Consider the following 72,089-nt stretch of genomic DNA (forward strand, 5'->3'; position numbering starts at 1 on the left):
AAATACTAAAGAAAAGTTTAAAATAACAAAAATAAATTAGCGGAATCCGTTAATCTGTTCACGAAAAAATCTACTATAAAAATTCAGCAGAACTTTCTGTATCCCTAACTTTTGACGAGCAGTTTATTTCGTGTGCATCTAAATTTTTCCTGGTTTTTTATTTACATTTAAGCAAAAAAATGACTTTTTCATTAGTTTTACTTAGTTACTTAAGCTGTCCTCTTATACCTTATGGTGTCGAGGTAAGTGGAGAAATGAGACCTCTCCATGCCTTTCGGTCAGTAGTTAGCTAGTCTCTTTGCCTCTCTCCACCCAATATTTTTTTGCGCAAGCTTTTCCAATATCTGCGTTCCATGTTCTTTCTGGCCTGATTCTTCGTCGTTTTTTATCTGATGCAGCTTTTCATAACCCCTTTCAAGTTCTACCTTCACTAATTCCTGCCATATTATGGCCGAACCACGATAACTGTTTCGTTTCATGTCTTTCTAAGGTCATTCCTATACCGCACCTTTCACATATTTCGTCGTCTTTTATACGATTACGTCTGGTCACCCCGGTTACCACTCGCAAATATCGCATTTCGCATACATTTTACTACGAATTTGGTCGTTCATTGTCCACCTTTCATTTTTATTTTAAGGAATACTTCCTTTGTCCCAATAAAACACTTAGGTATCTAATGTAGTATATTTTTTAAACACCTAAGATGAAAATTACAGTTCATCGTGTGATTATTATTATGTACATACGTTGTATATTTATGAGTATAATCGGATATAATTTAGTCAGTTTTGTGGGAGGTAATTTGATATTTTATGGGTCTTGAACGTTGTCCTATATGTTCTTTACTACAATTTATATAAGCGATACTTTAGATTACATTTCTGTTATTAATTCTTTAGGGTTTATCCTTCAATTTTGAAAGTCACAACTGTTTTATTTGAAATTACCATTTGAATTCTTACACATTCTGGTTAAAGCTGGAGTGATTTCTTTGATATGGGGTAATTGAGCAAATTTTAGGTGTCCTTAGAGAGTAGGGTGATCATTTATGTTATTGCCTTTTTTAATTGTCACTGGGTCAATAGATGTTGTGTTAAAAATATTTCTTTTGGTTTGTGCATGTGGACAAGAGTTATCAATACATAGAATCGTTCTAAATAGAACGATTTCTGTGATCCAATCTATTCTTCCTTTATTTTATCAAGTTTACCTCTATGGGATATTTATTGTATGAAAGATAACTGTGAAAGGTCTTTTCCTGAGCTCGGTTTCTCACATCAGTCAAGTATTATTTATTGTCAGTATTCAAGTATTACTATTTTATTGTCGCTAGAACAAATGAGACGTGTATAGAGACAGGGAACAGAAAGTTTATCATCTTATAATATATGATAAATAAAAATTTTCCCTGTATACCGTAGGCCCTAGATATTATAGTAGACTACCCTGCGATAATCCCAAAGTCGCGTCAGTGGTATAAAGTGGGAGAATATTGTATGTATAACAAAAAGTGTCTGCATACTTATTATTCTGACTTATTTAGTATCATCATATATTATCAAGGCATAACACACTGATTTCTATAATTTATTAGTGTTGTACTATTAATAGTTAGTGCAGTCACTGAAGGTTTTCACCTCTGATTTCGTTGAACCTTCATCGATTTTCATGAAAAGTGCTGAGTAGTTAGAGGTTACATCAAGGACAAAGGTGGCAACTTGCGCTTTCACCCTGGGGGTGGATGTCACCCCTTTGCGTGGTGAAAATTATGTTATTAAAAATAATACCATAAGTCCATAAACGGACAAATTCTAAGCAAAATTTGTTATATAAAGTTATTAATATATATCAATACTTTTGAGTTATTAAAGATGCATGTTCCAAAGCACTTTTTTACGTATAACTCAAAAACTATAAAATTGAAGATAATAAAAAATTGACTAAACTCCTTACTGAAAAAACTAAACTGATGTTAAGCCAAAGTGAGTTATGGGCAATTGGATGTATATTTTTTTCGATTAGTACTCAAATTTAAAGTATTCAAGCTTAAATAACGGGAACACGATGCATTTTATAAAATATACCTGTTAAGCACTTGTCGAAGTACTTCGGAATACCTATCAAATGAGCTCCAGAAGAAGTTAATAGCATCAAAATTAAGCAAGTTAGGATGAAAATAATATAACCCTTTCGAATTTTTTAGGAAAAAGTAAAAAATGAAACATATATGCCATTTCCACAAAAATTAAAAAGTTATAGTAATCCTTACAACAATTTTGACTGGTTAGAATGAATATTTTTGAAAAAAAGGTGTAATTGTAAAAAATCAGAATTTTTTACTTTTTCTTTCTTTTTTTGATACTAACTCCAAAAATACTTAATATACGTAAAAAATGATATATAAACAAATAATATTTTGTATAAAATATTGTACCTTTTTTACTATTTCTGTACAGTAAAAAATGACCGAGATAGAAACGTTTAAAGCTTAAATTTTGCTGCGAGAACCATGTAACCGAGGCCATCTAACCTTTTATTTAAAAAAAAATAAGGGGTTTAAAAGATTAAATTTGACGTTTTTTAATAGTTCCTGGAATTACCTTTCAGATGGTTTTTAGATGGACGTGATATCGTAAAAATTACCGGAGTTATTAAAAAAAAACAATAGCATTTTTTGGAAAAAATTTTAAAATATAAATTTTGAAAAATTTTGGAGCATTAGTCTTAATGCTATTGACTCGTTCGGGAGCTCATTTCATAGATATTTTTTTGTAAGTACTTTGACAAACGTTTAATAAGTTTATGTTATAAAATGCATCATTTTCCCGTTATTTAAGCTTTAATACTTAGATTTGAGTACTCGCCGTGAAAAATATATATTCAATTACCTTAACTCAATTTCAGTTAACAATAAAAAGCTTTTCTAGTAAAGAGTTTACTTAGTTTTTTATTTGCTTTCATTTTAGTAAGAATAACTTTTTTGTAAAAACTTATAGCTTTTGAGTTATTTGTGAAAAATAGGTTAAAACACGCATTTTCCTCACGAGAAATTAAAATTTTTGATCTTTAATAACTTAAAAAGTATTGATTTACTTTAATAACTTTATATAACAAATTTAGCTTAGAATTTGTCCCTCAATCGAATCATGGTGTTATTCTTACTAAAATAATTTTCACTCCCGGGAAGGGGTGGCATTCATACCCAGGGTAAAAGCGCAAGTTCGCACCATATTACCTTTGTACCTTGAGATATCCTCTAACCACTCACCAATTTTCATGCAAATCGATGAAATTTCAACGAAATCGGAGGTAATAGCTCATATTATCCACCTTCAGTAACTACACTAGTAGCATGTACCATGTTTAACGCCCAAAGGAAAACAGCGGTTAGAAATGTTTGATAACGCAAAAATGTCTATTTTTTCCGAAACCCAATGACTATCTTAATTTGCGTAGTCACCTAAAGATAAAGAAATGTCCTTTCGATAAAAAAACTATACAACACCTCAGATGACAAAGCCGTTTGACGTATTTGCATAAGATATTTAAAGATAATGTAGTTTCTTAAGGTAAGAAAGTGTCACTTGAGGTTTTGATATCTAATCTAAAAATAGAATTGCATAATGTGATGATATTCTGTAATGATATTGCACCTTTTTATATTTTGTAATTTTAATAAAGTTATGGATCCCGCGTACCCAAAAAAAAATATTAATAGCAAGCTGGGAATTTGTTAATAGCTTAACGGTGTCTAGTCGGACAAATTTTAATGTATGGTAACACTGGAACAGGGGAAGATTTATTTGTGGAACGTGATTTTAATTGTGAAACTTCATTTCGACGAAAACTTTCCCCGAAAAAAGCGGGGTTTTCCAACAAAATCTTTAATTTTCAACTAAACTTTTAGATAAGTAATTGTTAATCAATAATTAAATAACTTGGTAATGTAAAAGCCCTTTTTGTATAGATTATAATTCCAGAAGCCGATGGAAATTGAATGAACAGTTTAGCAACAATTGAATTGTTAATTAAAAATTTACGGTCGCTATAATAACGACAATAATTATGAAGCACAAGAATAATTATGATTTTTTCATAAAAAGATACTATACCTATCTAATGTACTTTACAAAATTGAAATTGGACTATTTAAGCGGCCTCAGGAATATTTTAAATTTATAAACAATTTTTTGGCTTATAAACAAATAGAATATCTCGGGAAATATTAAACTAAATTAAATTGCGAAAACGATATTCGAAAGACAGCGATAGGATGCTTCTTCTAAAAGAAAAATTGTTTAATTATGACGAGTGGTTCCTGAGATACAGCCGGTCAAATTTGACCGAAATTTACGGCAAAGATATAAACAGTAGGATCATAATTTTTAAACCATCACCTTTTTATTTTTGTTTTCTTTCTCCACACCAATTTTTATATCTTTAAAGTCCTCATAACATATATTAGTATAATAAAAACTATCGATAATACGTGTGAAAATTGCCAAAAGTAGCAAAATTCCAATCAAAAATTAGGTTGGAGAAAATGTAACCCTCAAAGTTAAAAAAGGGTATACGTTAAAAAAATGCATTTTCTCGGCTTCCCATGGAGCAATTTCCTTCATTCTTTTTTTGTTCCCAAGTAACTCGAGTAGAGCCATCGAACTAATGCATTATTAAATGTCAGACTTGCTTTTGTTTTGTTATAATAAATTAATTTATTTATTATAACACAAAATTTTAATTTGTTTAAATAAAAATTGTTTAAATAAATATACAGCTTTCAAATGAGAATATTTATGTTTTTAACTTTAAAAGATACACTTGTAGTAAGTTTATCTAACAAAAAGCCTACAACTGGAAAAAAATATGTAGTTTTCTGTTTTTATAAATAAATTAATCTATTATAAGAAAACAAAAGCAAGTTTGACATTTAATGATGAGTTAGTTCGATGGCTCTACTCGAGTTATTAGGGCACAAAAAAAGAATGAAGGAAATTGCTCCATGGGAAGCCGAGAAAATGCATTTTTTTAACGTATACCGATTTTGAACTTTGAGGGTTATATTTTCTCCAACCTACTTTTTGATTGGAATTTAGCTATTTTTGGCAATTTTCACACGTATTATCGATAGTTTCTATTATAATAATATATGTTATGAGTATTTTAAGGATATGAAAATTGGTGTGGAGAAAGAGGACAAAAATAAAAAGGTGATGGTTTGAAAATTATGATCCTATTGTTTATATCTTTGCCGTAAATTCCGGTCAAATTTCACCGGTTGTATCTCAGGAATCACTCGTCGTAATTAAACGTTTTTCTTTTAAAAGAAGCGTCCTTTACCGTTTTCGTTTTTCCGAAAGTTTTCGTCGAAGTGAATCGGGAAAAACACGTCTCTATGCAGAATTTAATTGCGGTGAATTTTTATTTGAGTATTTTTGGTGTAAAGGTAAAATCTTTGGAGTTATAGAGCAGAAATTGAAAAAACACGATTTTCGGGCGCCATTTTGTTTATAAAAAAAGTAGCACACTATCTGCGGACTTTGCATACCTATATTATTAATACATACAATAATAAGATTCGATTCCAGCAATAAAATTGCTGGTAAATAACTTTTCCTTGTATTTTGCTAATTAGCCCAGAGTATAATGCCATTTAATATTATTAGCGTTTTCTTTTTTTTTGGCAAAATCTACATGTGTTGATTTAGTCTCATTGTGTTTGATGCGCCATTTTTTGGTCCATGCATTAACACATTTGAGTATATGTTGCAGTTTTACTTTTGATTAGATTTGATCATCATCAACTTCTAATGTATTTACATCATCAGCAAATGTAGCAGTTGATTGTGTTTAATAATGATATATTCTAGCTGTCTATTTATATATCTATTGCCCTTCATTTGTCCAAAGTTAAACGTAGGCCTCCTCTTTATTTTTCCACTCTTCTCGGTTCCGTGCTAATCCAGTCCATGTGGTCCCTGCATATCTTTTAGGTCATCCAACAATCTCATCTGTCGTCGACCCTTTTCTCTTTTATGGTCCCAAGGTCTCCAGTGGGTTATCGCTTCATTCTATCTTCCCTCTCTTTGTCTGCTGTTGTGTCCTACAAATTTCCATTTGCGAGTAGCTGCATGTTTGTTTACGTCTTTCACTTTGGTTTTATTTCTGATGGTATTTTTCTTTTTATCACTGAGCTTGATACCCAGCATCTGCCTTTCCATTGTCCTTTGAGTCTTGGCCATCGTTTTCATATTTTCCCTTGTGAAGGTCCATGTCTGTGCTCCATATGTAAGAACTGGAAGAACGCATTAATTATATACTTTTGTGCGGAGGTATCGGGCGTATTTATTGTTTTTTCAGGATATAGCTCATTTTTCCGAATGTCACCTATGCGAGTCTTATCCTCCTTTTTATTTCTGCTGGTTGATATTCTTTACTCTTATTCTTTATTCTAACTGTACTGCAGATAAAGTAATGGACCTAAAACACTACCTTGTGGTACTCCAGCACTTGTTGTTCTCAAGTTAGAGTAACCGTTTTCATATTTTATTCTAAACAATGTTTCATTAATATACCAAGCTAAATCCAGTTCTTAGGGCAAAAGCAGGTAAATCCCATTTGTGTTCTAGCCCATCATGCCAGACTATATTAAAAGCCTGATATCTAGAAATACTGACTTAACTTAGTGAAAAAATTTATTAGTCTACAACAATTTTTACAATAAAATTAACATTTTACATTTTGATATGTTTTTACCAATACAACACAGTTGTTATCGAGTGCGCACTTAGATCTAAAGTAATACTCGTGCTATTCCTCTTGCAATCGATTAGTTTTCTCTGCACTGGTTGATCATGCCTAAAAGTTATAAATATTGATTTAGTTTGTTATGCCAATATAAAGGTTTTATGTCTGAATCATCATCATCATCACCACCAACCCGTAACCGTCCACTGCTGGACATAGGTCTCCCTCAGCTCTTTCCATCTGTCTCTGTTTTGTGCGGCTTGCATCCAGTTACCGATAACATGCTTCAGATCGTCGGCCCATCTGGTTGGTGGGCGTCTTCTGCTCCGTAGTGGTTCATCTCGCGGCCTCCACTCGACAATACGTTTTGTCCATCGGTTGTCTGACAATCTGGCGACGTGTCCTGTCCAATTCCACGTCTGTTGACGTCTGAATAGCAATCAGCAAATTTAGACCTGCTTCAAAGATTTTAGAAAAATGTTCTCACCAGAGTACACCATGAAAATTACAACCTGAGAGACATTTTTACGTGTAGAGAATTACTCTGATTGAGTGATGGAATTTAAATATATAGTCATTACACTATCTAGCTACACAATGCTCGAAACAGATGTGGAAGATCAAGTGAATAGAGCAAAAAGCCACAGATTTTCTGAATGAAACAATATGGAGAAATAAAGATGTCCGAGCAGAAAGGAAAGGCAGATTATACAAAAGAGACATTAGACCAATAGTGACATATGCGACAGAAACACGACCAGATACAGAAAGGACAAAAATAATGATAGAAACAACAGAGGGCAAAAGCAAAAAATTGATGGTATGACACTAGGCAAAGCTAGAAGTACAGATATATGAGAGAGATGCAAGGTGGAGAATACAGTCAAACCCGCTTATTAGAATATCTCTTAGAGGAATATCCCGGATTAAGGAATAAAAATTTGATGCCCCGAAACGTTTCTACTAGCGACCAATGATAGGTTATTAGAATATCCCGGTTATAGGAATACTTTTGATTGGCACGAGGGCTATTCCAATAAGCGGGTTCGACTGTATTAATAGGTGGGTAAGAAACAGAAGAGTAGATTAGAATGACCATATAAGCCGAATGACAACAAATAGAATTGTAAGGATGGCGAGAGAAGGTTGCCCAATAGGGTGCATCGAAAAAGGCGAATTTTTTTTTTGCGATGGAAAAGTAATACCTTACAAAAGTTGCCCAATCAACTGTTAAGTATTTTGGTAAAATTTTTTCGAAATTGGAAAATATCTTCTGCCCCCAAGACAATTTAAAATTTTGAAAAAATGTTAACAGACGAAAAAATTTTTATTTCGAAACGAAAATGTAATAGCTTATAAAAGTTGCCTAACACATTATTTAGTATTTTAGTAAAATTCCGTTGAAATAAAAAAATATTTTCTGCCTCCCACGGCAACTAAAAATTAGAAAAAATACATTACTACGCGACAATATGCGAATTTCTTTTGTAAGGGAAATGTAATATCTTATAGAACTTGAATAAATAAATTCGGTTTAAATTGGAAAATATTTTGTGGTTTCACAAAGCAATTAAAAATTTTACTTAAGAAAAGTATGCTAAAACATTCTTTTTATAACAAAATAGCCTAACTTATCAGTCTCCCTGACGTCTCCCAAGTTTTTTAGTACTAAAATAAATATACTTAAAGCAAAGTACAAAATTAGGTATTAATATAAATATTACAAAAAAATATACTCAAATACGCTTCACAAACTGCTACAGAAGCTTGTGTCACAAGCTTGACACATCGTTCTACACATTGTTGTGGCAGTGATATTTCTCAATCTCAATATTAAAAGGGTCTAAGTTAGGATTATTAATAAAATTTCGCAGATTGTCCTCGAAAATCTAGAGAATATAGGTAGTTCTGTAAGGTGATATTCTTGTTAGTTAATTAACTCAAAGTAGTACTTTGAATCAAAATTTTTATAGGAGCAAGTTTGAAGACCGTCACGTTTTTTGATTTGGTCACTGGCAAACTTCTTTTGATATCCAAGGGGTAGATCATTTGAATGTCGCAAAAATACAAACCACTGAAGAAGTTTTTTAAGATGTTCTTCTAACAGCCGTATTACATCACCCTTAACGCCAGTATTTACGACTGTTTTGTCACATGCAACAGCTGGATTTGATACTTTCTGATATACCAGACAGCGGATACCCATATCCGAAATATTTGCACCCTGGCTCATGCACAAGTGTTATGTGCTCTTTCACGAACGTTTGACCATAAAACTTGGTACTGTTTTTACTTGAGCTAAAGTTTTGTCTTTGCGTCGGTAACGTTCTCCTTTTACCGTTGTTCTCTTTGATTATATTTGTTTTTGTTTTCTCTATCAATCGAGCTTATCATAATTTTTCTGGGACCCCTTTGATTTAATAGAAATTCGCGCTCATCCAGAGGCACTTTTTGAGATTTGCTACAAAGACAATTAATCAGACTGTCACATTTGCATGCTGCAAGATCAAAACGTGTAGTTTTACTTTTGTCCTTAAAGCATATTAAGTTTCATATATTGGCCATGATTGGCTTTTAAAAGCTGAATAATTCTTGTATGTTACATTATTGGAATTAAAGCCTTTTTCCATATTTCCTCCAATTTAATTGCAACCTGTTCGGCAATACCAGAAAATTCTGGCTCTTTCTTGCTGAGTTTTTTATCCTCTTGTAAACACAAAATTTCATCGCTTGTTTGTATTTCGGCAAATCATTTTCAGGTATATTTGGTGGTTGCCCAAAAATGGGGCGGTCCACAGTACTTCTTTAATTTAAAAACAACAATAATAACAAAGTAAGGCATCGCACCAAACATAAGTGAAAATTATATGCACGGACTCACGAAGCGGGACATTTCAAAGGGGTTGGGGAGACTGAAAAAACAAATAAAACTTTAAATATCGTTTAAATTTGTAATTGACAACATTTTAAGTTTTCTTTAATTGATCTTAGATCGAGTTAGCACATACTTTATTCCACATAATATAAATTGAAATTTCCATAAAAATGAGATATTTAATAAAATTCAAGGTCGCTGGGGGGACAGAAAATTCGCTTAGAAAAAAAAATTAAAAATACTAATATGCTGAAAAATAACACTAGCAACTTTTTCACGCTATTTGATATAACATTTCCAACTTTTATTTTTTCGATGCACCCCATTGCCCAATAGGAAGACGATCAGTAAAAAGACAACCAGAACGATGGAACGACAACTTACTGGAGACACATTGAGAAAGTGGACAGAATCATGTCTATGCAAAAAGAAGACCATTATTTCCACATGAGGTTTTTCGATACCTCGTTATAGTTATTATTAATAATCTGCCTAAAACAACATACGCACCTGTTTAAAATGATCACTACTATTCCACTATCCGGCCGTTTGAAAGCAACTTGAGATACTAAGTGGTCAGCATTACATTGGGATGAATAAATTCTCTTGGAACCTACTGGTAGAAATTTGGAATAGTGTCCGATTGCGTAATAAAGTGGTTGCTTATAAAATTCGGATTTAATACTTATTATTGGAGAATCCCTTCCGGCAGCGATGGTGGGACCTCCTTTATCATCCAGAACTATATTCCAATCTACCCAACCTGTCACCCAGTGATTCAAGTCCTGTGGACAAACATTTTACTTTTAGAAATTTTGGTATTATACATCTATAATTCTATTTGTATTTAATTTAATTTAAATTAGTAGCTATACAATAAATGTAAAAACCAACCTGCATAATATCATAAGCATATACTTCGCCCTTAGACCAATCACCCAAGACAACACCCATTGTTCCTAAAATTAGATACAATAAAAATAACAAAACACATAAAACACAACTATAACAAATTATATATTATATTGAAGATGATTCGCATAAAGAAAGACCAACATTTTATTAATAACAAGACAGATATATATAATCTCCCAAATATATAATATATCATAATTTAATAAACTGATTTTATTGATTTTATTATTATTTTATATATTTTTTAATGATTTTATTTTGAAAATGTACCATTGGCAGATATTTTTAAATACGGCCCCGAACTGGCCATATTTTGTTTTCGGGAAGCCGTCTGTTTGCGAACCGGTCGTACTGCAGCCACTTGGCTTACACTAGTCAACAAATAAACAAAAAAAGTTGCGACTGATGTTAAAATAGCTGTAGAGTGAAGTTTAAAGCGTCCTGAATGCGAATTCAAACACCAAAATGTTCCACCACATATATATTTTAGCTATCTTCTAAAAGTGCCGCGCATTTCTGCGTAGGCGTCCACCGCACATTGGCTGGTCAGGTGAAATGTTAGATTTGGAGTTATAGAAGGCATCAAATATGGCTGTTTATTATAAAAATTCTTATATACTATATACACATAAGTTCAGAACTAGAAACAAAAACTATATTAAGTCTTTTGTACACAATTTTGTGCATATCCCAATTTTCCCATAACTAAAGACTGGATTATATGCAAAATGCATATGCATATATATGCTGCATATTTCTCATGTTTTTCATAAATGCATATGCCTTGCATATTTGGAGATTTAAGAGCATATAAATGCATATTTTGATGGGAATTTACTCTACCCCATTTAAAAATAAGGTATATATTAGTAACATCAACATCCATTAAAATAAAATGTGAAAGTAAATATTTTGCTGTTAAGCTCCTTTGTTGTTGTACCCATAAACATAATGGGCGTTATTTATAGCTGCAGGTATCATTATCCGGATATTTAAGATTTATAGACTTCTCAGAATTTACAAATTACCTAAGTAAATACCGATTATATTTTGAATAACATTACAAATATTACCTGTACTTTCTGCTGGTGTCGGCCAACTATGAATTATTCTGGGAAAACCAACCAAAACGAAATTTTAAGGCAGCGTTGCCAATTTAGCTTATTTTATGCTAGATTTGGCATATTTTTGTGTTGTTTAGCTTATTTATTTCTTGTTTAGCATATAGCATATTTTCTAGCATATTAAATAATATAAAAATTATTTAGTAAAAATCGAAAATCTTCTAATTCAGAACAAATTTTTATGTTGGCCTTACAATTACTAAAACAACTTAGGAACTCTCTCACAGGAACTTGAAACTGATATCAGTGAGTCAAATCTGATTCCTAACAAAAAATGTTTAACCATTCACACATACACACCTACATCAGCAAATCCCTTCGCCTTCAATAATGTTTATATTAGTACTTATGTCTGTGGACCATGAGATTACTATTAACTACAGGATCATGTTTCAGCATTTTTTAAAACAAATAATTTATCTGTACTGGGTTATGCTTGCTATAGGGATTTTTTATTAGTTGATAATGGAATACCTACTGTTGAACTGATCATTCCATCATTCTTGTGAGGTTTGGCAAATACTATATTGGTCGAGTTGGCAACACTGTTTTAAGGGTAGGATAGATTATTTTATTTTATGAATGGTTAGTCTTAAATCAATCGCCGATTATTCAACTTTTGTGATTGCAAGTTATTGACTATACTGTGTAAAAAAATCATTTTATTATTATTGTGAAAATGCCTAAAGTAGCAAGGGAAAAATCAAGTCTTCTCAGAAGTTGGATTGGAAGTAACAATCATCTAAAAGTTATCGACAGTGAAAGTATGCTTTGCACCATTTGTGATAAAAAGGTAAGTTCTCCACTTCAATAGATTTTTAAACTTATCAAACTTCTTTGCACATCTATGTGTCTGTCTATTCTAAAATGACAAACCGTCCCATTTCTTCAAAAACTGTTTTTTAAAGTTCGCAACGGTTTGGCTTATACAGAGCGAGGTGTTGAGAGTGGCCCACCCTGTATACTACGGTACACTGACTGTACTTTATTGTTTGACGATTTCAATTTCACTTTGAGAAATAAAAAAAAATTGGGGGAGGTTTAAAAAGTTTGATCATTTTAATGTAGGTATCTATTTACGAAAACATCTAAAACATCATTATCATTATATTCCAGATTCCATGTCAAAAGAAATTCCAAGTAGTTCAACACATAAAAACTTCACTTCACCAAACTAAGCTATCAAAAAATGATAATAAACCTCGCCAGCAGATTCTACAGAACAGTTTGCAGATTCAGAATACGTCAGTTGGGCAAGAAACCTTTGCAAAGGATTTATGCCATTTTTTTTTGAACTGCAATATCCCTCTGCACAAGTTAGAACATAAATCGTGTCAAAACTTTTTAAAAACTTATTGCAAGATTAAAGATAAACCAGCTCAAATACCAAGTTCTTCAACTCTTCGGAAAAAATATGTCAGTGCATGTTACAAAGATGTGATGACGAGTATTAAAAATCAGTTAAAAGCCGATTATCTTTGGATTTCCGTCGACGAAACAACGGATACAAAGGGTCGACAAATTGCGAATCTAATTGTTGGAGTTCTTAACGACTCTGGCGATTTTAAAAACTCATACTTAATTAGTGTAAAATGTTTGGAAAAAACAAACTATGCTACAATAGCTAGATTTGTTAACGAATCCCTAACAATTTTTTTTTTACCTGATCAAGTACCATTTGAAAAAATATTATTAATGCTTAGTGATGCCGCCTCATATATGATGAAAGCTGCATCCAATCTTAAAATCTTTTTCCCTAATTTAATTCACTGTACATGTTTGGCGCACGGCCTAAACAGAGTTGCAGAGAAAGTTAGAATTGAATTTCCCAATGTAAACACCTTAATAAATAATGTAAAAAAAGTATTTCTGAAAGCACCACTACGTGTACAGGTATATAGGGAGATGCTTCCCGATATTCCTTTACCACCAGAACCAGTATTAACCAGATGGGGAACTTGGCTTAAAAGTGCTATATTTTTATCTGAACACTACGACGACATCAAAAGCGTTATTTCAAGTTTTGATCCGACTTGTACCGCTATTGATAACTGTCAAAATATTTTTAAAGAAAAGTCTATTAAAAATCAATTGTTGTATATAAAATCGAATTTCGATATCATTGAAAGTTCAATTACAAAATTAGAGGCTCAAAATTTATGTCTTCACAATAGTATGTCTATTGTTGATTCGGTTAAACAGAAAATAACAAATCTGAATGGGGAAATTGGAGTAAAAATTAAAGATAAACTTGATGACGTTTTAAACAAAAATGAGGGTTTCACTTTATTGCGTTCAATAAATAATATAATCAATTTTGGAAACTTCGATGAAAATATTAATATGGATCCGTCTCTAATAGCAAAGTTTAAATATGCCCCAATTACATCTTGTGACGTTGAGAGATCTTTTTCTGCCTATAAACAAATATTAACAGATAGAAGACATAATATTAGTTTAGAAAATATGAATCAATATATGATTATTTATTGTAACAATAAAAATATGTAAATTTGTTTTATTGTACTCTTTTTATAATATTAGTTTAGAAAATATGAATCAATATTGTAACAATAAAAATATGTACATTTATTTTATTGTACTCTTATTTATTTATCTTGTGGTCAAAATAAAATATTTTGCCGTTTTATTTGTCACAAAACCTGAAGTTAAAAAAATATATTAAGAAATAATAATACAATTTGGTTTAAATTCAAACCTATTTATTTATTTTTATTATTTTTTATTTATTTATGTATTTAACGTAAACCATAAAATTATTCATATAAAAATAAGTGCATATATAAATGCATATTTGCATGTTAATTGTGCATATTCAGCTTGTTTTAAAATGCATATTGCATGCATATTTTAGACATTTTTTAGTGCATATTTTCCAGTCTCTACCCATAACACTATTTGGATTAACACAAACACACATTTTATCCTGCATAGTAAAAAACTAGGATAGCCCCTGGTTACGGTTCCTAAATATTATAAGTTGTCCTGGCTAGTAAATTAGATTTAAAAAAATCCATTATTGTAATCTAGAACCTAAGGGTTATGGCATGTCCTTTGAACAAGGGAAGGTCTCGAACTAAATCATGTAATTCGGCTTGTTGGTTGCAATAAGGTACTATTTCGTCGCATTCGGGAAAATAAGAATCATTCTTTTCTGATACATCATCAGGTTCACTTTTGTCACCATACATTTCCAAATATTTCTCCCAATTTGCCGAGGTCCTGGAACTGGTAAATCTTCTCCACGAAAAACCGGTTATATTGAGGTAATATCTGGATATTCAATTTTATGCTTGCTCTTCCTTGAAAACCCAGACACTTTTGTCATGCAGGAGTAACAGTGGTTAAACTGGTTAAGAATTTTAGAACTATACAGGGTGTTTGGTAAAGAATCGGCCATAGCTTAACCTCAGGTTCCTGTGGTTCAAATGAGCCGATTTAAGCTAACTTACCTTAGTACAAAGTTTATAATAACCGAGATAGAGGGTGTCAAAGTTAAACTTTTTTTTATTTATTATTGAATATTTCCTGACAGGTATGAGATAACAACATGAAATTTGGTATGTGGGGGTTTTTTGGGTCTAGAAAACTAAATTCCCTACCAAAAATTATGTGTTGCCCAGAGGGCGCCACATACGCCTTTCATCACTAATTTATTACGTTCAATTTTTTTTATCCCTCACTCTGTATAATTTTGACATCAAAATTTTTATTCTCCTACTAGTGTTACTTAAAAAATATATACTTCTTTTATCTCCCTAAACTCAACCGTTTTCGACATAAACGCATTTTAAATCTGCGATACACCATCATTTTTATCATAATATCATTGAAGTTCCACCCGTAAAATAACTTAAAACCATAATAATATTGCCAGTTCTCAAATTTATGTCATTGCATCGCAAATTCCATTTGAAAAAATTTGCAATACATTTTTGGATAATTTTATGGTTTTAAGTTATTTTTCGGGTGTAACTACAATGATATTATTATGCTAAAAATGATGGTGTATCGGAGATTTAAAATGCGTTTATCTCGAAAACGGTTGAGTTTAGGGAGATGAAGTAAGTATACCTTTTTTAAGTAAAACTAATAGGAGAATAAAAATTTTAATATCAAAATTATACAGAGTGAGGGATAAAAAAATTGAACGTAATAAATGAGTGCTGAAAGGTGTATGTGGCGCCCTCTGGGCAATACATAATTTTTGGTAGGAAAGTTAGTTTTCTTGGCCCAAAAAACCCTTATATACCAAATTTCATGATGTTGATATCTCGTACCTGTCAGGAAATATTCAATCAAAAATAAAAAAATATTTAATTTTGACACCCTGTATCTCGGTTATTATAAACTTTGTACATCTGCACAAATTAGGAATAGTTAATTCATCAGTCTGTTTTTGTGATAATGTTTCGATTAGAAATTTGAACCATATTTTCTTTGAATGCAAAATTAACGAGAGATATACAAATCAATTATATTACAATTTACGACAAACACAAGTTCATTTTCCAATTAGTATAGGATATCTAATAAGTTGTCATAAAATGGAAATATTTAAATTACTCATTAACTACTTGAGAGAAACATGTAGTCATTTAAGTGAAATAGGTATAAATATAACAAAACTAATAAATTGAGGTAAAAATAAAATAAAAATCTGTGGCTAACGGACCCGCATCCAAGCCATTTTTTCTCTCTCACACACACATAAACTTTGTACTAAGGTAAGTTAGCTTAAATCGGCATATTTTAACCTCAGCAACCTGAGGTTAAGCTATGGCCCATTCTTTACCAAACACCTTGTATAGGTTTACTGATTAAGGGCTACCTTTGGTTAATTCTTTATTTAAATGTTAATGTGTTATTCGTGTAGACATTAGATATCCCAGTGTTGCCAAATTATGCATAATTTTTAGGAAAAACTTTAATTTGATAAGATCACGCTCCGATATATTACAAATGACTGTTTTCAGTCATTTGTAAAAAGGCCCTCAAGTTGTTTTCTCTTGCACACTGCAAGATTGCAAAAATTTCTGCCTGAAATACGGCGGTATATTCTCCCAGTGGAATGGAAATATTTTGAGTTAGTTCTATTCAAGAAACTGAAGGCCCTGGGGCAGATAAATCTGTCATTTGGACTGAAGATTCTCGAAAAACTGCACCATAGGTACATTAGGTATGCTTTATTGGCTGAAAATCTGATACAAAAGGGACACTATGAGCAAGACCTAGTAAAAAAACGGATAAATAAAGTTCTGGATAGCCAATATGATAGCCTGACGTTGGTTGCATTTATAGCTATAGAGGGAGCATTAGATAATATCTACAATAAGCATACGTTCAAAAGCAATAGACGAAGCAAGTTGCAGATCGATAGACTGGATGACCAGGAGCCGTGTGATATACAAAAGTTTACTAAGGGATAGAATGTTAGCACAAGTAGCCAGAGGCTGTCCGTAGACAAAGTCTTTTCGTCTCTCTTGTAGAATCTGGTTTATGCTACAATTGATTGGCTGATAGCTAGACTTAACAGTGATATGTGTGGTGTCCTTTGGTCATCTTATCCCACGTCAACTCTGGTGGCACAGGCAGAGATATAATGCGAAATGCTCTGATCGTAGTTACAAAATGTGTGTTAAATATAAAGGTCAATTTAAGACCACAATGAAGAAATTTACTACATAGAAGGAGAAATTTAGAATAAAATAAAGAATCTTAAGGGATAATTGGCACGAGATTTACTTGGAATCTGATAATCTGATTGTGAATAACCAAGAGTCAAGAGTGTCGTAACTACGTTAAATGTAGCTAGACTTAAGACGGGTGGACGGTTTCGAAAAGGTGGGAAATATGTTTAATAAGATCCCACAGATACAGAAATATACGGCGTAATAACCAAGTGACTACGACTAATATTAAAATAATAAAACGTTACTTACCAACGCAGGCTTCTGTAGCCAAAAGGAACTTGTCAGGGTATTGTTTGTGAACATCGTCTAATAGGTAGGTGTTGTTATTAAGATCCTTATAAAAATGCACTGCAATTCCATCCACGTATTCTTTGGTTTTATTATCTCTAAGTATCTGAAACCAAATATAGAAGGTACACACACCCAAACCTATATGGAATCACCATGTATTTCAAAGTAATATTTCTTTCTTTTGAAAAAACTTGTTATTGTTGCGAAGAATAAAGTTTTTTATTGAAAATAACCAAATATATAAGACAATCGGATAGTACAGCTCGGTACGGTGTAGGTTATTTGCTTGAGTTGCAAATTGAACGAAAATAAATAAACTAACTTTTGCGTCCAAAAACGAAAATATGCCTCATGTGCGGTTATAGAACTTACAGCGAGGAAAGATTATTGGTCTTGTGGAGAAAGTAATGCTCTCAGAGGGACATAGCTGTAGAGCTAGGCGTAATACAGGGCGTTCTGTCCAAAACTTATGCTAGGTAACAATAGCTAGGAAAGCTCAAAAATAAAGCAAGGGAAAGTCGCCAAAAGTAATAACGGCTCTCCACGATCGTTTAATTGTCCAATCAGCTGGAAGACACCCAATCATTTCTCAACTGCAGCTCCAAAGGCAGCTTTTGGAAGCTACAGGTGTAACTCTTTCAGTTGAAACGATAAGAAGAAGAGTTCGTATCAAGAAGTATACAGCAGGAGACAGTTATGGATTCCCGAGTTATCCAGGCAGCACAAAATAGATTGCCTAAATTGGTGTCTTCACCACCAAAACTGGAACTTTGGGAATTGACAAAATGTGTTTTTCCAAAAAAGTCAGGATTTGTGTAAAATCAAATGACCCACGAAATCGTGTACTTAGAGGTCGAGGAAGACAAGCAAGAACGAAAACTGTCAGGGAAAGTGTAATGTTCTAGAGAGGAATTGTGATCCGTAAAAAAACTCCTTTAATTTTCATCCAACCAACTTTAACTGCTCACAAGTATGTTGATAACCTGTAGTCAGGCTCTGCACGCAGAATATCGTGGCTGCGCAACCTGAGAGAGTGGTACGAATGTACATCAAATGAACTTTTAAGAGCAGCCATATCTTAAATACGAATAGCTATGATGATTGCCGACCTCCGCCGAGGAGATGGCACTTAAAGAAGAAGAAGAGTCAGGCTCTGGAGAGGTGCAACAGGAGAAAATTTTATTTTATTGCATGATAATGGACCTTTACATACCATTAGAGTGACTACAGACATCATTGAAGCAGAAGGTATCCCTTGTTTCGAGTGGCCTGCTTGCTCACCCTAATCCTATAGAGTATTTGTGGGATATGCTTAACAGAAAAATTAGAGCTCGCTGGGATAATTCACAAAACACCGCACAGCTAGTACAAGCTGCTCTTAAAGGATGGAGATACCACAATAAAATGTTGATAATTTGATTAGGAGCGTGCCCACGCCAACTGAAGCTTACATAAAGACTAAAGGTGATAACACTGACTACCACAAAATACAAAAAAAAAATAAAAACAATTTAAACATTATTCGTTTTACATTGAAATTTTGTATGCTATTGACTTTAAAACAATTACTTTCAATTTGTTTGTTAAACAGTATATTGTTTTATTTAATTGTTATGTATATGTTATTAAATTGCTTTAAAATAAATATTGTTTGAATTCGTGTGTTAGTTTTTTTAAATTCGCACGAAATAGTAAGAAATATCAGATGATTCCATATAAGTTTGGGTGTATGTATTAGCTAAGAGGAGGCTTATTCAATTGAAGTTTATGTGGTTCAAAACATTTTTACGGTAAATCAAATTACAAATAATAATTATTACTACAATAAAGGCACATATCCTATTGTTTCATCAACTGATATATACTCTACTTAACCTTCCGTGACTAACATTGGGTCTGTGAAACGGACCACTTAGAGTATTTTACGATTATATCCAAATTGTTCGTTATATATCTTCGCCGCTATCAGTAGCTACCTGATTCAGGTGCCTGTTTTTAGTGTTGAAGTTTGAGTCTTTAGTGTCCAGTGATTATGCAATTATCGGCAAATTTGGCCTCAGGCACCGATGTTGGATGTGACATACTCGATGAAAAAAATGACGACAGAAGTAAAAGGTGAAGCTAGGTACAAATAACAGCAGTGGAAAAATTGAGGTTTTTTTTCGCAAATGAGATGTGATATAATTGTTTTATTTTATTTGGTATTTTGCTAATATTTAAGAGGCTTAATAAATTCAGAATAGGTATTATTCTTGTTTAATTTCACTCCTTCAAGGAGTAAACAGAACTTTACGCTTGAAAGTGTGTCAATGGAAACATTTTTTTATGTCGGTCTCTGACACCGAAATAAACCTTAATGTCCAGAAAACCTCTGTTCGTTGCGGAAGGTTAAAGAATCCTTGTGGCTGATGGCGGAAGAATTCTTTTACAGCATTTTCTATTTCTTCGTCTTACTGCAAAAGTTTAGATACCTTTCAACCCTTTTTTTCAGTAACCGAATGATGTGAAAATCACAAGGCGATAAATTGGGACTATAGAGTGGATGCTCTAATATACTTCATCCCCTAAGAAAATTATTATGAAAAACTTAAAGGGTAATAGCTAGAAACATACAGTATAGTAGCCTTTAGTATAGTGCCTTTTGTTTATTCAACTATGAGTTTGATATCAGTGAACAAGTGTTTAGATTTTTTTTCTAACTGTAAGTCAAATTACTTACCTGTGGAACAAATGGTAACAAGCTTCTTTGGTCATCTACAGTCATAAGTGTGAGATGTTTGTGAGCTGACTTCTTCAATGTAGGACCTAGGTAATCCCTAATCCAATAACCCTAAAAATATTATACAAAAACTGATAAAAGCACATGAGATACTGAATTTTAGAATTGTAATATGATAATATCATTTCTTCTTTCTTCTTTACGTGCCATCTCCTCAAAGAAGGTTGGCAATTATCATTGCTATTCTCACTTTTGACACTAGAGCCCGAAAGAGTTCAGTTGAGCTGCATTCAAACCATTCTCTGAGATTTCTCAGCCAGGCCATTTTTCTCCTACCTATGCTGCGCCTTCTTTGAATCTTTCCCTGCATAATTGAAGCTTTCTTATTTTGATGGAATCCAGTATCTCCCTGCTGTTCTGTATTCTCCTTGGTACTTCCTCATTGGTTATTCTGTCTGTCCAGGAGATTCTCAGCATTCTTCGATACGTCCACATCTCAAATGCTTCCAGTCTATTGAGGCATTGTTTATTGAGAGTCCATGTCTCCACACCATATAAAAGAACAGAAAATACATAACATTATAGTACTCGCTTTCTAAGATTTAGGCTGAGGTCTCTACTACATAATATTTAGGGGATGGGTACGAACTTTCGGCTTCAATACTATTTAAATGGCATTCATTTTTTTTCGAATCCTGAGAAAACTAATAAGTGTTTTTGAAAAATTTAAACGCAGAATGAAAGATTACGTTATTACCGAGGACCGAAAATCCCTGAAAACTTCTATAATGTTTATTTTAATAAGTTACAGGGGTGAAAAAATAAGAGAAAATTTGGTGTGACTTTTAATTTCAAATATCTCATTTAAAAGAAACTTTTTATTCATTCTAAGGAACTTTCGGCCCTCGGTAATAAAGTAGTCTTTCATTCTGCGTTTAAATTTTTCAAAAACACTTATTAGTTTTCTTAGGATTTGAAAAAAATAATTACATTTAAAATACATTAAAAATTTTGACAGGCGTCAAAATGTTCCTTTTCTCTTAAGGTTATTATTTATACTGACAATTTTTTTAAATGAAACACTTCAGTAAATAAACAATTATATTAAATATCAACACTTACCAAGTCTTCCGGGTACCATAAAGTTCCAGGAGTACCGACATACTCTGCCATGGCTATAAAAGGTTCGTTACTGGTTGTAAGACCCCAGAACGTTAGGTTATGTTGTTTGTATAAATCGAAAAATTTGACGTAGTAATTAGCAAGCAACTGGTAGACTTCTTTTCTGACAAAACCCACGAATCCCATATAGCTGTTGTTTTCTTTGTACGCTTTGGGGATAACCCACGTCGACGTGAATAGTTTCAGATTCTTTTGTAGCTTAAGTGCTTCATGAATAAATGGAATCTGCAGAAAAAGAAGTTTTAGATAATAAACCTATAACTTTAATAATATACTTTTATTCCTCATCAGTCATATTGACTGGAATCAAACATCGTCTATCTGGACAGAGGCAGGAGAATCCGACGACATCAAAATCACCTGTTCCACAATTAAAACTTCCCGTGTTCCAGTGTTCTCATACATCAAAGTTTGTCCGACTAGACACCCTTAAGCTATTAAAAAATTTTCAGCTTGCTATTAATCAACTTTTTTTTCATACGCGGGATCCAGACCTATGAGTATACATTGTTGCTAAGAACATTAATTTTGGGAATAAAAATATAAAAATTGAGTTTTATCCCATATGTACAGGGCTTTTCAGAACAATTAAAAAGGATAGGAAAGAGATCAACACAAAATTAAAATATAGTAAAATAAATAGGTGTGAGTTTTTTTATATTTCTTATTTTCTCTAATCAACTATAAAACTATTACTATTCGAGATCAAAATATGATTACCTACATAGATTAGTTAATCCTATGGAATCTGGTCCTGATTAAATTATCTATCAATTAACTTTCCAATCTTTAAGTTCTAATCTACTCGATAAGACTTATTTATGAATAAAATTGACATGGTATAATGATATAATTTCATGACGTACACAATGACCACACCAACCAAAAAAATATGGTTATAACCAATAAGTAAGATAGGTAAAAAGGTTTAACGTATTTTATTTTTAACCGCATACATAGGTTTCTCACACGTAGATATGAAAACTTTTATTAAAATCCCTTCAAGGGCTACATCACAAAAGAACTTTTTCGATTTTCTTACAAAATCATCATCAGTGTTAAAATAAATAGGTTGAATGCTAGCTGAACACCAAAGAAACACCAGGCTGAGAACGCTTTAAATAGTAAATAGTTGTTTTAAAAATGCATGTTTGCTTGAAATTCCATAGGATGGATATAATCTATAGGGAATGATGCCCTCAGATAAAGAATGAACCTTTCCATCACGTGGGATGTAAAGTGAGTTGTTTTTGTCTCTACATTACGACAGTCAGATGGCAAATCTGTTGCCCATGGAATTGAAAGCAAATATGCATTTTTAAAATAACTATATACCATTTAACCTTTACCTACCCGCGCATCAAGTTAGAACATAACTTCACGCGTTGCGTGCTTTATACGCCACAAGAAAATTCCCTTAAAACAGCGGATTTGTTTATTTTTTTTTTTTTTTGGAATATACACTTAGTTGTTTGTTATAAACCTTATTTGGCATCAGTGAATACTTGGGAGTTCCTTCTCAGTAAGCCAATTGGGATTTATAACTGGAATCATGGAATGACTTGATTCCATGATAAATAAAATTAATAATAAAAATTTTTTTCAAATGTGATTTTTTACAGGAGAAAAAGTATTGTTTATAAAGAAGCATATTTTATTTGCCATAATGACTAAAAAACAATTGAAATATGCACTTATATTCCTACTTATATTAATATAATCTTGGCGTATATTGTCCACCACCCGAAACAACAAATAATAAACTGTAAATTACGATCTTCCCAGAACGCCGATTATAAAGAGACTAAAACCAAATTATAAAGCACATTCCAGTGATAGGTTAGAGAGATAAACAAGGTCAAAAATTAAATTTTTAAATATATTTGCAGTAGAATTCTTATATCTGGCGTACAAAATAGGCCAGCGCGTGTAGTTAAAGGTTAAAGGCTTATTACCCTGGTATTTCTTTGGTGGCTCAGCTAGCATTCAACCTGTTTATTTTAACACTGATGATGATTTTGTAAGAAAATTGAAAACGTTCTGTTGTAATGTAACCCTTAAAGGGATTTAAATAAAAGTATTTATACATTTTTTTACAAAGTATTTTTCAATAATATTTTACTTACCTTAAGATTGATATCTTCTGGTGCTAGCTTAAAGTTTTTTAAAGTATGATCCACACAGTTTACTTCATTTGTGTCACTGTCAATATAGGAATACAGTCGAGTTGAGAAATCTGTCGAACCCATAGGAACTCTGGCTATGGTGTAGTTAAGCCCATCGTGTGAAAAATATGACCTAAAATTATATACTTGCAGGGAATTTTTTTAAGAGGTTAGGCGCAAAATTTCCAAAGTCTTTTTAAATGGATGTGTTTTTTCGGATCCTGAGAAAATTAATAGGTATTTTTGAAAAATTTAAACGAGGAACGAAAAATTGCATTCTTACCGAGGGCCGAAAGTCCCTGAAAGCTTCTATAATGTGAAAGGAGCGAAAAAAAAAGTTAGAAAATTTAGTGTGATTTTAAGAGACCTTCGAACCTCGGTTATAATGTAATCCTTCATTATGCGTTTAAATTTTTCAAAAATAGTTATTATAGTCCGTGTAGAAAGTATCCCGAAAAAAGAAATAGTCCAGGGTAATAAGGTTTTTCCCATGACACTCGAGCAACCAGGGTAATGAAGCGTTTTTTCGACAGGTAATACCTATAAGAGCAAATTGTAACTACTTCATCATTGGAAATCATTGGAAAACATTGAAACTTATTGTTTTCTTAGTACAAATATCTTTGAGATTATGGAAAAACCTTTAAAATGACGTATTAAAAAGTTTGATATACTCATTTATTGTTAATATAATTGCGAAAAAATGTCGGAATTGCAAAAAAAAAATAATTTCGCAATATCTATTGTAAAAATTAGTGCACAGTTTTGAAATTTTTGTCATATAAGGGCTCTTTGGTGCTTAATATGTTTTAAAAATTTGAAAGCGATTCATTCAATTGTTTAAATTTTATTCAAATTGTTTATCCCAGAGAGCATTTTTTTGCAATAACATAAGTCAGAAAAAAATGACGTTAGAACCATTCCAGAGGTGTCAAGTGAAAGAGCATGAGCTATATTTTCAACTTGGTTTAAAAAAAGCGAATATAAAATGTGTTTATTAGTAATAAATAATTATGCAATAGTATCATAAATCATTCGTTATAAACTTTTTATTTTGTTATACAGTGCGTCCATAAAGTAACGCATAAATTCGTTATTTCGTAAACCGGCGACTTTAAGGGAAAAATCCGAAACAGGTCGATTTTTATATTTAAATTACGATTTTTTGGCATATACATCATACTAGTGACGGCATCCATCTGGGCGTGATGACGTAATCGATGATTTTTTTAAATGGGAGCAGGGGTCATGTGATAGCTCATTTGAAAGGGTATTAAATTCTCTATCCAATAATATAAACATTAACATAATTATTTATACAGTGTGTTAAAAAACATTTTTTAAAATAAAATAAGTGAGACAAAAAGAAGAATATATGTAATTTATTTTAATTCAAAATGAATTTTACTACTGTCAGTAAAGAGAAAAAAAATTTATTTGACAAATAAACATTGATTTTCGTTTAAACGAAATGTTCAAACTGCCAAGAGACAGGTGGGTGGTAGCTTTAACATTGAATTTAAGCGAAAAACAATATTTATTTGTCAAATAAACATTTTTTTCCTGTTTTCTGACAACAGTAAAACGTATTTTGAATTAAATAAATTACATACATTCTTCTTTTTGTCTCAATTATTTTAATTAAAAAATGTTTTTTTGAACACCTTGTATAAATAAATATGTTAATGTTTATATTAGTGAATAGAGAATTGAATACCCTTTCAAATGAGCTATCACATGACCCCTATTCTCATTTAAAAAAACATCGATTACGTCATCATGCCCAGATGGATGACGTCACTAGTATGATATATATGCCAAAAAATCGGAATTTAAAAATAAAAATCAACCTCTTTCAGGATTTTTCCTTAATACTGCCGGTTTACGAAATAATGAATTTATGCGTTACTTTATGGACGCACTGTATAAGAAATTATATATATTTATTACAATTTTTTATCAATTATAATATAAATCTCATTACTTGGTAGTTGTGCACTTAAAACAGGGTAAAAAAGTTAATTTTTTTGGAAAAAGTTATCAAAAAAGTTTATAAGGAAAGATTTACGATACTTTTGCATAATTATTTATTACTAATAAATGCATTTTTTATTCGCTTTTTTTAAACCAAGTTGAAAATATAGCTCATGCTCTTCCATTTGACACCTGTGGAATGGTTCTAACGTCATTTTTTTCTGACTTATGTTATTGCAATAAAATGCTCTCTGAAATAAATAATTCGAATAAAATTTAAACAATCGAATGAATCGCTTTGAAATTTTTATCACATATTAAGCACTAAAGAACCCTCATTTGACAAAAATTTCAAACCTGTACACTAATTTTTGCAACAGTTATTGCGAAAATATTTTTTTTTTTTGCAATTCCGACTTTTTTCGCATTATATTAACAATAAATGAGTATATCAAACTTTGAAATATGTCATTTTAAAGCTTTTTCCATAATCTCAAAGATATCTGTACTAAAAAACTCATAAGTTTCGCTATTTTCCATTGATTTGAAAAAAAAAGGGAAAAATGTCATTTTTTGACAGTTAATTGTTTATAAATAAAAATAGCCGCCAGATCCCACGCAGGAAATAGTTACAATTTGTTCCTATAGGTATTACTTGTCGAAAAACGCTTCAGTACCCTGGCTGCTGAAGTGTCACGAACAGGGTATATTTTTGTCTTATTACCCTGGACTAAAAGCAGAATTATAATTTTACGGTATTTATTTCTATAACATGAAATATAAAATTCCAACAAACAATTCATCTTAAACACTTAACTAAACGTCCAGGTACACCCGAAACTAGGTCAAGGCCATAATTGTCGTTAATGGTGTTCCAGGCCTGTAAAACTGAGCGAATCAAACTTTATTTATCTCGTGGCGCTGCTCGTTCCACTTCAATCTTCATCAGTCCCCATATGTTTTCAATGGGGCTTAGATCGGGAGATGCTGCTGGCCACGAAATTTTTGCCAATTCGTGTTCTTGCATCCAAGCTTGAGTATAAGCAGAAGTATGGCATTTTGCATTTTCTTGCTGAAAACGCCACCTCTCTGGATATAAAACATGAGCCGTTTAAAAAAAAAACGTTTGGGATGTCACAACATTTCGCACTATCAACAGTATCATTAACTATACAGAGAGGTGTAGCACCACGCTGAGATATTGCTCCCCAAACCATTATTTTAGTGGGAAATTTGGAAATTTGAACGGTAACATTTTCTCTTGATAGGACTTTTAGGTGATTTGCGCCAAGTTGGAAACAACTTTCATCAGATATAAAGACGTTATTAAAATTATCTTCTCGAAAACGTTGATAAAATATATTCTTCGTTGTCTTTGCAGAGGTGTCATTCAAGGGATTTTTTTTGGATTCCTTTATATGTAGCCTTGCCTTTTCAGTGACATGTGGACAGTTTCTGGGCACACTTTTATTCTTCGTTGATTTCCAAATCTGTTCGCTTATTTTCGAAACCCTAGGCGCGGATTTTGTCGTCCTAAAGACACTAAAGTATTTAGATTGTTTCCGCGAATCTTCGCGGTCCATCCGAAACTGGTCTATGTCTCATATCTATCCCATTTTTATCCTCTTTATTGTCTCATATACTGCATTTTTCCGAGTTCAGTCAATTGCACTAATTTTTTAACGTTTCGGACACCCTCTCAATACAAATATTCCACCACTTTTCTTTTTTCTATTTGCGACATTATTTCACAAACCTTAAGTCTGTTTACAAACAACAATATTTGACAGATAATGTTGTCATGCGATTTTGTCCATAACCTACTATCCACACAACCTACTTGATACATTACTTTTGTCTTAAAATGTTACAAAAAGGAAATCTATTAAAATTAGGAAAAATATAAAATGCCGGATACATTCTAGACGAAATAAAGGGAACAACAATTTTACTAGATTAAGAGAATGCGTTATTTTCATTACCTTAGCAAGTGTTTCTTAAGTGAAGCACTCATATTTGCCACATTTACCATAGCTGCATCAGTGATGGCTCCACCAAAACCCTTTATCTCTTGATATCCAATAGATGAGTCAATGTAGATAGTTGATCCTGACGTAAGAAGAGATTTTGGGCTAGCGCCACATACTTTGTAGTCCGTTGTTCTCACAGTCTCACAGACTTTATCATCTTTGGGTATGACACACTGTTTCCCCGATGTGTTAGAGGTAAAGTTTCTGATATCTTTGTTGAATCTTAGACCAGCTTTATTGGATGTTATCACGATGTATTGGTTACTGGGCACTGGTTTGACTGGTTCATACGTGTCGCAATACGTGGAGTTACAAACGCATACAGTTCCTCCATTTCCAAAATCCTTGCTGACACATTTCTCGGACCTAACGAGAAATATACCTGTAAAGTGAAAAAGTTTTAAATGTTTAAGAGAGTGAGAGATCATAAAAATTAAGGAGAGTAAAATATGTAAAAACTGTGGGGTTTACTAGAAAAACATACGTGAAGATTGAATTTTCTTTAGTAAAGAAAATTGCATGTACTGTGACGATTTTCTTCTTATACCATATTTTTTATTTAGTAAAACTCCAGCAGAAATCTTATGATTATTGCTATATGATCATTACTAGGATCACTAAACAAGTTAGTTCTATCGTAATTTAATACTACAATAGACTTATTTAAGGTCACGTTCACCAATAACCCTTAGGTTCTAATAGATAATAACGCTACTAACATGTACACTTTAGCTGCACTTTGCTCTGCTTTTTCATTTATTATTTAACTGATGCCGTTTCTGGCTAACCGTATACATCTGGAGATCTCGGGTCTCGATAAAGATCACAGTTTCTGAAGTACGAGGGAGCGCTGACGATGCTCCTTAACACTTTATTCTGATATCGTTGTATAACTGGATGTTACTTTCTTGGGTCTCGGACGTTTCATCGCCGCCGCTTCGATGCCGCCAGTTCGATGCCGATGCCGGCCGATTCATCGCCAGTCAATTAATCGCTATCTGATATATTTCCGAATTTTCAACAGTTACAATTATTATTTATTTTTAGTATTAATTATTAATTCTAGGAAATGCGAGATATGACGGCGATGAAATGGACTGGCGATGAACCGGCGGCATTGAAACGGCGGCGATGAACCGGCGGCGATGAAACATCCCATTCCGTACTTTCTTTGTATAAACCATTTGTATAATTCCATTAACAATGTAATTTGCAATTTACTTTCGTTCTTCTTATTTCGCACAGTAAAATATTCGTTGTCGAAATAATTCAAAACAGGCGTATGTTCGTGGAATAGGGTATACAGCCTCATAGCTGTATCCCATATGTCCATATCGATTTAAGGACTTGCTTATATAATAAGAGCTAACACAGACGGGGCAGCTTACGTCGACTGAACCCCCGCTGAGATGTCGAAAGCGACGCATCCTTTACTATACTTTGATGCAGTGACACACACCAGGCGCTCTTAAAATTTTCGTTGCAGCGGCGTTCGCGCGACCCATCCTAGAAACCATTGTCGCCCAAGCGGTTTTGCTACTTCGACGGCATATCATAAATGCATGTATCGTGGTACAACACAGTCGTTTGAGCTGTTTTCTAGCGAATTTTGTTGTGAGTGTTGCCAAATCTTGTTTAATGATGGAAATTACAGATTCGAACTATATTTTTACTTGGATTTTTTACTTCCATATCAAATTATTTTTATATGGGACTCATTGTATTTTTAATTTTTTTATCTTATAGCTTAAAGGGCAACTTAATTAGATACATGTCAATCTGGAAAAAAGTAATCTACTAAATAAATTATTTTTCAAACCCTTTGAACCTAATTTCACAGTCAAACAGAATTTTCAAATCTGTAACTATTAACCAGTTTGACTTGCCTTGAGTTATTTGGCAGAAGGATTGACTTTAATAAAAATAAAACTTTAAAAGGGTAAACCCTGTAGTTGGCTGTATACCTTTGTCAAGACAACGTAGAATGAAGTAAACACTTCTGTTGTATGTAGGTATATAATTTATTAAAAAATTCTTAAAATTTATCCACAAGGGAGTGGAAGTACAACAAAACGTTTTCGGTCAAACTGACCATCCTCAGTGTAAACGTCCAGTGTACAAGTAATTGAAACTAGCCACTTGAATAGGTGTAAAACCTCAAAATAACATTATTGCTACATTATGAGCTGTGTAGTAATCGACAATAAGTCGATGTCTTAAGATTAAAATTATATCACATGTGGATGTATGTCATCCTTGCTCGGAATTTACACAAGGTTGTGATCAGGTGAGAGGTTAACAACCAACCTCTCAACCAGAGGTTGGTTGTTAACCTCTCACCTGATCACAACCTTGTGTAAATTCCGAGCAAGGATGACATACATCCACATGTGATATAATTTTAATCTTAAGACATCGACTTATTGTCGATTACTACACAGCTCATAATGTAGCAATAATGTTATTTTGAGGTTTTACACCTATTCAAGTGGCTAGTTTCAATTACTTGTACAATGGACGTTTACACTGAGGATGGTCAGTTTGACCGAAAACGTTTTGTTGTACTTCCACTCCCTTGTGGATAAATTTTAAGAATTTTTTAATAAATTATATACCTACATACAACAGAAGTGTTTACTTCATTCTACGTTGTAAAAATAAAATTATTGACTCCGTAAAAATAAAGATTTAAATCAGTTATCTTTCCTTATTTATTATTTTATTTATTATGCTCTACAGGCCTTGTATTTACAATTTTACATAATACAGTTTATACTAATAACTTATAAATATAATTTTATTTGACGTCTATTATGTAATAACTTATAAATATAATTTTATTTGACGTCTATTATGTAAACATTGCTGAACTAGGGTTCTCCACTATATCCTATTTTTCGTCTTCTCTTTCCAGTGTATAATTTCCATCGATACTATATTATATTCCTGAAGCATTCTTGCTGTCTTTTTCTTGGTCTACCTCGTCTCCTAGTCCCAATTGGTCTTCATAGCAGTACCATCTTTGGCATTCTTTCCCTATCCATCCCCTCGACATGACCTGCCCACCTGATTCTTTATGACTTTGTGTATCTTGTTATACTTGGTTCCTTGTAAAGCATCCTTAATTCTTGATTGGTGCTTCTATGCCAGCCGTTTTCTGTATCTGTATTCTTTCCCCTGAAAATAGCTCTCAGTAAGTTCCGTTCTCAACTCTCTATCATTTCTTCTTCTGTTTTATTTGGCACCCATGTCTCACATCCGAAGGTGACTGTTGCTCTTATTACGGTTTTGTATATTCTGGTTTTCGTCTTTCTCGATACGTACTTTGACTTTATTTTGAATAATTTTTTTGTTAATATTAATTTGTGAAACATCACTATTTCCCAATTAATGGGGTATAATAAAGGACGTCAATTTAACACCTGTATTTGCTCAGTGGCGTACTACAGAATGGACAGCCTTTTAGCGTTATCAATAGTTTTTCTTAGGTGATATGCTTTTCCTCATAACGGTGTTATTTCTTGAACATGGCTCTTTAATACTTACTACTAACTAATGAAAGTATTTTTTAGACATTCTTGTAAAATTAAAAAACTTCTCTGGGCCTTTATTATATTAATTTCGTTATATGTATAATGTGTAAAAAAATTTTTATACCAGTGGCGGTTGGTCAGAGGAGGCAAGGGAGGCTTAGCCTCCCCATAAATTTTTTACACACGCTACACTGTTTTGTTTACTTTGCTTCGTGTTAGAGATATCGCAAAAAGTTATTTGAACAAGATGTTCCAAATAATATTCTAACCCCACATACCAAATTTCAGCACAAAATTCGCATTTTTAGTTTTTTCATTGTTTGTAGTCGGGATCCTAAAATCGCAGAGGAGGCTGCTGGCCGGAAAATCTCACTTGCTAATGCTCCGCGTAGCCCAGCAGCGTTTAAGGATGGTTTAAGGAGACCCGGTCTGCTTAGAGCTGCACATCGCTTAACGCACACGCTGCCCGGAGATCGGGCAAGTGAGATTTTTCGGCCAGCAGCCTCCTCTGCGGATTTTAGGATCCTGACTACAAATAATAAAAAAACTAAAAGTGCGAATATTGTGATGAAATTTGGTATGTGGGATTAGAATAATATTTGGAACAACTTGTTTAAATAATTTTTCCGATATCTGTAATGCAAAGCAAAATATCGGTAATTTACCGTGTTTTTGCATTCGCAGAGTAAGCCGCTTTTAGAATTAAAAAAATTCAGTTGAGTATCTTAAACAATGTAAACCTTCAACCTGTATGGACTGCAAAACTTCAAATCTGTATTTATTTTGATATGCATATTTTGCATATCTACTTACAGAGATAGGATTGTTAACAAATAAACGACACAAACTTTGGTAATACACTTTTACAATTATACTAACTATTTTTAAAATGATATGATATTATGAAATAATTATGAATTATGATGATATTATAAAATGTAAATAAAAAATGGTCAAAAAATGGGGCCTTAAATTAGATTTTTTTGGCGGATTTTTTTTTGCTAGTACAAATTTGTCTAGATAATCTACAGTTAGGTATAGCCTCCCCTATTGAAAAAATCACGAGCCGCCACTGCTTTATACATTCGTTCCTTTATGATAGAATGTATCCAATATCTGCGTTTCTTCTTTTCTTTAATCTAAGGTAAAGTAAACTTGCATTTATTACAAAAGACAAATCGTCATAACTTTCAGACATCGTATGGTACAGCAGCCAACACGCGACTAAATTTGACAACAACGAAATACAAATACTTTAAATCATAGCATAGCTGCCGCTGTTACACCGCGCCATGTGTTTTAAGCTGCCTCGACGTCGAGTAGACGCGCGCCGCCTGGTGTGTCCTTGCTCTAACAGTTTGTTGTAAGAGGACAGAGATAAGAGATAAGAGTAAGAGGACGGATTCTTTCGACCAACCAGCACATCTTTGTGACCTTAATTTTTTACTTCTTCCTTTTTTTCTTAATATGCGCGTTTCAGCGTAGCTTTGATCTAATGCCATACCCAAACGTGTTGTGTATTTGCATAAGCTGTTTGGTTTCTATTTATGCTGACTGGAATATGTTTCTCTTTTGTTAGTAAAGTTGACATAACAGATTTTGTTTCATAGAGTTTATATTAGTTTGTTCAACATAATTTTGTAGCATGGTTGTTGATTCCTTGTGGTATTTTTCGACTACTAAAATGCAGGTATCGTCTGTAAATGTCGCAGTTGAGCAATATCGCAATATAGAGCATGTGTAGCGCTGGTCCTAGAACATTTCCTTTCGTACTGGTCCTAGGATATTTCCTTGTGGTACTTCAGCTTTAACTTGTCGAAATTCTGTATATGCTTCCTCATTTTAACTCAAAAATATATGTCGGATATATAAATATGATTCTAGTAGTTGAGAATGTAACTTAAGTAAGTAGCATCTAATTTTATGATAAAATCCATCATGCCATTCTTTGTCATAAGCCTACATCGAGAACGGACCAATCACAGGGAAGCATCCTTGTAGGCCGCGCAGTAGACATCTATGTAAAACAAACTCATTTTATTTTCAACAGCATCGATGTAAACCTCCTGGATGGCATCGCGCTAAACCTCCAACCGCGATTTACCTGCTCTGTTCTCTTTCATTCACTACAATGTGTTTGTTTTACATGGATATCGACATAGACCGCGACCTCCACCTCCACCTCCACCGCGATCCACTTGTTCTGTTCTTACCCTAACTTTGTTTATTAGTTGCTGCAAACTGTTCAAACTGTCTGCAAAAATAACGGTGTCGTCTGCATAGCTTATGTTATTTAGGCGTTCTCCATTTAGAAGTATTCCATGTTCGCAATTTTCCAAGGCTTCACTAAATATTTCCTCTGAATATAGGTTTAATAATATAGGTGAACAACAATAACAAACTTGTCTAACGCCTCATAGAATCTGAATCGCTTCCGTTGGTTCACTTCCAAGATTCGTTATTTTTGTGGCTGATTGGTTCCAGTATAAATTTTGTATTATACCTCCGTCTTTATCATCCATTTGGGCTTTTGTTAGAGCATCCATCATTTAGATCTAGATCTTAAGTTCCACAAATTTTAATAAAACCAGTAAAAGCATAAGAATAACAAAGCATGTTAGGTATCAAAACGGGAAATAGAGTATGCAGTCCATTTAAGATGACAAAGTAACTGCTACAGGGCTGCTTCACATCCCCTACCCTGTTCAAGATATTCCTGAAAAAAACCCTGAAAACCATGGAAAATAAAGTGCTAAGGAATGAGCATACCAGTAATAAAAGTATACCTACATCCTACATACCTTAAGTTTTGCTGGAACCATGGAAAAGAAAGTGCTAAGGGATGAGTATACCAGCAAGAAAAGAATACCTACATACCTTAAGTTTTGCTGACGAGCAAATAGTGATCGCACAAGACGAACATATCTTTAGCTCTATGACGAGAAAACTGGAACAGGAATAAACAAAAAATGGAATGGAAGTAAACCTATAGAAAAAGGAATACCGAATAACCAAAAATACAAAAATTAAACAGCTGAAAATAGACCAAGGTAAAGCCATCAAAGGAACAGACAAGTAGCAGTATGTAGGTTTCAAAATATCAAACAAAAGAACAATTGAAGAAAATGTTAAAAATAGACTAGGACAAGCAAGAAACGGCATGCGAAAATTGAACTCGGATAAGAACATCAGTACACAAACAAAACAAAGAATATAATTATAATAATAATAGCTTTATTGCCCAACAGTTTCCCATTTACGGGACAATGATAAAATAATTACATAATTTATAACACCTGTAAGTAAGATAAAGATTTAAGCAGTAGTACAAAAAAAATAACATTAATAATACAAGTTAGACCAAAATTAATATAAATTAGTCAAACAGAAAAAGAAAATAAATTAATAAAAGAAAAAAAAAATAGTGCTTATTTCAGATACTCAATAACTACTTTTAAAAAGTTCCTTTGAGAACACGAAAAAATGTCACAATGCTTACCAATAACATTAAAATTTCTACACATTACATTAATAGGAGCCTTCCATAGAATATTTGTGCGAGCTCTTGCACACATAAATAATACATTTGTTCTTAAATTAGACCTTGGAATATTAAAATTAATGTTTTGTAATATTGAAATACAATCAATTGCATTATTAACAAGTTTGTACAAAAAAATTAAAGATCCAACTTTTCTTCTTAATTTTAAACTACACATACTAAAACGATCACACAAGTAATTATTATCTCTACCTCTTGCCGGATAAAGACCATTTACTTTAAACATTAAAAATTTTAGAAATTTTCTCTGAACGCTTTCAATTGCAATGTTATGACAATCATAGAAAGGGCTCCATATAATACAGGCATATTCAAGTTTAGAGCGGACTTAAGTATAATATAGCAATGTTTATATTATTAAATGACTTACAATTGCGAATTAAAACCCCATAAGCCTTCAGAAACTTTAACACATATGTGTTCCACAAAAGTGAGTTTTGTGTTAAAAATTACACCCAAATCCTTAACCGTGTTCTGCCTTTCTAATATTCTATTGTGACTACTATAGTTAAATATAAATAAACTTTATTTCCTAGAAAAAGTGACTACTTTACATTTTTTTGTGTTAAGTTGTAATTTGTTGCTGTTGCACCAATTTTCCAATATTTCTATATTCTGCTGAAGTTGGTTACAATAATCCAGCCCCCTGATAATAGAAAATATTTTCAAATCATCAGCAAAGCCCAGTCTTTCGCATGAAATATTTTCAAGAAGGTCATTAATAAATAGTAGAAAGAGCAAAGGACCGAGATTGGAACCTTGAGGCACACCAGACGCAGCAAGATAATTTTCTGAGACATAACCATTATATGCTACAAACTGCTTCCTTCCCTGAAGATACGATTTTAACAATAAAAGAGCACTGTCAGTAAAACCAACTGTTGAAAGCTTGCTGTTTAATACTTGATGATCAATTCTGTCAAGAGCCTTCGAAAAATCGGTATATATAACATCAACTTGGCCATTATTGTCAATAACGTCAGAAAGATATTGGGTAAAATATACCAAGTTGGTTACAGTTGATCTTTTATCAACAAAACCATGCTGACGAGATGAAATATAAAGTTGAACAGAAGATAAGATCCTATTGTATAATACGATTTCGAAAACCTTTGAAAAATTATATAAATAGAGACAGCTCTATAGTTTTCTCTTTCTGACTTCACCCCAGCCTTAAATATCGGACACACCCTTGCTTCCTTCCATAGTTCTGGATACTTCATTTGTTGTATGGATAAGTTTATAATCTTGGTTAAAGGTATGACAAACGCACCAGCGCAATCTTTAATAAGGAACGAGGGAATCTTGTCAGGGCCTGATGTCATCTTATCTTTTAACTTTCTGATAGCAGCATTTATTTCATCCTCTGTAACCGATTGAAAATTAATTGATGTCATATACGGGTTTATTGGGTAACTGCAACAACCTTCATCACCAGAAACTAAATAAACACTACTGAAATATTCCACAAAAGCATTCACTATGGCTTGCGGATCTTTGTAATCACTTCCCTCAAAACTCATGTTGCCAGGAATTCGTGATGACTTACTTCTAGAGTGAATGTAAGACCAGAACTTAGTTTTGTCTTGAGAAATATTTATTTAAATATCCTCCAAGTAATTGTCATATGCCACCTTGACCTGATATTTTATTAGATGTCGTAATCTTTTAAACTCAATAAAATCGAAGTGAATTTTAGATTTTTTGTATTTGCGTCGGAATTTAATTTTTAATTTTATGTTTTTTATAATCGCGGAATCAAACCAAGGTGGATATTCATGAACATGATTTTTGTAAACCGGAATATGCTTATTAAAAATTGCATAAAAGATTGTACAGCAATATCTACTTCGTTGCAGCATTCGATAAAACTCCAATCACTCTTATAATATGTAGGATACTTGAATAAAAGTTAACAAAATCTGCATTCCTAAAATTATATAACATCATGAATATAATATAACATCATGACAAGAAGTACCCATCCTACCTTATGGGCAGTGATGCCTTATGGGCAAAATATGAGCGATGTAAAATGCGATGAGAGATAATATAATTCCTAAGAAAAAGCTGTAGAGTAACAACACGAGATAGAATAAATAACAAAGAGGTTAAGAAAAGAATCAGAATGAACTCAGATATAATAGACTACAAAGAACAGAAGAGATTAACCTGGTATGTAAATGTCAGATGACGGACAAAACGTAAAACAAAATCTTTACTCATCATATTCTGAATTTTACTGTTAAACCCCTAATAATTTAGTCTGTATTACTTTGGGCTACCTTAAAGTACCCTTATTGACACAAAAAATATAAATTTTTGCATAATATCATGTCTGTCGGACGTTTTGCTACAAAATAAACATTAATAGGAAAACCAGTGCAGTCTGGCAACATAGCGCCTGCTACATCTCTGTTGTGTTTTGAGTATTTCGAAAATAGGAAGGTGGCGAAATGTAGTAACTATGACAACAGAGAAATATATTGATAAAAACAAAAAAAAAGGACTCCAACTTTGAATTTGATTAAATCCAAACAGAATAACAGAATGTAGCAGAATGGAAGAGGGAAGAGAGGCAGATTCCAAAGATCATTTAGAGGTGAAGTGGACCAAGCAGTCGAAAGAAAAATAAATGGAGAAAACGGTTGATTGAAGGTATACAGTGAAAACTGTGGAAATCGAAGATTTCCAAAAAATATTTCCAGAAAGGATTTCCAGAAAGGATTTCCAGAAAGGATTTCCAGAAAGGATTTCCAGAAAAGATTTACAGAAACGATAAAATCGAATAACATTCGAATACAACAGGATGAATTTAATTAACAGAATAACAGAATGGAGCAGAATGAGAGAAGGAAGAGAGGCAGACTCCAAAGTTCTTTTAGATATGAAGTGGACCAAGCAGTCGAAAGAAAAACAACTGGAGAGAACGGTTGATTGAAGGTATAAAGTGAAAACTGTGGAAATCGAAGATTTCCAAAAAGGATTTCCAGAAAGGATTTCCAGAAAAAATTTCCAGAAAAAATTTCCATAAAAGATTTCTAGAAACGATAAAATCGAATAACATTCGAATACAACAGGATGAATTTAATTAATCAGTTTCAAGAAAAAATGATTGCTTTTCAGCTTCTGCTTTACCTGTGTCCGATGTTTCTAATATTGTGCATACTCTGAGAAATAACAGTACCTAGTATTATAAACTAATAAATCAGTTAATCAGTTGCTTTAAACAAATTAAGATATCGATCATGCATTATCTAAACCAATAAAGGAAATATTTCCGAAAAATATGTCGTGTGCGGTTGATTTGAGTTTTATCCTGGAAGTATCCGAGATTAATTAACTGAAACTGATTCCTTAGATAAGGTCCTGTACGTTTGGTTTGTAAATAACTTAACAGGAAATTAAAGATATAGTTTGATAATGATGTTGTTGACAGCTCGGTAATCGATTAAGGTATGACAAGGCAAAAAATATAATATTAAGAGTATTCCAGAAATTAAGTCACTAAAGAATAATTTTTTAAAATTCAGAATAGTTAGATATACACTAAATTTAAAAAGTCACGTCAATTTATAATGAGAGGGGACGAATTTTCATGCTAAACTATTTTTAATGGGAAATAAGCCACAATTTTACCAAAAAAAATGATTTTATTAACGTTTCGAAGCCCAAATCGGGTTTCGTTGTCAAAATACAAAATAGTGGTATTTTGTATTTTGACAACGAAACCCGATTTGGGCTTCGAAACGTTAATAAAATCATTTTTTTGGTAAAATTGTGGCTTATTTCCCATTAAAAATAGTTTATTATAAAAATGCCACACGGAAATAGCTTCAGAACAACATTAAGAATTTTCATGCAAAATTCATGCCCTAAATGTAACCCTCTACTGCCCCGCATCAACCACCAATTTTTTTTTAGATAGCAAGTGTGGTCGAGTGACATCATTTGAAGGGTTAAGGGAAAAAACAAGGAATGTCACGTTATCTTTGTTTTGAGAAAATAGGAAATTTAATGTTTGTAACTACATATCACTAAACCATTGCACTGAAGAATTAGTATTTATTTTTATTTAGTAAACTTGAAAGTACATTGTATTTAATACACAAACTCATTTTAACCAAATTTTTAAAGAACAGAGATAAAAAATTAAAAAAGTACCTAACTACAAATAAAAACTGAAAAAAACAAGGACTGTCCAAACGTCACGTTGTATTTTACATTACAATATTATTTTACGTTACAAACATTAGTTGCACAGCTAATAGAAAGGCTGAAAACAAAATTATGGCAGCAAAAATGGCAATAAAAGTTGTAACAAAAGGCAATACAATATTTTTTGATAGTCTAATGCAATGGTCGCCTGATTTTTTTGACTTTTTGCGAGCAACTTTTTTAAAATTATAGAATGTCTGTGCCTTACGTTTGTGTAACTCATTTTGAATTGTTAATTTACGAATCTTTGCAGCAACCTTGTCATAATTTAATGATTTAATTTCGCCTGGAATTCATCACATGCTGAACATGTGTCTGATCTTGGGTAATCAAAGGACAAATTAAATTTCGTGTTAAAAATTTGCCGATATGTAACGTAAGAAACTTTAATGGTCGGATGTTTTTCCTTATAATGTTCAAACTCTCTGGTACATACTTTTTCTTAGGTTTGTGTAAACTGTAATGGGATAATCTAGTTTTAAAAGACTTTGTGGTTAATATATTGCTTCACGCGATACTGGATGCAACTTTCTATGCTGGGAACCATGCTTACCACGTTTGTCTTGTTCAGAAGTTCCTGTAGCTTTTAAATTTTTTTGTAGGTGTTAAATTTTGCCCTTAGTTACACCATGTATTGACATGAATGCTTTAAAACACACATTAATTTCTTGGGAAACTCCATTACGCTTAACTCTAACTTTATTGGCCGTGCCGTTTCTAACACTTCAGGCTTTGAAGCTATGATTGTACAGAAGGATCCTGAAGATACCATGCACAGACAAAGTCACCAATGAAGAAGTACTACGGCTACGGAGGATGAACACAACCGCAGATTTAGTCAACATCGTGAAAGGTTGTACTTAGGACTTGCGAAATCAAGGCAGATACGAGCTACTCCAATGCAGTTTACAAAGTAAAATTGAAGGAAAAAGGGCCCCAGGATGAAGAAAAATATCCTACCTTGCTAACCTGAAAGCATGGTATAGAAAGATCTTAACACAACTATTCCGTATAGCAACCAACAAAGCCATCATCGCCAGAATGATCGTCAACGTTCGGAACGGACAGGCACCTTAAGAAGAAGAAGTTTCTAACAAACATAAACAAAGGAAACTAAACGATTAAACTTGAAATAAAAACGTATAGTAGTTAATTTTTGTTTTTGTTCAAGTAGACTCTTTGTTTTTACCTTTCACGCGTGGACATTTCTAGTTTTTATCCTTCACAGTACTATTTTAAATAGGCATATTTATCGGACGGTCCAAGTTATTATCTACTAGTCTACGGTACATTCCATGTCAAATCACTCAGGCAAAAAATTTTGGATCTCCGATTTGTCTGAAAATTGGTATATAGCTTCTGCGGGACGTAAAAATAAGATATTTAAGGTCAAAAAATCTTCTTCTTCTTTTTTTCTCAAAATGTGATTTTATGCGATTTTACAGTGATTTGGTGTTTATTTAAACAAATTTGCATTTTCTGTCGTAAAGTATCAATGAAAAACATAATATTTTAATAGAAAGGACTCAAAAATGTCATTATATGGCATTATAACAAGTTATTTTGAATCAAAACAAGTTTTTGATCAAATTTTATAGTGTAAAAAACGTTAAAATACCGTTTTTTACATTTTCCTCCATTCCCAAAATACGCCATCATCGATTTGGCTGAAAATTTGCCCACAGATATCCAAAAGATAGAACTTTAAGTGGTTAGAAGGATTTGAATTATATTACAATACCAAAAAAGTTACATGCAGTAATATCAGACTCAAAAGTATATATTAGTCCAGTCGGGATAGCATTTGACCTTGAATGCCGAGCTGATCAAAATTTTATTTTTCTGATCTTTAAGGGAGTCAATAGTAGCCTAAATTTAAAATCACGAATGAATTCCTCCGTTACGTTAGCCGCCATCTTGATTTTAAAGGAGAACCTGTTTGGCTCAATATCTCCGCCATTTTTAACTTTTCGACAAAAATGGTAGGAACTGAAATTGTTCCAAATAAATCGTATTTACAATTATTACAATTTCTTTTTAACAATTTTTGTCGTGAGGTCGATATTTTCGAGTTAATTTTACTTACAGTAGACGCCTATATTTTTGACTATAATATTGCATGTAACTTTTTTGGTATTGTAATATAATTCAAATCCTTCTCACCACTTAAAGTCCTATGTTTTGTCTATCTGTGGGCAAATTTTCAGCCAAATCGACTATGATGTATTTTGGGAATGGAGAAAAATGTAAAAAGTATTTTATCGTTTTCTACACTATAAAATTTGATCAAAAGCTTGTTTTGAATCAAAGTAACTTGTTATAATGCCATATAATGACTTTTTGAGTCCTTTCTATTAAAATATTATGTTTTTCATTGATACTTTACGATAGAAAATGCAAATTTGTATAAATAAACACCAAATCACTGTAAAATCGCATAAAATAACATTTTGAGAAAAAAACAAGAAGAAGATTTTTTGACTTTAAATATCTTAGTTGTACGTCCCGCAGAAGCTATATACCAATTTTCAGACAAATCGGAGGTCCAACATTTTTGTTGCTCCAAAATTGAGTGATTTAAAATGGAATGACCCCTACTGTAAATAGTAAATACATAAAATATCTATGAGATAGTTTCACTATCTCAATTTCTTATAAAGTGTGACATTCCCTGTTTTTTTCTTCACCCTTCATTTGAAAGGTAATTTTTTTCTCTATACGACATTTTTCTCTATTTTTTTTAATTTACGTAATGAGTTTGAAGATAATTTTGGACTTAACAAATGTATTACAAATTAGTTAAATCCAAAATTGTCCTTAAAGTAATTCCGCAAATTAAAAAAAATAGAGGATCGTGCAGAGAAAAAAAAATACATTTCAAATTATGTGCAACTCGACTTCACTTGCTATTTAAAAAAACTAGGGGTTACATTTGAGAGCTTGAATTTTGCATGAAAATTCGTCCCCTTTCCAGTACAAACTGACGTGCTTTTTTTTAATTGTGAAGAAACTCTTGGTTCCTGAGTTTCTGTGGGCGGGGTCAAAGTTTTGTTGGAAAATTTGTTTGTCAATTGCTTTTATGAAAAAAAAAACTAAATGAACTAACAATTAAAAGTCTCACTTTAATAAAATTAAAAACAAACTTTTATTGATACCAAGTTTCTGGTAAGGCCTTCGTGGTTTCTATTATTTACAAACCAACCGAATGCTGAAACCAGAGAAGATGGGGGAGATGTATAAATTTCATCTAACTTGGAATTCAGAGGAACAGAGATGGAACTTCTAACGAGGAGCTGCGCAGTAATAAAAAGAGATCGAATAAATAACATAGAGATTCAGAAAAGAATGGTAACGAACTCGGATATAATAGACTACAAACAACAGAAGAGATTAACCTGATATGGACAATGGACATGTCGGAAGACAGGCAAAACTTTGGATAAAGAGAATAACAGAGTGGAGCCCGATAGGAAGAATAAAGAGAGAAGATTTTTCAGAGATTAAGTGAACGAAGGAAGCAATGGAAAGAAGAAACCTGCATAAACGGTACCTGCAAAACAGAAAGCACTGGAGTGAATGCTGTATGAAGGAGTGTAATGAAAACTGTAGAACTAGAAATCCTTAGAATATATAGGTGTAGATTTCCAGAAAACGGAAGATCTGACAACAATGCAAATACCACCATAATACCGGCCGCATCACAAAACCCTTACTAACTAAAGCCTATAAAAATTCTGCAAGCCGTTTCCGAGATAATTGAGGCGTTCTATACATAAAACTCACTCTGTATATACTGCGTATAAAATATAACTTACCTCCAGCTAGTAATACACCTAGCTTTAGAAAAACTCTACCACTAAAAATCATCGGAGTTGCTAATGACAATGACAGGCACAAGGATAATGTTGCCTGTTTTATTTATATAACTGTCTATTCATTCCACTGATAACATATTTGTATAAAAACTAAATTTATGGTAATCAGTAGTTGAATACGTAATGTCTTAGGTAAAATAGCCGATAGATACGATAAATAAATTTTATTTGAAATATGGGACAATAATTTCCAATTTACTGAATTTGAAAAAAAAATCTCATTTTATAGTAGCGGTCAAAACATCACCTCTGTTGGATTAGGAAATACAGCAATTATTTTTCTTCTTTGAGTGTCTCATGAACAATGACACATGAGGGTGAAATGCAATTTGGATTCCGCGATTCCATGGGTACACGTGAGGCACTTTTCACCTTATAAGTTCTGCTTCAGAGATGCCGCGATGTTAGTTGTGATGTCTATGCTTGTTTTATTGACTACGCCAAGGCATTTGACCGTTGCCAGCACCAGAAGATGGTCACCGCCCTACAAAGAGTAGGATTAGATGAGAAGGACATTCGGATCATCATGAATTTATACTGGAACCAGCGTGCTCAAGTCAAGGTCGAAGACCAGTTGACCGACCAAGTGAAGATCATGCGAGGAGTAAGGCCGATGCCACATTATGCGTTTTGACCGGATGCGTTTCCGCCACATCCGGTTAAAACTCATAAGGCTTGTTCCAACTCGACACAAAACCGTTCTTGAACGGTTCGTGAACCGCGCAGTAACGAAAAATGTGTTACTGCGCATAATTGTTCGTTATTGCGCATGAGCGTGGCGGTTCAAGAACGGTTTTGTGTTAAGTTGGAACAAGCCTTAGTGTGACAGATCGATCCGGTTGCGTTGGAAACGGATGCGTTTTGAATCATTGGTACGCGCTTACAAACTGCACCAGACTAAACGCATAGTGTGACAGGTCGGTCCGGTTGCGTTGGAAACGGATGCGTTTTCACCGCATAATGTGGCATCGGCCTAAGGCAGGGCTGTGTGCTCTCGCCGACTCTTTTTAATATATACTCTGAGGAAATTTTTACTGAAGCCCTCACAAACCTAGAGATCGGAATCCGAGTGAACGGTGAATACATCAATAATATCCGCTACGTTGATGACACTGTGTTACTAGCAACCAGCCTAAATGATCTACAGGCCTTACTAGACCGTGTGAGAACTGTGAGCGTAACATACGGACTGAACCTTAATATTAAGAAAACTAAATTCCTGGTTGTCAGCCGTGTAAATTTAGATCCCGGGGCATTAATGGCAGATAGCGAAGAGATCCAGAGAGTCGACAGATTCACTTACCTTGGAACTACCCTCAACTCACAATGGGACCACGCTCAAGAGATTAGATCCAGAATTGAAATGGCACGGTCTACATTTATCAAGCTGAGATCCTTGCTGTGCTGCAGTGATCTCAGTTTGGGAACAAAGATGCGGATAGTGGGGTGTTACGTTCTTCCGGTGCTACTGTATGGAGTTGATGCCTGGACACTGACGCAAGCCACTGACGCAAGCCACTGAAAAGCGGATTGAAGCCTTCGAGATATGGATCTACAGGAGGATACTAAAAATATCTTATGTGGACCATGTCACCAACATTGAGGTCCTACAGCGCATGACAAAAGAAAAAGAAGTGCTTAATTTAGTAAAACAACGTAAGCTCGAGTACCTTGGCCACGTGATGCGGAACGAAGAAAAATATCGAGTTCTTCAACTCGTCATGCAGGGTAAAGTATTTGGCAGGAGAGGACCGGGACGCCGTCGTATCTCGTGGTTGAAAAACCTCCGACAATGGTTTGGGATAACCTCCGCGGAGCTGTTTCGCAGAGCAGTCAACAAAACAATGATAGCCTTGATGATCGCCAACATCCGGACCGGATAAGGCACTGAAGAAGAAGAAGAAGGGTGTCTCATCCTTTACTCACTCTATAGCGGTTCTGATGAGTTATATATGCTTTTCCACTAACCTGCTTTAAAGAACCCATCCTAGGTATATTCATAGACATTGAGGGAGCGTTTGATTAAACAACTTTCCCAACCATCACCCAACAGCTCAATGTCAGGAACGTCCCCCTGGCCGTGAGCGAATGGATATTCAGTATGCTGTCAAATAGAGCAATAAGCATAAATGTAGAAGACGTTTTGGTTAGTGGGATTGTTACGAGGGGATGTTCACAGGGAGGGGTGCTATCACCATTCCTCTGGAACATAGTTTTGGATACCCTGGTTGACCAACTCAGCAAGAACGGTTTCTACACAACAGCCTATCCAGACGATATAACCGTCTTGCAAACGGTAAGTTTGAGAACACACTATGTGAGAGATTACAAGTTGCTCTCAGACTAATAGAAACATGGTGTGAAGAACACTCAGTGTCTATAAATTTAACAAAGACAGGGATGATCCTCTTCACTAGAAAAAGAAGGATCACGAGCTTAATACCCCCTAGGATTCTAAACTGCAGTCTGAACTTCTCTTAAGAGGTGAAATACCTTGGTATTACCCTTGACAGGAAGTTAACATGGAACCCTCACTTAGATAGTAAAGATAAAAGAGCATATATTGCCTATTAACCGTGTCAGCTAACGGTCGGACGCACTTGGGGCCTTTTGTCCAGGGTGGTCGCCTGGATCTACACTACTGTCATTAGGCCAATTCTAACTTACGGAGTCATTTCTTGAGTACCAAAAGTGCTACAGGCAACAGCGATCAACAAACTAAACCATATTCAACGGATGGCTTGCCTAAATATAACAGGTGCCATGAAAACAACACCAACTGCTGCAATGAAGTTGCTCATTGGCATTACCCCTTTAGACATATATGTCAAAGAGGTGGCGCTGATGACGATGATGAGATTAAGCTCAGCGAGTGCAAACCTTGATGTAGGAATGGGACAATTCAAATGTCGTTTCTGACGGGGTGAGCTGGAGGCACTGCCATGCCCCAGCTACATGCGGGCCATGGATGCGACTCAATTAAACCTACGTTTGTCTTCGACAAACCCTACAAAATCGAAACAAGACAACATAGGGAGTCAAACGTGGCAAATGCATATTGCATCTACACCGATGGCTCCAAAACGGAAGAAGGCTCAGGATGCGGAATATATTTCAGATCACTGAACCTTAGTATAAACTGGGGTATGGGCAAAAAAGCCAGCGTAGTTCAGACTAAACTGGCTGTTATCTCCATAGCCGCAAAAGAGATAATTCGGATTGTTGCCCCCGGTTGTTGTCTTATGATTATGATGTTCCTCATGCTTTTGCGTTCTTGCGATCTAGCGTTAACTTGTCCTTGTCATTCTATTTTTTTTTAACTTCCTTCTGTATTTTCCTTTTAGTCTTTTGACAGACATTAGCTTCTTTTAGTATTCTTAGATTAATATTCTAGGTGTTTTTGTGGCTGTTTTTATTTTCTATAACAATTACACCTCGTTTATAACTTCCTGTACATAAATATTTTTAGGATGGATTATTGAAATGGACTATAAAAGAAGGTGACACGGGTAAATCTTTACGCGTGCGTCATCATTTAATGCATACGAAATAAGTCGTTGATAAGTCGGAAATTGAAATTTACTAAACGCAACAGCAAGTGACAGTAAGTCACTTACTGTCACTTGCTGTTGCGTTTAGTAAATTTCAATTTCCGACTTATCATCGACTTATTTCGTATGCTTTAAATGATGACGCACGGGTAAAGATTAGCGGACTCAACTGTGGATATTAATGATATGCAGTTTGGGTTTCGCAAAGGCCTGGGAACTCGTGAAGCTCTTTTTTCGACAAGCATTCGACAAAGTACGACATGAACAATTAATGCATGTCCTGTAATCAAAGAAGTTGGACTACAATATCCTCAGGATTATATCGAATTTATACTATAAGCAGCGAGCAAAAGTACGTGTTAACGACCAGCTGTCAGAGGAAATTAAAATCAGACGTGGAGTGAGACAAGGATGCGTGTTGTCGTCAATCCTTTTTAATGCCTACTCGGAAGAGATCTTGAAAAAAGCTCTTGAGGGTGAAACAGCTGGAATAAAGGTAAATGGAGTTCCCATTAACAACATTAGATATGCAGATGACACTGTCATCTTAGCTGAAAATATTGGGGATCTTCAGAGGCTGGTGACCAGAATAGCAGAGTTTGGACTAGAATGCGGGCTAACAATGAATGTCAAGAAGACAAAGTTTATGAGAATATCGAAAACTCAAACAAATAAAGAAAATCTTTTCATAAACGGATCCAATATCGAACGAGTCGACCAATATGCATACCTTGGAACAATGATCAACTCCACAGGAGATTACTTACAGGAAATCAAAATCAGAATAGAAAAGGCTAGAGCAAATTTTAACAAAATGAGAAAAGTGCTCTGCACAAGAGATTTGAAGTTGGAGCTAAGAGTTAGGTTGGCTAGTTGCTACGTTTACTCGACTTTGTTTTATGGAATGGAAGCTTTGACCTTGAATGCTGCATCAATGAAAAAACTAGAATCATTCGAGCTGTAAGTGTACAGAAGAATTCTGAAAATATCGTAGACAGAACACGTCACAAACAAAGAGGTTCTGAGAAAGATGAATAAAGAAATGGAAATCCTCAATACCATCAAAACAAGAAAATTGGAATACCTTGGACATATTACACGTGGAGAGAGTGGTACGGATGTACATCAAATGAAATTTTTAGAGCAGCCGTCTCTAAAATACGAATAGCTATGATGATTGCCGACCTCCGCCGCGGAGATGGCACTTAAAGAAGAAGATTGGTCAAATATCTTCCGTTTCATAGTAATCGGAATGTTGCTCTTAAAGATGTCTCTTAGTGAAGTATACGCCGCCCAAACAAGTGTTATTCCTCGTTGAAGTTCAAGAGGTATTATCCTTGCTTATTCTGATTGCATGACCGAGATAATGTACTTTTCTGTCAACTCTACCACCAGGTAGAATTGGTAGATATACTCACCTCTACCGTAAATAATTGTCCCCTATACATTAATAATTATTCTAACATCCACATAAGCAAAATAATTAAATATATATTTCAAATATTTTCCACAGTTAATACATATTTTACTTTTTTCAATACCACGTTCGCATTTTTTATAACATTTTCCAAATATTACAAATGATCTTCGTTATATTTCGTTGTATTTTTTTACACGTTGTTACGTAATTGAAAAGTTAAATTTAGTTTCATTAGTGCAAACTAAGTGAAACTAGTAAAACAATAGTAGTTTTAACTAAGCAATAAAAGTTACAATTAAGTAATCTACGTCGGTCGGTTAAACTGTTGACATGTGGTGAACATATTACCCATTATTATGCCGCCCTTAATATTAGCTTATCGAACTATTATTGGTTATGTAATAAAGGATACAAAAAATTTTGTAGAAAACAGGATAAAACATATTTTGTGCATGCATCTAATTCGAGTTTTCATATCTAGCGCAAAAACAGTTTGCTTATTTTTGCTTATTGTGCTGATTGTGTAATTAATTATACAAATAACTCTTAAATCAATATTAACCGGAACAGATCTGCATTTTGTGTTTATACTACTGATATCTGTGTATCTAGCAGTATGTTGCAATAGTATTCAGACAAAAAAAGAGATATTGTAAAATGAACCATCCGCTACAACACCTGCGGCTAAAAATATTGATGCTATTACTAATTAACGAAATCCAAAAAATATGTCCTTAACATAGTGGCTCTTAAAAGAATCGAGTTTTAAAATTTGTTTTATCAGAAAGCATGAAATATAGCCCCATGAAAGCATAAATTTACTAAGTAATGAGAAATTTCAAATAAATACTTTTAACAGAATATACAACAAAAAAGTGCATGAATATCAACCCTTCACTACAAACGGATTTTACTTAATTTGCGACAAAATACAAAAATTGCATACGGAAGCTGCACGATATCTAATTTCTACTGCCGAGTTGATACAAATTTTATTTAAATCTATTTCGCCAGTGCAATGTAGGCTATTGATTATATTCAAAATAAGGTGGCTAAAAGGAACTACAACGTTAACGGGGTTTTATTATTTCATATGGTCAATGGACATCTATAAATGAAAAAACCGCGGAGTGCTACCATTTGAAGGGGTGCGTTTTTGAGAAATCCGTGAATTAGTCCCTGGGCACAGGTTACATCAGGGTGAGTTCGATGCACTTTTGGTACAAACATATATACATAAAAATTGTTCCTGGTTAAATTTCCTATCTAAATATCACTATTTAAAGTCAATGATACTTTTTTTTTTAAATATATATTTAAAAGAAAAAGCACAAAGAAACCCAAAAGAAAGAAATTTTGTTTTTTGTCTTATAACTTTTGTCCACGAGGATATAGGTATAGACATCGCTTTACAGAAAAAAAACCTACATACTTCTTCTTTAAAATGTTGTTCAGTAGAGGTAATTAGGATTTATAGTTTTCTAAATATGATTTTTCAAAGTTTGCCACTCACAGCAATTTTGGGCAATTTTCCTTGTTGTTTCGCAAATATTGTTCTGTAACTTTTTTCTACGTTTAGGTATATACAATGGTACACGTAATAGGAATAGAAATCAATTACCTTTAAAATGGTCTACTGTCTAACGTTGTACGATTTTTTTTAAAGAGATTATGGTTTTTCAAGCTTTTATACTTTTAACGACTTTTTATAATATAATATAAAAATAAAATAATATTATTATATAATATATTACATAATATTATATTATATATTATATATTATATATTATATATTATATATTATATATTATATATTATATATTATATATTATATATTTTATATTATATATTATATATTATATATTATATAATACCTAACATAAAAATATTATTTTTTACATTTTTTACGATTATTTTTGAAATTTCTCATTATAACTTTTTCCTTGTACATGAATATACTATATATTGCTCAATAAAGAGGGCTTACTTTCTGTTCTTTAAAATGGTGTATCAACTATAATTAAATAATGGAAACCGAGTGATTCTTTGATATTTTTTTACCTGTATTATTTAAAATTATTTCTTTTACAAAAATTACATAAACATTAGTTTTAGAAAATCACTTTAGTTAAAATTATTTAAACGTTGACATTTAAAAAATTTTCAAAATCAAAGTCCATCTCTTCGTTATCATTAGCTTCAATATCTTCCTCTGACATCTCAGTTATCTTAGAGTTCCCACAATTAGTACCCATGCACATGCACCCTTTGCAGAATATTGAAAAACTAATTTCTATCTTCCTACAACCGTAGATTTTTGTACATCCTTTGGTACATTTACATTCTATTTTTTCAAGCAAAGCTTGTGGTACAAAAGCTTTTACAGTAAATATTGGAATTAATCCATATTTTGAAGTTTGCCTGGCCGAGTCAAGTGGATTCAAAGTATTACCGATAAAAAAAAGATTAATCATAACAAACAATCACATAAAAAAGTTATAATGAGAAATTTAAAAAATAATTATAAAATCAAAAATCGTTGCAAGTACCTACTTATTACATTTTGAAAAAGCATATCTTATTCAAAAATAATCCTAGAATTTTTTATAATACACCATTTTAAAGTAAATAGAATAAGCTTTCTTTTTTATTATATGATATACATATACCTAAATGTAGAAAAAAAAAGTTATAATCGGAAATTTAAAAAATAATCGTAAAAAATATAAAAACTCGTTAAAAGTATAAAATTTTGAAAAAGATAACCTCTTTAAAAGAAGTCGTACAACATTATACAGTAGAACATTTTAAAGGTAATTGATTTCTATTCCTCTTACATGTACCATTGCATATGCCTAAAGTTACGTAGAAAAAAGTTACAGAACAATATTTGCGAAATAACAAGGAAAATTGCCCAAAATTGCTATGAGTGGCGATCTTTGAAAAATCATATTTGAAAAACTGTAAATCCTAATGACCTCTACCAAACATCATTTTAAAGAGAAAATATGTAATTTTTTTTTCTGTGAAGCAATGTCTATACCTATATGCCCGTGGAAAAAAGTTATGGGACAAAAAACAAAATTTCTTTCTTTTGTGTTTCTTTGTGCTTTGTCTTTTGAATATATTTTTTGTAAAAAAAAGTATCTTTGACTTTAAAAAGTTATATTTAGATAAGAAATTTAACCAGGAACAATTTTTATGTAGACGTGTTTGTACCAAAAGTGCATAGAACTCACCCTAATGTAACCTGTGCCAAGGGACTAATTCACCCATTTCTCAAAAATGCACCCCTTTAAATGGTAGCACTCCGCGGTTTTTTCATATATAGAGATTCATTGACCATACGAAATAATAAAACCCCGTTAACGTTGTAGTTCCTTTCTATAGTACATAATCAATAGCCTAATGGTAGGGGAGCAAAGTATGCTAAATGTGCAGTCACTCGAGCGTTATGGGGACCCATTGGGTTGTGAAGAGTAGGTCCTAAAACCAAAAAAAGTTAATTAAAGTTTTCCATTTAAGTGGGCGCTTGCCATTTTTTAATTTAATTTTCCATTTCCAACAATGGTTTTTTCCGATTATAACGCCATCTATCCATAATTCGAAAAAATGTTTCGAATAAAAGTTACTTATTTTTATGTAAGGAATCCAAATCTGCAATAAAAAATGGGCTCCTATTTAAGATTTTAAAGTAACCCCCTACCCCACCTCCATGGGGGTCGTGTTTGGTGCCATTCGATAGATTTTTCAAAAATATTTAATAAATGTATACTACAGTTTTTCGATCTGATGTTCATTTCGCGAAATATCGCGGGATTAGTATTTAATATATTAAATTTACCCCCCACCGCTCTCCGTTGGAAGTCGTGTTTGGTTTCATTCGATAGATTTTTAAGAAATATTGAGCACGTATTTTTTAGTTTTTCGATCTGTCATTCATTTCGCGAAATATTTGCTTTTTTCTTGTGAATTTTTGGGACTCACCCATTTCCTTACGCCCGGCTCAAATCGTCAGATTTTTTAAATATACACTCTTTTGCATGTACTTAACTTACCTTCTCTTAATCTGACATTTTCAAGTTGTTTTAAGGATAGATTTTTTTTCAGGCCTCCCTTACCGAACTCCCATGTGTTAAGAACCAATATATGGTATGGGTACATCTGCAAGGTACCAGGTTTCTCCCCATATGATAATCTGACGCGCTCGAGTAACTGCAAAAATCCTCGCTTGGGCTCCCCTACCATAACTGACATTCAAAATTGGCAGACTCTTACAACGATATTTCTGAAAGAATGGTTCATTATATACAAAAAATACTAATAAACATTTTTGTTCAAAATTACCTCAGTTACAGTTTTTCTATCCATTTCTCGAGGCTGACGCACACAGATTTTTATAACTGACTTATATACTGTTATGCTCTGTATTTTCTCTCTGTTATGAGATTAATCAGAATATTCTTATTTTTATTAATTAATAAATTATTTTAATTACTACTTATGGAAAACAAAACCAAAATTAAATAAAATTTTCCAATAAAATTTATTCTCAGGGCTAAATTATATTAATGTATTAACTTTAGTTTGTGGCTTCTAGTATCTCTAGTTGCTTACTTCATCCAGGACAAAACAGGGAAACTAAATACACTCAATGTCATAATAAAAATTCTATAAATATTATTTATTTATCCAATATACCATAAATATAAGATTTAAATGTATGCTAAACTTAATTTTGTTCCAACTAATTGCTTATCTAATAAATTTAATCTTTAATTCTGGTATCTCCTTTTTTTTAACAAAATTTTCATTTAAATAATTCGTTAGAATGTTCTTACTATTATAAAAAAAACAAAATTTACTTTTTACCTTTTTGACTACATTACTTATTTCTTCTTTAAAGGGTTCCCCCCGTTAAGATAGGCAAAATGCCCTCACTCCCAGAATTAAATTTTTAAAATTTTTTTACGTTCTATGCAATTAAAAAATGAGATAACGCGGATTTTTAGCTCGCCACTCCCTTACCCCTCCCCCCACAGCCAAAAAAGTAGATTTTTAGATTTAATTTTTTTTAGTTGGGTTGCAATTGAACTAAAAATTTAAAAAAATTCACACGTATATCTGAGACATCTACAAAACATGTCCATTTTTTATGGACCTGTAGGTCGAGTGTACATAACCTCAAAATTTTTTTTTACTTTTTTAAAGCTTAACTTTTTCGTGGAGGGGGCTGCAGCTCCAATTTTTTTGCATTTTGTGTATTTTATCAAAAGCTATCTCCATGATTTTTTTTAGATTTTTCCGTCACCTGCGCCATCTTGAAAAATCCGGAAAACTGTTTATTCAGTGGGTTTTTGGGGATTTTCTCCATTTTATAGACTGCAATATAGATCAACTCAAAATTTTGTTAATAGATTATCCATAATTTGAAATAACTGAGTATTTTAGGACTATAAAAAATTGGGCAAAACACTTTTAAACCCCCCAAAAACCATGTTTTTTTTTAAGTTATATATGGGTTTTTGCGGGTTTAATGATATTTTTTGAGATCGATACAACCTTAATATTTTTTTTCCATTTTTTTTACGTTATATGTTATTAAAAAATTAAACGCATCGCATTTTTAGCCCACGGCTTCCTCTCCCTGCCCCCACAAAAACGTCAATTCTTTTATTTTTTATGTAGTTAAAGTTTTGTAAGGGTTTTTGTGGGTCTAATCATATTTTTTGAGGTCGATACAGCCTGAATATTTTTTTTTATTTTTTTACGTTCTATGTGATTAAAAAATTAGGACTCACCGCAATCCGCAATTTTAGCCCACTTCCCCTATTACCCCTCCCCCACAGCCAAAAACGTAAATTTTTCGATTTTATTTTTTTTTTAAGTTGGCTTTGCAATTAAATCGCAAATGTGCAAGATATTCTGCTGGCTTGATGATTTTTGTAGAATATCTTCCATGCCATAAATATTATATTATGGCAGCTACATGCGAACAACAGAACAGGCTATGGTTATGTTGCCGTTTGCGCAACTCGCATCTACAAGATATATACAAGACATAGATATCTATCGTTTAATGTTTTCCAAACCATCTACATTTGGCTCATAATGCAAATAATCCACGACGTATGCTTGTCCCCGTTAGGTAAATTATTTCGATTCGTTTTTTTGCACAAACTTACTCAAAAACAGGTCCTTTAAACAAATTCACCTGTACCGCGGTCGGAAAATTGTTTAAACAATTTTTTAAACGAATTCAAAAAATCAATTTTTTCACTTCGGACAAATCTGTTTTAGATTCTCTGGAACAACCTGATCAAAAAAGGTCTCTTGTGATATTGCTGTAAAATTGACTGTTATCGAGTTACACGCGATTTAAAATTTGAAAAACACGAAAATGGCCATTTTCATGGCTTAATAACTCGATTAAAAATTATTATTAGGAAAGTCAGAAAGTGACCAAATCAAAGTTTAAAGCCCTCCTACAACAGCCTGAAGAAATTTTTGTCATTATTTTATTACTAACTATTAATTTTAATAATTAAAAATGAGCGCTAAGCACGTATTGAGGCGGCCGTCCGCGAGAGAGATGTACAATTCATTGGACGTTTTAAAAAATATCGATAAAACAAGTATCGATCGAAGTCAAAAATACGTTTTAAAAAAATAAAAAAGGAATTTTGAGGTATTATGTGTACACTTGACCTACGGGTCTATAAAAAATAGATATGTTTTGTGGAAGCCTCATAAAATTTTTAAATTAATTGCAACTTAACTAAATAAAAAAAAAATAGAAGAATTGACGTTTTTGTGGAGACAGAGGGGAGAGGGTGGTGGGCTAAAAACGCGATGACTCTTATTTTTTAATCACATATAAAGTAAAAAAAATGAAAAAAATATTTAGACTGTATCGATCTCAAAAAATATCATTAAGCCGGCAAAAACCCTTATATAACTTAAAAAAAACATAGTTTTTGTGGGGTTTAATCGTATTGTGCCCAAATTTTGATAGTCCTAAAATACTCAGTTATTTCAAATGATACATAATCTATTAACAAAACCTCGAGTTGATCTATGTTGCAGTCTATAAAATGGAGAAAATCCCCAAAACCCCCTAAAAAAACAGTTTTCCGGATTTTTAAAGATGGCGCAGGTGACGGAAAAATCTAAAAAAAATCACAAAGATAGCTTTTGATAAAATACACGAAATGCAAAAAAAATTGGACCTGCAGCTCCCTTCAAGAAAAAGTTATAAGCTTTAAGAAAGTTAAAAAAAATTTTGAGGTTATGTACAATCGACCTAAGGATCCATAAAAAATAGACATGTTTTGTAAAAGTCTTAGATACATGAATGAATTTTTTGAAATTTTTAAATCAATTGCAACCCAACTTTAAAAAATAAAATCGAAATATCTACTTTTTTGACTGTGGGGGAGGGGTAAGGGGGTGGCGAGCTAAAAATCCACGTTATCTCATTTTTAATTGCATAGAACGTAAAAAAATTTAAAAAATTGAATTCTGGGAGTGAGGGCATTTTGCCTATCTTAACCTTCGGAGTACGGAGATTATTTGACTTACTTAGATTACGATGATGGGTCAAGCGTGACCCATTCTCATTTTATTTATAAGGATGTTTTAAATAGTCAGTATTATTAAACAGTATCTTTAATTCAACAAAAAACAAACAAACATAACAATTATAATTCTAAATTATTGTATTTAAATTTTTTAAAATGGTTCCCCATGGGCATAATATACTAGTTCGCTCCGGCTGCCAGATTTTAATAACTTACAGAAAACGGGCATAGGTAAACTCCTATGCCCGTTAAATTAAATTTTAAATAAATAAAACAGAGTTGGCTACGATTTACGTGTACCTACAAACATATTGAAAATATTCTTCGAAATCCGAAGACCGGGTAATTTGGATGTTCACGAATTATATACGAAAAAATAGATTGAAACAAATAAGGAGAACTATGATCAATCGGATTTGTAAAAAAATTATTTTATAAAATATTAAGAAATAAGTGAATTTCGGGTCACGCTTGACCCAGTCTTCGTACTCCGAAGGTTAACGGGGGATACCCTTTATGAATGACTAAATTATGCTGTAGCACTGTTCAATAAAAAATAAACAATTATGGTATGTTATATAAAACAACTATCTCCGTTTCACAAAAATAATCTGACTAACCTTTTTTTCTCTTCTTTATTTCTTCTCATGGATTGTGTAGTCCTTGATTCTCCCAACCGGCCACTCGTTCCAGACAGAAACAGGAATCTCTTCGGGCACATGGAGATTTAACTTCTCAACTCGATCAACGATTTCGTTTCAACACGATTCTGCTTACACGGCCGCCAACTTCACCACTTTACACAGACTTCTTACTTTTCAAACAATGGATTGCTCTCCTCAGATCTTCATTACACAGTGAAACTTTTTTTTCCTCCAAGTCAGACTCAAACACTCTATTCTCCTTCCATCCGCTCTACACATTCCATCCCACCTTTCATTTCTTAAGAACAAATTAATTTTGTGTACAACTTTTCCATTTTGTCAAATTCCAGGAGACACCAAATTACTTTTGTGTTTCTACATGCTATAAAAAAAACATTCTAAAACTCAACAATAATGGTTGTTTACCGTCTTTCCTTCCAAGAAGCATTTATAAATGTCCTGTTGTTCACTGCAAAGCGAATTGTGATTTTTCTCTAAAATTAATTGTTGTCGAGTTATACGGGATTTAAAATTGGAAAAACGCGAAAATGGCTATTTTCAAGGCTTAATAAATCGGTTAAAAATTATTATCATGAATGTCAGAAAGTGGCCAAGTCAAAGTTTAAAGCCTCCTCTATACTATCTTGAAGAAATGTCTGTCAATATTTTATTACAAAACTCTTATTTGTAATTATTAACAATGAGCGCTAAGCACGTATTGAGGCAATGCAATGGTGAGTGCGAGAGCCACGTCAATGGTGAGTGCGAGAGATATGCACCAATGGACGGCCGGAATGAAAAAATTGTAAGAAGTGAAGAAATTATTTTTTTTAATTTGTTAAAAGAAATAGTTAAACAATTTTTCGACCGCGATACTGCCTGGTACACTGTGGATTTGTTATAAGGACCTCTTTTTGAGTATGTTTAAAAAACGAATCGGGATAATTTACCTAACAGGGGCGAGCATACAGCATGGACTAACAGTATTAAAACCTTATTGAATAATAGCATTCATTTTGAAAATAAATATGTAAAAAATTTGAACTATTCATGTCTGTCTGTACGTCTGTAAACACAACTCTTCCGTCATTAGACCAGATAGACAAAATATTTTCAAGTAAAGTACCCTGCACAAACCTTATGGAAATTAGGTCCCAGTGGATTTCGTTCATACTTTGGGAAAATACTCTTTGAAGCATCCTGATAAAAAGTTCTCATGGGCACAACTCAATCGTATAAAGGATTTTCAAGATAATAGAGGCACAAACTCGAAAAATTATAAGATTTACTGGGTATTCCAATTCCCTGAGTTACTGGTTATCTGGCAACATGTAGAAGTTTGGATAAAGGAAAATTGCTAGTAGTCTAGGATTTTTTCCTGGCTATCCAATGGTGACCTTAGCTTTGACCTTGACTTTCAACGGACGTCATATTCTAGAGTTTCGAGGGTTTTCGGCATTAAATTCATATAAAAAGATTACTCATGGGATTTGAGTTCGCTAAACACAAATATGCCACCAGAACCGACTACTGGAGAACCTGGTTTTCAAGGTCAATGAAAGGCGATCCTGGAGTTTCGAGTGTCTTTTGTACTACATTAATACAAACGGATTAGTTATAGGTTTTTGGGGTTGCTGAATACGAATGCGTGATCAGCACAGACACAGAAGCACCTAATGCCTAAGACAGGTAATCTTCTGGAGTTTCGGAGAAATCAAATGGAGAAATCAAATGGATTACCCTTAGGTTTTTAACTCCAGAAGATAACCTGTTTTAGGCACCAGGTGCTCCTGTGTCTGTGCTGATCACGCATTCGTGTTCAGCAACCCCAAAAACCTATAACTAATCCGTTTGCATTAATGTAGTTGTAGTACCAAAGACCCTCGAAACTCCAGGATCGCCTTTCATTGACCTTGAAAACCAAGTGCTTCAGGAGTCGGTTCTGGTGGCATATTTGTGGAAACATGGAAACAAAATCAAAATTTAATAAAACTTTCCACTAAAAAAATATTCTCAGGGCTAATTGATTTTAATGTATTACCTTTAGTTTGTGGCTTCTATATTTCTCGTTGCTTACTTTATTCACGACAAAAGAGGGAAAATAAATATACTCAAAATCACGTAAATTCTACAAATATTATTTATTGATTTATTTCTATACTATACCATAAATAAGATCCAAAATGTATACTAAAACTTTATTCGGTTGTAAAAATTTCTTATCTAATAAATTAATCTTTAATTCTACTATCTCCTTTTCCTTTTAAGAAAATTTAATTTAAATGATTCGGTAGCCTGTTCTTATGATTAAAAAAACCAAAATTTAATTTTCTCCCTTTCAATAGATTATTTATCTCTTCTACAAATTTATGAATGAATAAATTATGCTGTAAAACTGATAAATTGACAAAAAACAAATATGATATGTAATATACAACAACTCTCTTCTTTTCACAAATAATCTAACGTTTTTTATCTTCTTTACTTCTTATCCTGGATTGTGTTTTCTTTCGTTCTCCCACACGTGCTCCTCGGATACTGCTACGATCTTTCTCTTCCCAAACTGTTTCAACAAAAAACAGCACTCGTTCGAACTCTCTCCTCTATTTAGTCTCCGACTCGATACAATCAATATCAATCTTTATAATTCCAAGATTTTTCTCTCAGCTCGATATCTTGTGCAAAATTGATACAAACCGGCTACTCGTTCCAGACAGAAAACTGGAATCTCTTCGGACACGAGGAACTTGTACTTCTCGACTCGATCACGATTTCGTCTTAACATGAATCTGCTTACACGGCAACCAAATTCACCACTTTACACAAAATTACTATTTTTCGAACTGGACTGTTCTCTTCCGATCTTAATTAGACAGTAAATATTTTTTCTTCATCAATCTGAGACTTAACCACTCTGTTCTCCTCCATTCATCTCTTCGCCAATCACAAGCATTCTCTCTACACATTTCATCCCTACTTTCATTTCTTAAGAACCAATAGTGTTGTATACAAATTTTCTGTCTTGTCATATTTCCAGGAGATATTAAAATTAAATATATTCTTATATCCTACAAAAACCCTATATTCTAAAACTAAATAAAATTGTTTACCGTCGATTTCTTTCTAGGAAATCATTTAGAAACATTCTATTGTCTATTCCAAAGCGGCACATTAACTTTCTTAAACCGACCGTAATGTAGTTCATTGGTTGAATTGCATAAATTCGTACTTAGAATCATTATCACTAACTATTTTCTCTTTCCACGAAAACACTGCTTATGGCTAAATTATATTATTTACAAATTTTGGCTATATACAGGGCGATGAAAATTTATGATCTCGTGGTCTTTGACATAAAATTAATTCTCCAAATTCTCCCCATTAAAATTATTTAACAATATTTAAAAGGTTTTAACCTCTGTATTTTTGGGTGCCTCAGCATATCAAGCCTGTAACAATGATGATGCTCTTTTTAGAGAGCGATAACATTCTGTGATATTTGTGGCCCTTTTAAAGCATTTTTAAATAAATATACCTTTCAGTAAAAGAATTTTTTCATTTAATTTACTTGTAATTAATAATGGTATACAACCAGCTACAGCAAATTCTTCCTTGTGGATTTTTAAAATATTTTCATTCTCTAGTCTACTTCCCCTATCTCTTTCTTGATAGATATAATAACAGAGATAGACCAACTTCAAACATTCAAAATACGATGACATTTCAAAATGTTAAAACTCAAATTTGCCTAATAGATTATTCTAAATAATATATTATAATAATTATATGAAAATGTTAATTTTTCGTTTAAGTTTAGTTATGTAAGCTTATTATTGTTTATTTAATTAGTTAGAAATTTAATATACATAGAGAAACAATGCGTTAAGATAAATTTCTTAATTTTGTTGAACATTATATGTTGAATACGTTGTATGAACAGTGGAGTAATGTAAAATATGAATAAGCTGACGTAAATAAAGTAAAAAAAAGGTAAACAATTGTGGACCGCTGTGAAAATATATATAGTCTGGATCGTTTAGTACATGGAACATCTTCTTCTTCATGTGCCATCTCCTCTAAGAAGGTCGGCAATCATCATGGCAATTCGCACTTTCGATACCGCTACTCTAAATAGATTAAGTTCTGAAATTGCTCTATTGCTCTAAGCTCTTAAACTGTTTAACCAGGAGATGCGTTTTCTTACATGACTTCTTATACCCTATATTCTTCACTCAAAAAAATTTAGTTCGTAATATTGATTAACAGTGATTATTGAATAGTATTTCGTTGTAACAACAATTTAATTTTTTGTTTCAACGACCTTTTAGATATTGAGGAATGTATTTGGTTATTGTTACAATGATTGAATAATAATTGTGAAAATAACTAGAGTACATTAATCAATAAAACTCAATTTATTCATCCAATAACTTAGTTTCGTATATTTAATAAATAATAGTAATTCTGGCAGCAAAATAATTTCTTAATTTCGTAGATGACAAGCAATTAATTACCTTGGTTTATCGTGACAACGTACAGATTTCATCAAAACAATGTACAAATGTTGTTAATATAGAGCAATATATGATCATTCCATAGATGTAAGCTGATTGTTATGACAACGAATGCATTAATCAATCTACTACTGCGTTTAATATCCACAATTATTGCGATCATTGTAACAATAAACGCAGTTGTTGAAACAATAAATGTTTGGCTTGACCATTTGAAATGTAACGGCTTTTCCTTATCATGATACCCCTGTAATAAATAGTGTGATGTTAATGTCTTTTTGGTCCAAACTAATTAAAACTCTATTGTTTGGATAACTTTATATTTACATCGTATAAACGGTGATTCAACCATATTTGTTTACAAATACAAATCATTACCTATACCACACATTTGTACATATCAAGTATCTAATTATAACAACTCTTGAATTTACCTACACTGCATTTTTATACACGACATAATATGTAAACCTCACGTATTAATTCACGGTCAGGAGTCATTGTCTTCGAGCATGGCTAATACACTACATTATATTTTGATAAAGATATTTACAACTTAATTTATATAGGTTGTCCGCACTATATTACATCTCCCTGTTTTAAAATGAGATATATTTCTCTTTCCCTTTTACAAAATGTTTATGGTTACCTAATACTATTTTCAAAAATTAAATTTCCTAACTATGCTAACTAACTGTAACATGGTACATTTCAGATCAGTCAATTTTTCCCTAAACATATATATTCTTTTTCCTATTTTACACAAAAGTTCATATTTTCCCTATACTAAAACTGGTATTTTATAACCTATTACTAGTTCACGTACTTTCACGTCGTGTCTTTTCGTCCTTTTTTTTTTTTTCGTTCACTAATTCACTTCATCAAAACAGTGTCCACAGTGAATGAAATTGATCCTAACTTTTAAATAGTCTTTTAGTGCCTATAAGCCGTAACTAATCTAATTGTAATAAAATCTCGACTTTAATACTTCCTAAGCTAAGCTAAATATTACCTAAACTTCTATTAAATGGTATATAAAAAAAGAATTTAACGTTACTTTACTATTTCATCTTATTATTTCAGTCTTATTTTGATTTATTTATATACGCCTTACTAACTTTAAAATATTGTACCTATAATAGAAATGTAATCTCTCTAAAACTTTTAATATGTGTCTCTAAAAAAACTTCAAATAGCTCTCTTGTACCTATAATATAGATTTAATCTCTCTAAGAACTTCACTTTTTGTGTCCCTTTGCTTACTATCTACTAACACTATTGTAAGATATTGTCTATCCTTAATTCAAATACTTCCATTTTCCGCGAAAATTTAACCTGAATTCATTATATACATTTAAAAGTAAGTTATTTATAATTTACGTTACTTTAGAAAAAAAATTACAACTTTAATTCTTAGACAAAAATTCAATGATTAGCTACTTATTTGATATTATTCTTAATTTTGCTTCTTTTCTTGCAATTTTTATCTGTCTTCTTTCATTTTTCCCACATATTTTAATAAAAAATTATCTTTTTTCTCTTCTTCTTCTTGTCTGGTACTACAACTATATTTCTTCATTTTCTCCACATAATAACACTTCTACAGTGTACATAATTCATCTTCATATACATCTTTCATATAACAATCATATATCATTTATCTCATATATCATTTTATATAACATCATAATTATCACTTCATATACTAGCTCCGATACTTTCGTTTTACCTTAATAAAAGAGGTTTCACTCGGATGTCTTAGTTTTCCGCCAATATTAACCCGAATTTTCGCCCTGATCTGTACGCACCATTAAGGTGGTATAGTTAACTCAAAACACGAAATAGGTATTTTATGCGGTTCAAATTCTTCTAAAAATATCACAACCTCGATCCCTTGCTTTGAGGCCGTTTTTTATTCACGAATAATCATGGATAAAATAGGTACCCTTCAAAACACAGAGTGGGTCTCTAATAAGCTTTCAAGCTTCTATAAATCACTTAGTACCTTCCTAATTTGACAAGAGCAGTGGGTTTCTTATTGTCTCAAGTTGTCTCATAATATTTAGCTTATACTATTGTTAGTTCTTCTTCTAATCTATATAGTTCTTCTTCAAATTCCTTATCTCGACTCATCAGGTCGGTTCGGTAAAAATATATTTCTTGCTTACAGCAATGTTTATCTTAAGTTCTTATATCAGCGTATGTCATCACTAATCATTATTCATTAAAAAAAATCATTTATATATCATTAATCACACAAAAATTATTAATTCAGGTTCATATCATACAAAATTTAACACAAAATCGATTAAAATGTACTAAATATACTCGATAAATATCAATATGTAATAAGATAACTGGCTAATAAAAATTCAAGAATAGTATACATATTCGACAAAAATTCGATAAAAATTCAAAAATAGCATATGCAAAAGTTAGATAAAAATATTCAAAATCAGTTCATATCTCAAAATTCGATAGAAATTTTTGAAAAAAAATTCGAGATTCCATAAAATATTCGAAAATAACCGTACTAGAAATAGAAATCGGATAGAGATTTTTCAAATAAATTCGATAAAATTCAAAATTCAATAATAGCATATATAATAAACTTCGATAAAAATATTCAATTCAAAAATCACTTCATATTTCAAAATTCATAGATATTCTTAAAAAAAATCGATACTTCATAAATTATTCAAAAATCAGAAAAGATAAATATTCAATGTTCAATAATAATATAAAAACGAGGGAAGCATTTTTAATAAAGATAGACATTCTTACTTACATTTTATCACTTTGTCTTTGTTCCCTGGGTTCTCTGCATCTTCGTCCTGGTCCATCTTCGCCGTCTCCGTTTCCAATTTTTGTCGCCCATTGTCAGAAGATTCTCCCAATTCATTTACAGGAGCGCCATGTAATAAATAGTGTGATGTTAATGTCTTTTGGTCCAAACTAATTAAAACTCTATTGTTTGGATAACTTTATATTTACATCGTATAAACGGTGATTCAACCATAGTTGTTTACAAATACAAATCATTACCTATACCACACATTTGTACATATCAAGTATCTAATTATAACAACTCTTGAATTTACCTACACTGCATTTTTATACACGACATAATATGTAAACCTCACGTATTAATTCACGGTCAGGAGTCATTGTCTTCGAGCATGGCTAATACACTACATTATATTTTGATAAAGATATTTACAACTTAATTTATATAGGTTGTCCGCACTATATTACACCCCGAGCTTCTCTGTGTTACCATTGTTTAAAATAGAATTATTTGCCGAAGTGCCGAATAATTTCATTTCGTTTCCAAATGTAGTCCGTACTAGAAGGAAGTTTTCGTGTGTCTGGAATATTTGAATTTTTGTATTTTTGAAAAATTTAAACGCAGAATAAAATATTACAGTATTATCGAGGGTCTAAAGTCCCTGAGAACTTCTATAATAATTCTTTTAATGAGTCACAGGGGCAATGAGAAAATTTAGTAAGATTTTTAATTTCAAATATACCATTCAAAAGAAACTTTTTGTTTATTCTAAGATACTTTCACCCTCGGTAATACCTAATGTAATCTTTTATTCTGCGTTTAGATTTTTCAAAAATACTTATTAGTTTTCTCAGGATTAAAAAAAGATGAATGCGTTTAAAAATAATTCCATCAAAATTGTGCACCTGAGCTCTCCAAAGGGATTAAAGTGTTATACATTTTTGGAATCACTATTTCAAATGCTTTTAAATGAGCTGTCCCATGATGTACTTAATGTACCCTTAAAAAAATCAAAGTTATGCCTGTCACCTGAAGAGGGATCGTGTAAAGTTTGAAACATTGATGTTATAATATAGTTTGATTATTTTAAAAATCGACCTATCCGAGCGTTTTGCTTATGTGCTAAAAATAAATAAGTTATTAAGGGGGGTAACACTTATTCCAGCGCACTGTATAAATGAAATCATATGAGAAATCACACAGGGTAAAATCCATTAGGTTTAGGGCAAAAAAGGGGGATTTGCAAAATTATTATTAATCAATAATTAGCATATATTGAGCTAAAGCATTCAGTAATTATTAATATAAAATAATACGTTCATAGTAAGAATGAACGAAACTGATTGTAGGAATGAATAGAATTGCTTGTAAGACTAACCGTATTTATTGTGGGAATGAACGGAACTTTAATTGTAAGAATAAACGGAAATAATTATAGAAATAAACGAAATTGATTGGATGCATGAAGCAGTATACGTTAGAAGAAATAACACTGTTATTGACACAACGAATAGTCTTCGTCGGTCAATTAACGACGTTGTTATTTCAATGAATAGTGATTCATTGACTCAGTGAACAGTGTTCGTAATATCAATAAAGTGATATTCTGGTATGCATAATGAACATATTATATATTAATAAATGGATGTTCATCCATTCAATAAACGTAATACATTGGATCAACTAACGGAAATAATGAATTGATGAACATCGCTTTTTTGTTCCAATAAAACCAAGAATTGGACAAATTTTAAGTATTGTTTTTGTTGTGTGAATTAACATGTTTATTAATATTAGGTACCTTTTTCGTTGAGTGTGCCTTGTATTATTTATTAATTACAACAAGTTATAACCCATATACCCCCTCATGACATGTCCCAGATATTGAAGTTTTCTAACTTTAGTTGTATTCAAAACCTCTCTTTCTTTTCCCATTCTTCTCAACACCTCGACATTCGTGACTTTATCCACCCAACTTATTCTTAAGTAGGTCCATAACTCGAAGGCTTCCAATCTGTTCGAAACATCTTTCTTTAATGACCAAGCCTCCAACCCATAAATAATAAGAAGAATACGCCGCAGAACAGTTATCTCAGCAGTCTTATCTTTAAAGAAATTGTAATATCCCTGGAACATGTAACATAGAGCAATACAGTTCTTATTAGAGACTTTAGCGCAGCAATGCCAATATTTTCCAAACGAATTGGCAATCGAGTATTAGAGAGGCTAAAAGGAAACCATTTTACAAATACACTCAACAACTGACATTTCCATCAAGTTTTAAGTATTTATTAAACTTTTTTTTATTAAACCCGAAATGTCAGTTTTATGTATTTCGTCACTCATTATCCAAAATTTATTTTGACCCTTAACCTGAAAGGTCACATTTTTAAACAGAAATGGAAATGTCACCGTTTTGTCAACTAAAAGCGAAGCTATGTGCCTATAAGACTGATAGTCCGGGAGATAGCGTCAAATTTGGCCGGGCATTTTGGCATGGCTGTTTTTTATATAGTCTGTTGTTCGAAAGCTTATTAACAAATGATAGATCAGCTGGCCCAAAACCGGGACAAAATTCAAAAAGACCAGAAAAATGAATCATAAAAATAATTACACTTTTGTAAAAACGAACTTACCACCTTATTATTTTTAGGATACAATTGAAAAAAGTATTTTAAAAACTATTATTTTTCAAATCAAAATGTCAATTCTAAAAACAAAAATGATTTCCGGAGCCGGGAATCAAATCCAAGTCTCCTGGGTGAAAGCCAGGTATTCTAGGCACTAGACTATATGGATATGAGGCATCGAGGTAAATATTTGATATATAAGTTCAAGGATTTTTTTCCATCTATTTTCATATTATGTTTTCTTGCCCAAAAGACCCGCAGTCGCGCCAGCTGACAGCCATTTTCGTTATCAAACAAGAGAGTACTAACCACCAATATAAATTTATAGAACCGTGCCAAAATCACCGTAAAAATTTCAGAATACAATTTGACAGACTATGAGGTCAATCTATATCTATCTTCAGATATTTATCCATGCAGCTCGTCGACTAGAGGTTTATGGAACGAGTAACACCGAGTAGCACGCTCATATCTCTTGCCGTACTGCTCATTCATAGTTTGACCCGATACACCGTCGTATTCTAGTCTAAGTAGCAGATTCACTTAAAATTTTAAACTACTATGTTAGCCTTTTTGTTTTCTGGCCAAAGTTTGAACTATCAACTAACGAGTTCATTCACAATGAAGTGAATACGATTCGTTTGCCTGGACCACTTGGCTATCAATCTGACTAACAAACCTTATTACTATGTTTTTAGTCTTATTACTATAGTATTTTTATTGTTTAAACGGTCTATTATTTTAAGAGTTCTGGAGGTATTACAGTTGTTCTTTTGTGCTGATTGTTGCCAGTTTTTACTAATCCGCCTGATATCATCTGTCCATCTTGTAGGCGACCTTCCTTTACTGCGTTTGTCTTCTCTTGGTCTCCATTTTATTTATGTAATAAACAGAATGTTGGCTAATGGAACGAAGACCAAGAGAAGACAGTTGCTCTTAGGATACTTAAATGTTTTTCAATTGAATTTTAAGTGGAATTATGGAAGTCAATGAAAGACATCGGTATCGATGGAAAACTCACACAAGCAACTAAAATATTATAAGAGACCACTAACACCAGAATCAAAAACGGCAAAAATTTCACTGAGGTATTTAATACTTCAAAAGGCCTCCGACAAGGATATTGTCTATCTCCCACTCTCTTTAAAATATATCTTGACCACTCCTTACAGAGGTGGACAAAAGCAGTAAAACCGATGGGGCTGAAAGTGGGAGACGACTCCCTATTTACATTATACTTTGCGGACGACCAAGTTGTTATAGCCCAAGATTCAAGATGAATTAAGCTATATGATACGGAAGCTAAATGAACATTACCAACAGGCAGGATTAGTAATAAATATGGACAAGTCAGCATACTTCATAGTGGGAAACGAAGACATTGAAAACCTACCATTGGAACAAGGACATATTGTTGGTGTGAAACAATGCAAATATTTGGAAGCTATATTTAACAAACGAGGAAATAGTGAAGATGAAATACAACACAGAATCAATAAAGGTAGAAGCATCACTAGATCCCTCAATTCAATTTTATGGGACAAAGATATCAGGAAGGAAACAAAGAGAAGAATATATGAAAGTACTTATAATGAAGAGCGCTACAATCTACGGTGCAGAAGTTTGGGACATAAATGCAAGAAATAAAAAGAAGCTACTTAGAACAGAAATGGACTTTTCGAGGAGAAGTTGTCAAGTCTCAAGATTAGAACATGTAAGAAATGAAACATTTAGAGAACATATGAAGGTGGAAAAAACTATAATAGACGATATTGAAAATAGACAGCTGACATGGTTCGGTCACGTTAAAAGAATAAATGAGACTCGCTGGCCGAGAAAAATATTAGAGTAGGTCCCACCGGAGAGAAGAAAAAGAGGACGACCACGGAGAAGCTGGAGGGACAATATTCAGGAGGCAATGGATTCGAGGCAATTAGATGAAGATATGTGTGACGATAGAAAAAATTGGAAGCTGGGTATGAAGAGGCGGCGACAGCCGTAGAAATCCATTATATATATATATATATATATATATATATATATATATATATATATATATATATATATATATATATATATATATATATATATATATATATATATATATATATACCATTATATATATTCCACATTCTCTGTTTCATCTGTTTGATTTCGAGTGGTCGTTAAACCATTAGCCTTGGATCTTTTGATCACTGAGTGTGTTTCAAAGATCTACATCTTATGTTTTTAAACATATATTTTACTTACTAAGTAATTAGGGAATTAAAACTTGAGACTGTCATTGTCGGATTTGCCGTAGATTTACGCACCTTCTATGTCTAGGTTTCGAATGTTGTTTTTTGATTGGAATGTGTCTAAAGATATTCAACCTCCCATCTTTACCGATGAGCCCAGAGAGGTTGAAGAGGGCGAAACACATTTCGAAGAACTGGTGTTTGGATCTTTGATTCTATTCGAAAAATTTTTCCCAGCCCGAAATGGTGGATGTGTGAATTGTTCGTAAGGGGATTTTTCCACATTCTCTGTTTCATCTGTTTTATATATATATATATATATATATATATATATATATATATATATATATATATATATATATATATATATATATATTTTAAGTGGCCATAATGCCGTTCCCAGAACTATGAAGCATGCTACTTAGCCGTAGGTGTCTCTAAATTTATTAATTGCAGTCGTTGCATCTATTGTAGATAAATTATTATATATTTAGTTGAATGAGCATTCGGTTGCATCACAATCTACTTTTCGTGACCCAGTTCCTAATTATCCAATAAGTGAGACATTACACGTGTTAAAATAATGAATATGTATGTATTTTGTACGTGAAAATTGGCATGATAATTAAACGATGCTTGTCAAATGATATGTACTGTTATTACTTATTGGCTCTAATATTAACTCATTCATGTCGAGAAGTATGAACTACATTATTACTAAAACCATTCAAATCAATGTTATGTATTTCAAAATTATTAAATATGACATGAAAAATTGTTAGACATTTTTTTTTTGATATACAGTTCATGATTTTGAGAGTGGGTCTTGACGACTCCTTGGGCACTTACTGAAATAAAAACTAAAATTTAGTTTTTTTTATTTATTCTTCTTCTTCTTCTTCTTCTCGTTGTCCTTATGCCCTATTAAAGCGTCGGACTTTGGGATCACATATCCATCTTTTACCCATTTCTTCCACGCCTTCCGGTCTCCTGCCATTTCCTTCATCTGTTGCACTGTTTTCCCTCTCTTTGTCCCGATTTCCTCGATCTGCTCCCTCCACCCCTTTCTAGGTCTGCCTCTTCTTCGTTTCCTCTGTCTCTTGGCATCTGTCACCTTCTTTACTACTCTGTTCTCGTTCATCCTAGTTATATGTCTAAACCAATTCAGTTTCCTTTTTTCAATATTTTTCTCTATTGGTTCCTGACTTAGCACGTTTCTGATGTTTTCGTTCCTTTTCCTGTCCGTCTTCGTCTTTCCAGCTATATTTCTCAGCTGCTTCATTTTTGCTGCATTTATGGCACTTTCGTGCCTTTTATTTGTGACCCATATCTCTCTTGCATATATAGATTATTGTTTCCTGGCTGATTTCCCGTTTTCCCAGTATCGTATTATTAATCGCATAATATATTTTCGTAGCTTTCTTTGTCCTATTTGCAATTTCTAGGTCTAGCTTTCCGTCATTTGATATTATCGTGCCCAGGTACTCGTAGGCCGTTACCCTCTCCAATTCTTGTTCTTTACAGAACACTCGTGTTTCACCTTCAATCTCCTGCTCCTGCCGACCTATTTTCATCATTTTGCTGATGTTTATTTCTAATTTCATTTTCTCTATTTCCTCCTCAATCCATACATCAGTTAGTTGCTGAATTTTTCTCGGGTTGTCTACTAAGAGAACGACGTCGTCCGCATACAGTAATCCTTCTATCATAACTGGTGTTAGATGAGTGCAGCCTATTATAGTTTTTAAGTGGTTTGTTCTTCTTTTTACATTTTTAAATAATTTATCCATAATTATGAGGAATAGGAGTGGGCTTAGGCTATCTCCCTGTTTTATCCCCTTGTTCATCCTAAATTCTAGTGATCTGCTACCTCCCATTTGTACTTTTTCCACCACCCTGCTGTACGTACTTTTAATTATCTCTAATAGTTTCCTCGTTATTCCCAGCTCCTCCATAGTATTCCACAATATTTTCCGGTCTACTGAGTCGAACGCTGCTTTAAAGTCTATGAAGATCATATATATGTTTGTTCGCCGATTGTAGCGTTCCGCTACGTTTACGAGTAGCCACTCCCGACAACCGTAATAATTAACATCGAATAACAAAAAGTTACCTTACGATCGAGGTAGGAAAATGAAAACAGAATTAGTGCTAGCTAACCAACGACTTAAGAAGGTCAAATACAGACAAATATGTGTTGGAGAAAAAACGGCAGATGTCATACATAAAAGAATAGGAGATATTCAATAAATCTATGTTGGAATTGCAATTACAAAGCAAGCTAAATATATCTGTAAAGATATAATATACCTAAAATGAACGTCTGGTAAGTGATTTTATTTTAAAAATTTCTTTTGGAAATTTAGGAAACACATATATCAAAATGAATAATTTTATACCTTAAAAAGTCAAATCTAGCAAAGCTACTTTTAGAAATATATTACTTAAGTAATAATGTAATTTCATTTTGGATAAATGACCTTCCCATTTATGTGGAAGAATATGTTCGGTTATCTTTTGTAACCGGTCTGTCTCACCTTGTATCCAGGAAAAAAATTTCTAGATACCTAATGAGAACCTCTCTTTTTAGCCGTACCTAGAGAATTATAAAATAGAACCAAGCTTTTAATATCCCACAAAGACAACTTATATGGAAAATGCACTAAGAATAACATTCCTATTAATTATCTGGAACGTAAATCTTCCCTAAGATGTGTATACTCATAGAGCCGCTTACCGTCTGATAAACCGGCACGTCCATAAGCCAACACTTGGAATTAGAGCTGAAGGAATTTCATCTAGATTGGAACAAAGATAAGTGTACTTAATTAATGTTCTCATTTATAGACCGAATTGTGTTCCGCAATATATTATATATTTATTCTACATTTGTTGTTAAGCATTAGATTATTTTTTAACTTCCCTTATCATATCTTTTACTATCGGTTGTGTCTACACAACAAATAATATTTTGTCAATTTTTCATCTAAATCTCAATGCATGTAAGGGAACATAAGTACTTATAGACCTAGAGCATTGGTCTCTATAGGGTTCATTACATAATAACTTAGGTATTGTGGTAGATAATATACAAGTATATTAATACGGTATTATGAAGAATATCATCTGGTTCTGTTGACTAGCACTCACTATTGTTTTTCTGTCTCTTTATTGTTTGTATCTGAAAGAAACGTAAACTCATAGAAATCATTTAATAGTCGGAAACTTTTACGTTATCTGCTTATATCTTGGCAACCAAAATTTTAACATTACTCATATTCATTATTTATATTATTAATTAAATTTTACTATTATATATTCATCTTGCAAGCCAATGTTTTACATTATTATACATTATTTATATTTTTAGCTAGAAATTTTACATTATATATATATACATTAGTTACCAAAATCTTACTTTACATATATCTAGGTATTTTTTTTTACACAATAAAAATAAGGTATACCTATTGGGTTTGTATCATTTCACCTGCACCTGATATCTCTCAACTATATGGGTTCATATAATATTTTATTTCAGGATTAAGTTATTTGGTTTGTTTATATCTTTCTCCTTATTTCTCTCTCTCTCTCTCTCTCTCTCTCTCTCTCTCTCTATATCTCTCTCTCTATATATATATATATATATATCTCTCTCTATATCTCTCTCTCTATATATCTCTCTCTATATCTCTCTCTCTCTCTTTTCTAGTCTCCCACACTGTTCTATCAACGAAGTAAAGGCTCTAAAAGGCATTTACTTCTGGCGCCCATCTTTGGTTTATTGATCATAGGTCA

At 32.7% G+C, this 72,089-nt stretch overlaps 1 protein-coding gene across 1 annotated transcript; it reads right to left on the reverse strand.

Moving 5' to 3' along the window:
* Window positions 1-6,685: 6,685 nt before the first annotated feature.
* Window positions 6,686-42,984, reverse strand: LOC126886791 (lysosomal acid glucosylceramidase-like). The gene is made up of 9 exons (XM_050653843.1): window positions 42,868-42,984; window positions 27,692-28,121; window positions 23,697-23,868; window positions 21,511-21,795; window positions 20,389-20,499; window positions 17,628-17,772; window positions 10,520-10,584; window positions 10,136-10,410; window positions 6,686-6,861 (listed from the first exon to the last, which is right to left on the reverse strand). The coding sequence occupies exons 1-9, from the start codon at window positions 42,917-42,919 to the stop codon at window positions 6,756-6,758; spliced, it is 1,641 nt and encodes a 546-aa protein (XP_050509800.1). The 5' UTR covers window positions 42,920-42,984; the 3' UTR covers window positions 6,686-6,755.
* Window positions 42,985-72,089: the final 29,105 nt, after the last annotated feature.

The sequence above is a fragment of the Diabrotica virgifera genome, chromosome 6, assembly GCF_917563875.1.
Source record: "Diabrotica virgifera virgifera chromosome 6, PGI_DIABVI_V3a".
NCBI lineage: Eukaryota > Metazoa > Arthropoda > Insecta > Coleoptera > Chrysomelidae > Diabrotica > Diabrotica virgifera.

Bases quoted from the DNA above. Each gene is read 5' to 3' on its own strand.
- LOC126886791 (XM_050653843.1), bottom strand. From the start codon at position 42,919: ATGATTTTTAGTGGTAGAGTTTTTCTAAAGCTAGGTGTATTACTAGCT. The intron at 20,500-21,510 runs GTAAGTGTTGAT...TAATATTTTTAG, and splicing joins TATGGTACCCGGAAGACTTG to GGTTATTGGATTAGGGATTA. The intron at 10,411-10,519 runs GTTGGTTTTTAC...GTTTGTCCACAG, and splicing joins ATGCTTATGATATTATGCAG to GACTTGAATCACTGGGTGAC.